The sequence below is a fragment of the Amphiura filiformis genome, chromosome 7, assembly GCF_039555335.1.
Source record: "Amphiura filiformis chromosome 7, Afil_fr2py, whole genome shotgun sequence".
In the NCBI taxonomy this organism is placed as follows: domain Eukaryota; kingdom Metazoa; phylum Echinodermata; class Ophiuroidea; order Amphilepidida; family Amphiuridae; genus Amphiura; species Amphiura filiformis.
In genome coordinates, this window is record NC_092634.1 from 63,636,072 (window position 1) to 63,708,160 (window position 72,089).

At 36.9% G+C, this 72,089-nt stretch overlaps 2 protein-coding genes and 1 long non-coding RNA gene across 3 annotated transcripts; all 3 read left to right on the forward strand.

Moving 5' to 3' along the window:
- The first annotated feature begins 457 nt into the window (after positions 1-457).
- LOC140157997 (uncharacterized) lies at positions 458-45,555 on the forward strand. Its single transcript, XM_072181246.1, is given in 15 exon segments — positions 458-597; positions 8,498-8,659; positions 16,758-17,142; positions 18,241-18,359; positions 18,361-19,869; positions 27,558-27,690; positions 33,975-34,091; positions 38,641-38,742; positions 39,544-39,773; positions 41,207-41,296; positions 42,076-42,230; positions 43,459-43,616; positions 44,088-44,215; positions 44,628-44,711; positions 45,240-45,555. Coding segments are annotated over 15 exon segments (3,555 nt in total). The 5' UTR covers positions 458-462; the 3' UTR covers positions 45,288-45,555.
- LOC140156517 (uncharacterized) lies at positions 34,098-36,060 on the forward strand. The gene is made up of 2 exons (XM_072179458.1): positions 34,098-34,445; positions 35,891-36,060. The coding sequence occupies exons 1-2, from the start codon at positions 34,250-34,252 to the stop codon at positions 36,058-36,060; spliced, it is 366 nt and encodes a 121-aa protein (XP_072035559.1). The 5' UTR covers positions 34,098-34,249.
- A 5-nt stretch (positions 45,556-45,560) lies between the features above and the next one.
- LOC140157458 (uncharacterized) lies at positions 45,561-50,095 on the forward strand. The gene is made up of 2 exons (XR_011859683.1): positions 45,561-45,649; positions 45,718-50,095. It is a non-coding gene; the product is annotated as an uncharacterized lncRNA (long non-coding RNA).
- The last annotated feature ends 21,994 nt before the right edge of the window (positions 50,096-72,089 follow it).

Consider the following 72,089-nt stretch of genomic DNA (forward strand, 5'->3'; position numbering starts at 1 on the left):
ACGTTGCATCAAGTGTATCTCTATGAAACTGAGCTAAACTGCAAGCCAACAAAAGGCAATTTGTCCAATTAACACGTTTTAATAGTTTCCTTTATCGATCCTTCGTCAATTAACAATTATGCTAAATGTTTGACTTTTGTGCCATTTAATTTCCTGTCAAAGAATTTCATCCTTGTTTGGTGTGCATGGTTTCTATAATAAAAAAATTAAAAAAATACCCAATCGTGTTCATTATTGATATTTCAATTTAAATTAGCGTAATTCCTGATTAGCACAGAAATAGCCGAACTATATCTAAATTCAAGATAGATCAAGCGAGAATTTAGACGCTTATTATTTTTGTTTATTTGTTTTTTAAAAGTTTTTGATCAAGAGACATCAGACATGAACTGTCAATAATTGATTGTTTTCCTAATTCTAACGTCAGAGGGCAGCAAACATCCAGGGGTGCGACCGGGCAAAATGGCGTCGAGTTCACCGGATGCCGGCTACAATCCGTCTTCAGATGGAGACGAAAAGTTAACTTCTGAGACGGAATTCTCTGCTGAGGAAGGAATCTATGAGGTTGAGAAGATAGTGGGGGTATCTAAGCAAGATGTAAGTGTATTTAGATGAAGTGTTGACATCGTTTTACTGGCGTAAATTCTGTCTGAATCTGGCAAAGTTGAGACTGTCAACACGGACGCACTCGTAGCCGGTGTACGTGTATTATACAGTGTACATGTTCAACAACAACACGGTACAAATATATGCTACACACAATGAATGATAATACAAGCCCAAGTATGGATTTATTAAAAGGCAGTTAAATAGGTCGAAGTATGTACGTGGCGCGTTATAAAAGCAGATGAATAAAAACGCAAAAGTTCAGCCTGTTGATTAATAATGCAGATTGCAAATACAAATAGTCATGATAGTAATAGTGTGACTGAATTTATATAAAATTTTTAAAATTTAAACTTTGTTCCCAGTCAGACACATGGACATGCCAGATTGAGATTGACATTCATTGCCACACCAGCACCACATTCACTTTGCTTAGGGTCAGAAATTTGCAACCAAGTGCGAAAATCCTTTTGGATTCTCCCAGTGGAATTTTGCAAGAATCCATGAATGAAATATTTACGAGAATCCATTTAGATTCTTGCAATTTTGTTGACGAGAATCTTTGCGAGAATGGATTCTCGGATTCTCACCGAATTTCTGACCCTGTTTGGTCGAGAAGTCTAGCCAAGAATTTGCTCACCGATAGCTTCACATTCTAGGCTAGAGACCATTGCATTCAAAATCTAGTCCATAAGACCATGAGTTGGATTCGCTGAAGCATGACACCGTGTAAAGCAACCAATGGAAGTTCAGAAATAAACACAGACGATCACAGCAGGCGATTCCATCAAAAATGTTGCTAAAATTATGCTTATGGCCAATTCCACCGTTACGGACGTTACAGATACATGCAACTTGCAACTTTTAAGTGAATAGCACACATGTTTGCTGTAAGAATAACACTTTATTTCTTAGTATGCTACTGGTACACACTCTAGTAATGTTCAATATAATGAAGCAATTTTGTTTTGGCTTTCTTAGTTAATTAGCTACAGAAATTAGAAACGAGCGTTACGGACGTTACGCAAAAGTGCCTGCCTTTTTGACAGATGGTACATATCCTTTTATCTCCACTCAGTTCTGTGTTTTATTTTTTTCTGTTAACTATATTCAGTAAGCCCTGACTCCATTCTATGTAAACATGAAAAGTAAGTTTGAAATTTATACTCCTGTATCGTCCTACACTGTTTATTTAGTGTTACGGACGTTACATTTTATGTCAAATGTAACGTCCGTAACGTTTTTCATATAATGAAAAAAAAACTGTCAAGGTACTTCCTCAGATTTTTTTCTTTATTATCTTGCAGTAGGTCTGACATCAATCTATGGAGGCATGATTAGCTAGTTTGAAATAAATGCTCCTGTTTTGAGCAATAATGTTCTAAAATTTTGTTAAAAATTTCCAAAAGGCACTTTTGGCATGGAATTGGCCTTCAGCAAAATTTTAGACTGTCCAAATTAGGCTAATCTTGCTCAACAGATACAGTTGACTCATCGAAATAACTTTCATCGAAATTTCAACATCAACAGAATAAATAACCTCCGGTGTAAATAATTGCACCGCTGTCCGACCGAAAAACGATAGCAAAGCACTCTAGCATCGAATGCGTAACTATTGTGTGCAAATTCAAAGCTAGAGTTCTCAAGTAACATTCACTGCATTCATCAAATGTTTTGTTCCATGTCATCATGTCATGGCACACGTTGACATAATTCTCGTGTTTCACAATACGATGCGCCTCCAGCGGTCGCTGGGTCGAGGCCAAAATATGCAGTGCATCATGGGAAAAGGTTGACATCCATAGCCCGCGTAATACGAACACAATACAGGAACATGCATCATTGTGGGTTTAGATGTCAATATAGGGCCTAATGATATTACATGTGAATGCACACGCACACTAAAACAAGAATTATAGTAGATCCATTTTCTAACAAGGAATCCTTCGTGGAGCGGTTTTCAACATATTTATTATCACACACTCGTGAAAATTCAATAGCAGCTAGAACAGTGATGTCGACTCTGGAGTCAAAAATTTTACTGCCAAGAGCAACCGCTAGCGGCGCATCGTATTGTGAAACGCGAGAATTCCATCATCTAAATGTGAATAAGTTTTAAATAATAAGAAAAAAGACTAGCCACAAATTTACTCACTGATGAGCTTCACATTTCAGGTATAGCCGCTACAGTAATCGAGTAGAAATTGATGAAGCATGCCACTGTGTTTAAGCAATGGAAGCTTGGAAGGAAACACAACCAAGCAGAACAAACAATCGCATAAAAATTTTTAGATTGTTCAAATTAAGCAACCTTCGCTCTATTAAAACGATACAGTTGGCTCATCAAAATAATCACTGTTTTTCAAACAGGGGGGTCAAACCCCCTCCCTTTATCCCCCACCCTTTTTGGCCAGGCACTCTTTTTTGCAAGAATCAAGTCAGATCCTATAGCCAATTGAATACAGTTTTATTTGGGAATTCATTAACCAATCAGTGATCATCATTTCACTGGTTGTCGCCAGACGGTTTGTTTAGTGACAGAGGAACACAAACCGGCTGGGATCGAGACAACTTGTAAAAGTTATCCAGTTTTTGCAAAAGTGATGGGTATTGATAGATCAGCTTGACGCTCTGAAAGTGGAAGTACACAGTGCAAGCCGCATTTCTGCAAAAGTGATTGAGTATCAATTCAGCTTAAATCTGATTTATGAAGAGTCCAGTTGCATACAAATGAATGCAAAATATTCATTAGTTATTTGTGTGTTAAAAAGTAAACCCCAGGCCTTCATGTTTAAAATTTGGTGGAGCTCCATCAATCACACTCCTGCTTTAGTTGAGGAGCTCGATTGAGCTCCTCAAAATCACTCAAAAAAGACCCATGCTTCCGAGCACTACCTATCGCTCTAGTGGAGAAACGAACTTCGCACTTGTATTTTAGGAACGATGAGATGACCCAATGACCCAACTTGATTTTTTATTGTGTTGCCACACTATTTCGTTCGCAGAGCCTTTACAAGCATGTTGTTTCAATAGATCGTTATTCAGACTGATTGATGTGATACAGTTCTTGGAGTAATTTATTTTTGACATTTTGTTTGAAATGATCATAATTCCAAATAAGGAGCGCTGTTATTTACGCTCCCGACTATGCTTTAAGGTGCGCGGTAGGAGCGCCTGCGCGATCGCGCTCCTCAAAAATAAAGGACTGAAACCCTGGTGATCCGATTTTAAAACAAACTCATCCCTCTACGACTCTACGTGTTCTCCATCAAAACTCAAGATTCTACATACACATACATGGGGAAGGAATTTTGGTGACAGTAAAAAGCCATTATTTTTCTCATCAATATAATTATGACCATGCGATGTTAGGACTTTTTTTCTCTATTTTTGTAAACCAAAATGTGTCTAAAGCTTTGTTAAATGGGGGCTTTCAAGTTTCAAATAATTATGTGTATTCTGTACAATGTACATAAAAGGAATTTGGAAATACTGGCATGAAAGTTGAAGAGTGGGGCCAATGTCATTAAGGGGGTACTACACCCCTGGCCAATTTTGTGCCTATTTTTGCATTTTTCTCAAAAGTTTTAGTACATTGGTGACAAGTAAGATGTGTATATAAATAGGGGCAAGGACTACAACTACTGCACTGAAAATTCAGCTACTCAAAGCAAGTAGTTATTGATTTATTGATCAAATATTGGTTTTCCCTCATTTTTGACTGTAACTCCACAACTGTTGTCTGTGCTGAAATAAAATTTCCAGTGCAATAGTTATAGTCCTTGCCCCTATAATATACATATCTTACTTGTCCCCACTGCGCTATAATTTTTGAGAAAAATGCAAAAATAGGCACAAAATTGGCCAGGGGTGTAGTACCCCCTTAAAGTAAACCAAGGGTGAATATAATAAATGTATTGAAACTACAATGTAGTGACAAAGAAAAATACAGCATGACAAATATGGGGCAATTGTCTTGCCTAAGTTTGGACTTGAGCCAAAATCCCAAAAATTTTAGAAAATGGCACAACCCAGGCGAACAAAGAGCAGTGTGGAATCAGGGACCGTGGTGGAATTGATAAGTAAAGTAACCTGCCCTTTGGGCTATTCCAGTTGAAATCCATACACCCCCTATGGAAGACATGACCTTAGTTTTCCATAGAGGGAGTGTGAATATCTAATGTAGGATTATCGGAATGTGAATATCTAATGTAGGATTATCGGAATGTGTGACTCCATTTGAAGTCTATACCCTCTCTGTGAAAAAAGGTTATGGTTCTATAGGGGGTGTATGGCTTTCAACTGGAATAGTCCATTGCCATTTAGCTAGTGCAACTACTGTTTAGTGACCAGGAAGTTAAAATGAAGTTGCCCTCTTGTCCACTACAACTAATGCCCAGGTGTATTACTAGGATCCACAACACGCTCATCTATCAGGCTACAGTTCTTTAACCCCAATACATTCAGACATTCATTGAATGACCGTTGAAAATTTGGGTACAAAAACTCATACTCTGCAACTTGAGGTCAAATTTTACACTGATTCTGTAATCGAGGTTATTGAACTATGCCATTGGGATGAGGCCATTGTGGTCCATAGTGTATGAAACCAAATTTAGTAAAGAATGTTTTGGAAATGCAAGCTAAACTAGAGTCAAGTCTTCACAGTGTAGCAAATTGGTTTCACGCAAAAAAACTTACTTTAAATGTTGATAAGACCAAGTTTATGATCTTTGGTACCAACCACATGCTTGAAAAGTTTAATGATATAAATCTAACATATGAGGGTAGTTTTATTATTGAACGAGTTCATGAGTTTAAATATCTTGGAGTAAAACTTGATTCTAAACTTTCTTGGTCAGCTCATGTAGATTATTTATGTAAAAATGTTTCTAAAAAAATTGGTGTCATTAGGCGTGTTAAATACTTCCTGCCTCGTCAAACCATTGTTATGTTATCAAATGCACTTGTTATGCCTCAATTTGATTATGGAAGTTCTGTATGGAGTAATTTTTCTAGTGAATTTCAAACAAGGCTGCAAGTGTTACAAAATCAGCTAGCCAGGACAATTTTATCTGCAGATATTAGAACACCAATAAGTAACTTAATGAGTGCACTAAAGTGGTTAAAACTAAATGATAGATGGCAAAATCAACTTCTCATTTTAGTTTTTAAGTGTTTAAGAAATATAGGGCCATCTTATCTATCATCTCAATTTGAATTTGTTCATGATAGTCATATGCATATTACCAGGAATCATACATCAAACACTTTGGTTGTACCAAAATGTAATTCAAATTCAGGCAAGCGTACATTCCATGTCAGAGCTGCTAATACTTAGAATGGAATTGCACCTCAAATCCATAAAGAATTAAATAATATGTCTTTGTATCAATTTAAAGTGCAAACAAATATTTCTGCTAAATAACTTGTATTTCTATTCCCTTATAAATTGTACTTTTATAAGAACATCTTAACTTTAGTTTGTATTTTATATAATCTTTGCCATATGTAACCAATATTATGCTTTTGATTTATCATGTGTATTTACCGTTTATCAATTTATGTACTTTACATTATTTATAATTGTATGAGGGCCTGCTTGGAAAGCAGTGCTTGACACTGAAGTGGAATTACCCTCAATAAAGAAAGATTATTATTATTATTAAGACTAGGCCTCGAAATTCAGGAAGGTACATGTAGCTTCGTCAGACCATGGCTTCTGTTGTGCGTAGACTTGGCCTAGGTGGCCCCTTACATTCAAAGCATTTTTTGGTACCGGTATATAGTGGCCTGAGAGTAGTGTTTGAAATAAGCACTTTTTAAATCCTCTTGACCGCTTGTCCAAAAATCACTGGGGTAAAACCATGATGAGCCATGCACTTGTCGGACAGACAACAACTTTTAATTTTACCTCCTAAAGTCATGACTAATAAATAAAACTTGACATAAAATATTAACTTGTCATGTTTTAATGGCATTTGTATCATCATGAAAGATCTACCGAACACTGCTATAGAAAAAATATTAAATTTGTGTACATCGTGGAACATTCAACTACGCTTGTTAGTCCGCGACTAATCATGCTAACTTCACACGCGTACAACGCTACTCTACGCGTCCATATTAGCGAGGCTATCTGCGTACAACTTCTTACTACGCACAGCCACGCAAAGAGTATGTTCCACGATGTACACGAATTTGATAATTTTTCTATAGCAGACCCTACATGCTGTGATGTCTACTTGTTCAGCATATTATGTAAGACCTGGCAAAAAACGAGATCTCGCTTTTCACAGCACGATTCTTGCTAATAATGACCAACTGTCTTGCTTTTTAAAGAAAGTTCCAAAGCAGTGTACTATAAAAATGTTGCTTTATGCCATAAAGTTTGCCAAATTCCATAAAATGCAGTTTATTTTCAGCAAAGTGCAGAATTGGGACAACTGAAATATTTTGCAGTCAAGCAAAATGTATTTACTTTCTTTTTTCCCAAACTGAGTCCTGGTAGAAAAGCTCTTATTTTCACCCTTATGTATATCCTACAGAAATTGTGTTAATGTTATCTTCTACCAGCATTTTTCCCCAAAGTAACTTCCTTGTTAGATAAAACACACAAATCTTTTTTATGGTTTTGTTTCTTCCTTTTCCCATTATCTATACATGTAGGTCAATATCAGTTCTCATTAAAGTCTATCTTGAAAGTTTCAGTCACTTGATTAAGCTGCTTGTATCTTCAGTGTGCTAATTGCTGGTTGCCCACACCCTTAGGGCAGCCCTCCGAGTAGTCAATGACATCACTTGCTGTCCATGCTACATATCGTATTGTTTGTAATAAACGCCCCGGGGGCGTTGCATTTTTCCAAAACGGGGGCGTTTATTGAAGGTGAATTGTCAGTGAAAAAAAGTTTAAAATCGGGTTAAATTTCCCGATGGTGCTCCTGTAGAAAGGAGGGATTTATGGCTACACTAATGGCGACGCCCATAGAAAATATCATTTTTGTGGTAAATACATCAAAATTACACCCATACGCGCATCATCAAGCAAGAATCTGGTGAAATTCTACCATAATTAGGCAATGGAGTGGATGGAAGTGCGAGTTATAATAGGTTTTGTCCATGCAATTTTCCGATCGTCCATGACAAGACTGACTGACTGATGCCGGTTTTAAGCTTACTCACACGATATAGCATGGAAATGTTTGCATTTTTGTCAATTTTTCACAGAAAAATTGGAGGGGGGCGTTTATTAGAGGGGGAGCTTTTATTACAAACAATACGGTATGTATGGGATATCTTTCAAATAACAGGGCTAATTGGAAAACAGTACAGAAACATTCTAGTATGTATGTGACCCATTCTGACAAAACCAGAAACAAGTCGCATTCTTGATTTGAATGAAAATCAAAGCACTAGACAATACGCTTTAAAAATGATACCAAAATTATATAAATAGCATTATCAAGATATGGATAAGCAGGCTAGCAGCCATAAAAGTTCGCCAAATTCCATAAAATGGGCCATTCCATTTAAAATCCACACTACCCCTGTGGAAGATTTTGGAAATATCTTCTACAGGAGGAGTATGATTTTAAATGGAATGAACACATTACACATCCCTGTTTGAATTTCATACACCCTCTGCTGCTAATGTGTTCATTCCATGTAAAATTCATACTCCACATGTGGAAGATATTTCCAAAATCTTCCACAGGGGTAGTGTGGATTTTAAATGGAATATCCCAATTTCTGATGCGAACAAGCAGGTGTTTCTATATCTAGACCAGGAAAAGGTACCAATTGGGTTCTTAAATATTTGGACAAATAGACACATATGAATTCATGATTCTTGTAATAATTGTTCGCATTTTTGTGTAATTATTCATTCCAGGGTAAAACAGTGTACAGAGTGAGATGGCAAGGCTACGGGCCGGAGGATGACACGTGGGAGCCGCGGGACAACCTGCTAACGTGCGAAGATATGGTAGAAGAATTCATAGAGAAGCAAAAAGAGCAGAAAAAACGCAAAGCTGCCTCGGACAGGAAGCATGGTGTAAGTACACAAGTTCGGTGAAGTGTGGGTTTTGTGGCGTTTCAACATTTGGCCGAAATAAATGTGCTTGAAACTTTCATGTGGTGTTTTGTGTTAAATTTTAATAGGAATATATGTACCACATCGTGAAGTATATAAAAAAGAATATTCTAAAAAATTCAGATCATCTCCTCTAAATCGCTACACTTTTGCACAAGAAAGTTAAGGCCACATAAAATTTATTTTTGGTTCTTGTCAGGAGGATGAATTGATGAGGGAGGGAGGATTTTTTCCCCTTCAATGTAAAATCTAAGGCTGTGACCTATCGGGTAATGACGTATTCGGGTACCCGAGGTTAATTTCGGGCGGGTAACCAGGTACCCGTATCAAACGTAAAAAAAAAAAAAAAAAAAAAATATTTTTTATTTTTAAAGTTATTTATTTTTTTCGGCTTTGTAGTGTCCCTGGACCTAGAGCTAAACGCTAGGATCATTCATGGTTGACTTATTAAAAAAATAAAAAATGTAGGCCTATGTGTTTTGAATAAATTTGTACTCATGTCATACTCTATTAATGATTTCAAAATGGATACAAATTCAATGCATTTTGAAATCATTAAAAGAGTATGACATGAGTACAAATTTATTCAAAACACATAGGCCTACAACTTTTTTTTTTTTTTTTTTGAATAAGTCAACAATGAATGATCCTAACATTTAGCTCTAGGTCCAAGGACACTAAAAGCCCCCCCCCCTTTTTTTTATTTTTTAAATTCGGGTAATCCGTAAATGGAATTTGTATCCGGGTAGGGAAAAAACGGGCGGGTACCCGAATATCCGGGCTTGAGTCACTGCCTTAGTAAAATCTGCATTAGTTTTTGGTCTTTCCAAGTGTTGAAGGAAAACAAGGAGGCACTGTTTCTTTTGTATTCAAATGTGAGATTCTAAGGGACCAACCCCTTAAGATATGGCTGCTAAGAATACGTGATTACGGAGGCCAAAAAACGCACCCCGATTTTCCAAAAAACGCAAAAATCTGTGATTTCCCGCCAAAAATGAAAAAAAAAAGATTATACGCAAATTGTGCTGCAAATAACGCAAAATTTGCTTATTCTTAGCAGCGCTACCTTAAGAGTAGTACCACAAAATGACTTGGAAGTAGGGCTGTTGTCGAAAATGTTGTTGACAAAGCAATTTTTCTGATTGTCGACCAAAAAACTAATCACTAAAATATTAGAGATAAGCTTAATAAGATATGTGTACATCCATATCAAAACGATGCACTTGTCGGCTGCTACAAGTGTCTCATTTCACATAATAACTAAGAATAAATACCAGGCTCATCTCAAGTGGAGGTCACTTCAAATCATCCCCCAAGTCACATGATTTAAGAATACAGAGAACATTCCTTTACCATGGGACTTGGGGATGATTTGAAGTGATCTCCACTTGAGATGAGTCTGGTATTTATTCCTAGCCATTATGTGAAATAAGACACATGTAGCAGCCGACAAGTGCATTATTATGATATGGATGTACACATATGCTTAAAATCACTATTATTTACCAAAAAATAACTGCATAAGTCTTCTATTTCATTCGTAAGTGGATCTTGAAATTTAGCGATTGTTGACAATGTAAATTCTACTCGACAACAGCCCTAAAGCAAGTGATCCTTGATCTCTCAGATAATGAAGTTATTTGTAGAAAATTTCCCTAAATCATTCCAAAGTCTTAAATTTCTGAAAAATCGAAAGTAAAAAATGCCACTAATCAAAATTTCAAAATTCTCTGAAAGAGTACAAACAAGTTAAGAACCTTTGGAGTTCATGAATTTAGTCATGTTCTGACAGGAATCATTTCTGATTCTTGTACTCAAAATTTATGATAATTGCATATCACTGCCTCCATTATGCGCTGTGTATGGAATGAATATATAGAAATATATATATAGATTTATATTTCTACCAACAAATTATGATGGTATGAACTATGCATGTGATCTGCTAAATACAGATGCATATTGTTTTATGTGTTTCCATTCCATGATGAGAAATTTTATATTATAACAATGGCATTGCTTTGAGCCATTGAATAACATGTACACTACTCAATATTTAAAGGCTCAGAATCTGACAATCTTGCTTTTCATTATTTCTTGCAAGCCTGTTTTCATGGTGCCAACTAAAGTGTTTTTAGTGAAATGGGACGAAAGGAGGATTTCGTGATCCTAGCATCCTCATTTTATGACATTTTTCAGTAGATGTTCACGAAAAAAGCTTATTCTCAAATTTTCATCGATTCCGATTTTGCGTTTGCGAGTTATGTGTATGACACTGCTCCATAGGCCACTGTTGTAAATTTTGTTCTGGTATACCAGAACGAAATTCAAATTTGACGATATTTTTGCTAAACGAATTAATCTGCAAGAAATTTTTGGTACATAAACATTATATAGCCAGAGGTTTCCAGCCCGGTTTCCAGTGGTATAAAAAAAATTTTTTGAGAAAAGTGAGGATGAGGCTGTGGATCACGAAATGCCCTATTAAAATAGGGCATTTCGTGATCCACAGTATCATCCCCCCACTTTTCTCCAAAAAAGTTGAGATTTTTATGTACAAAATATTTCCTGCAGAATAATTTGTTTAGCAAAGATATCGTGAAATTTGAATTTCGTTCTGGTATACCAGAACGAAATTACAACACATTGTCTATGGAGCAGTGTAATACATAATAATGCATAACTCGCAAGTTACGCAAAATCGGAATCAACTGAAATTTTGGAAATAAGCTTTTTTCGTGGATATCTACTGAAAAATGTCATAAAAAGAGGATGCTAGGATCACGAAATACTCCTTTAATACAAGTGTTTTGGTGCATAAAAATTACTGAATGAAACAATATTCATCTGATTTTACAACACTAATCCTGTTTTTAAAAAAGAAAAAAACACCTATTTACCAAAAAATCCTTTAAATTTTTTGAGTAGTTTTTATTTTAAACTGTCTATGAGTTTGATGGTCGGGATATAATCGTGAGGTGAAAGATAGATTGTTCCAGTCTACCAGAGCAATTTCACCGAGTGATTATATTTCGACCATTTATGACTATTTACATTAGTGTACGATACGCTGTGCATTTGTTTTATTACATTTTGCATAAAATTTTACATTAAAATAATTGTTGTAAAACTCCAGTTGGCATATGGTCGCACACCACCTGCAAGTTCACATCGTCGTTGGGCAGGAAAAACCTCCTGTGTGTCATGGGGCCCCTGAACATGTTTAAAGCAAAACCTCCCTATGTAACCTTGTGGCAGTTTTGTTTTAAACATGTTCAGGGGCCACAAGCATATACGTTTTTCCTACCCATATACCGCATCATGCATTACAAAAAAATACAAGTGTATCCATTAGGCTGTTCCAGTTAAAAATCCATACACCCCTGTGGAAAACATGATTTTAATCTGTCACACAGGGGGTGTAGATTTCAAATGGAGTCTCCCATTAAGGTAGCCCCATTTGAAGTTCACACTCCCTGGTGGGAGATTTAAGTCATGCCTTCCGTCTAGGGGTGTGTGGATTTTTAAACTGGAACAGCCCATTTCCTGAACCAGTAACATCAAGCTGAATTTCCTTTCACTTCCCTTCAATTTTTCACCTGGGGCTCAAAATGGGCTATTCTATTTAAAATCCACACTACCCACATGGAAGATTTTGGAAATATGTTCCACAGGGGGAGTATGAATTTCAAATGGAATGAACACATTCTGGCAGTTCCAATTGAATTTCATACATTCTCTGAGAAAGATTCAACCTGAATCTTCCAGAGAGGGAGGGTGAGTTTCAAATGGAGCTGCTAGTGTGTTCATTCCATTTGAAATTCATACACCCCTGTGGAACATATTTCCACAATCTTCCACAGGGGTAGTGTGGATTTTAAATGAATAGCCCAATTATATATTGTACAGGGGCAAGACTAGTATTTACGGGCGTAGCTGTAGCCCTCGTAATCAAAAAGTGTTTTGAGCCTTGTTGCATGTCACCTAAGCTTACCATCAAAGCTGTCATAGATTCACATGCATGCATGCATGCCACATCTACTCATTTAATCCCAGACTTTTCCTTAGAACTTTGTTTTTTATTTGCTTGAATTGTTTTACTTTTCATTTTTGTGTGTAGCAAACTTCAATAGATGTTATGTTCCAATTAGTTTTATACTACCGTACTTTGTTTGCAAATTTTTGCACTATGATTGTTTAATTGGGGTTATTTAACTATGCCATTGGGATGAGGCCATTGTGGCCCATAGTGAGTAAAATGTATCAAGTCATGAACTGTATATTCTGGACATTTACCCAATGTTGCATTTGGAAGAGACTGTAGGCTTTTCAATAAACATCAACATTGATGGGTACCAATCATTTTGATACAGCCTGTATGAAGACTTTGGATGCAAGATGCAATCATTCATATATACCATTCATTTGCTGCCTTGAGTTTCTTACATATTGTTGCTGATAGTGTTATTTTATGTTTTAATGTACATGTATGTTTCATTTTTGAATTAACACAAATTATAATACTGTATTCACCCTGCTTAGTTCCCTCCCCAAAGGCCCCCAAATTGATTGCCCTCATCCGTCCGACCCTAAATCTGGTATAAAAAGTTTCTTGTTTTGGTTTCTCTGTACCAGTACAAAAGAATCATCAATAATAATAAATTATGTACAAGGAAGCCTTCAGGTATTGCATTAAAATGTGGATCTGAACAAACCGAACTCTTCATGAGATGGACATTTTCTGTTCCAGCTCATCATTTCTTAATATTTTTCTTGCCTTGCTCTTTTCCAAGTTTATACACATAAACCTTATAACAGTTGATACTATGCAAGGTATTTCTCTGTAACTGCCTGTTTCTTATACTGCCTGTTGCTAAGAGTTGGCGATAACAAATACCGTACTGTGGATGATGCAATATACTTTACATGGTTTGTTTTTAAATGAAATTCTGCGATGGCAAAATTCTGCGATGGAAAAATGTGACAAATTTTTTTCTTCTTCTTGGAAGAATTTGCATATTTGTTTCACTGAAAATTGTAAAAGTACATAATTTTAACCATATCCGTCATTTTAAATTCAGTTGCCCACCAGGCAGGTTCTGTGTTTTGGGTCGTCCGGTATCAAATTTAAATTTTGGTTGTCTCGGGCAGCTGGGCAAGCCATTCTGTGAGCACTGAAAATTATTAAACAACAGTGATTGGCAACAATTTTCAGGCAAATTCTGCCCAAAATGTAACTCATAGTAAACAATATTTAACATCTCAAAGAAAGTAACTAACCCCCCTTAAAAAATGGCCATTATTCAAAAACAGGCTATTGTATTACAAATCTGTAAAATGTGTTGGAAGCAGAATTTATTTCTGCGCATTTTGACACCTCATTTGATACGATAGCCCAGAAAACAATAAAACACCGGTCAATTTAATGTAGTGGACTGAGGTCCAGATTTGAAAGTTGCACTTACAGTTACAACAATACAAAAACCCTCAGATATCATTACACAGATTTCCTTCCATTGTACAGAATACAAATCAGTAGAATTTACTGCAACTTTCACATTGTTTTAAATGTTCGCTGTGATGTCAATATTTAGACAATTGCTACAAATGAGGTGTCAAAATGTGCATAACTAAATTCTGCTTCCAACACATTTTACAGATTTGTAATACAATTGCCCGTTTTTGAATAATGGCCATTATTTAAAGGGGGGTAACCCTATTGGTTTTGGATATGGATTGTCTTTAAAATTACATAATAATATCAAATATCGCCTCCTTTATGCTGCTTTGTGAAAAAAAGCGAGAGCATTTTCAGCGTAAATGTGAATAAATAGCCAAATTTGCAATCCAATACCTTGGTATCGTGAATTGCATTCTGGGCAGGCAATGACGAATGCTGACATGCTGTACAATGCCGGTCCGTATTGAGCGGAAAATGTTTTTTTTTTCGTACCGTTACAGAAAAAAAGGAAACAAAATATATTTCCCCTTGCAATATGTACATTTCAAATGAAGATAAAAAAAGTGTGGGTAAAATGGAGAGGAAAAAAACCCTTCCGAGACCGGGTTTTGAACCGGTACCTGTCGGGTAAAAACAAACGCGCTAGTCAATTGAGCTATTTAGCACACCACGCTTACCGTTGCCGTTTTCATAACTATATCGGCCCACCGTCTTCGGTGACTGATATTTCGTTCATAATTTCCTCCCAGAATTCCAAAGTATTTACCATTGTTTACAAACTGGTATACCTGTAAAAACCGCTGTGATTCATGATTTCTCCGAAATACATCGACTTGGAGCGTCAAATTTCAGGATAGTAATGAGAAAAATAGTATCTATTATGTGATACCAAAACCTCATCAACAATGAAAAAATCGGGGGATGATGCTGTCGATCGGGTTACGGACCTTTAAGGGGAGTTAGTTACTTTTTTGAGATGTTTACATGTACAGCTGTATGTATATCAAGAGGAACCAGGTAACAGTATTAAATGAAGACGGGGGACAAAGAAAATTTGGCTGAAGTGGGACTTGAACTGGTGAGTGACATCTGGTTTTCGAGACCAGTGTTCTACCATCTGAGCTATCCAGCCATATGATAGGCGGCAATCCCAATTACCAAGATATCTTTGCTCAGGTGCTTGTCAGAGCCATGAAAACATGTGGCTGAGAAGCACCAGGGGTAGGATTTCATTTCATCTTGCGAGAATCCACTTGGATATAACCAGAATTTCCAGCAACAGCATTTTATGAGAATCTATTTAGATTCTCCTCATGGCCATTTAGTTAGTGTGTAGGCTTGAGAATGGATTCTTGAATTCTCGCCAAAACTGGTTCTAAGAGTCTTCATCTTTTCTTTTATAATTTGTTTCAACAAGTCCCTCTTTTAAACAAACAATAATAAATGGCCCACACTTATTATAAGAATGTATGGGTAATGGGTTTCAGTGTGAGGTAGGGACATATTATCATGGGCAGGGTTTGAATTTTGCGTAGCAGTTTTTGGCTAATTCATCATAATCAGGATACTTCCATATACTAAAGCACTATAAAAAGTGCTATACAAATGCAAAATTGGGTAGCAGTTACTTAAAAATGTGGAGCAAACTGCTATGCGATACAGCCGAATTCGAACCCTGATCATGGGTTACAATCAGACCATCTACCATTAAGATAATACGATCCTATGATCCTAACATTGCTGTTTTTTGAACAATTTTGATTGAATCATGAAATTATTTAAATAATGCTGTCTTTGAATGACTTCTCCACAATGACAGAGTGGACAAAATTGATTTGTGTTTGACTTGTGTTCCGTTTAATTCTGTAGTCAGGGTTTTAAATAAGCAGGAACCAGGGGCAATTTTACCCCTGCTGAATCTTCAAATGCCCCTGGTTCCCATGATAATCTTCATGACAAGGGGTAACCTTTTTTATTGAAAATTTCCCCAGGTTACAAAGGCACAATCATCATAAGAACAGCATAATATTAATTTTTACTCTGCATTTGTTGATGTGAAATTGCTCCTGGTTCAAGACAAGAGACACATGGACCAGGGGCAGTTTTCAAAAGAAGTTGCCTTTGCTTCTGAAAATCTTATTTTATACCCTGTCTGTAGTGGTTTTCTAGTGAATTCTTGCTTCTTTGCATTGCTAGTTTATGCATGTTGCTGCTCTTATTTTGAGTCCATGCTACGTACAAAGTGTAGGCCTATTATGTAAATATCGGATTTGTCTCACCAAATTGAAATATACATCTGTGGTTTCGTCAAGTCCATACATTGTACATGCATGTGGTTCATTCATGGACTTACCTGTTTTCTATTGTTTCACCACCTTCTGTTTTCCATTCCCTTTGTTATGGATGTTGCTGCTGCTGCTAGTTGATATTATGCATTCTCCCTAGCTACATAGTAGGCATACCTTTCCTCCATCATTGGATGTTACGTATTTACCTTGCATGCGAATTACATCATACGCCATTCGTCACTTACCGTACTCACTGATTCCAATTTTCTTTGTCTATTTCGTTGCCAACGATCCCATGATATCTTTGCAGAAACAAAGAAAACCCCGTAGACCCCAGAAGAGAAGAGGACCGGGGCAGAGACCGAAGGAGTTGGAATCATCCACAGATTCGTCCTCCTCGTACACATCATCCTCGTCGTTCTCGTCTTCGTCGACATCCCGCAGGAGCAGTTCAGGTAGCAACGATGAAGAAGAGTCGTCTCCGAAGATACAGCGAACTGAAGAGACAGAAGAGAGGATGGAAGAAGAAATCAGTGAACCGGTGGCTCAGCTACAGCAGCAGCAGCCGGAACTGCAACTGCAAGAGCAAGAACAGCTGCAGCAGCCACCAGCAGTATTGGCAGGGGATGAACGGGCAGTTCTTCTGAAAGACCCTTTCTGGCACCAGCTGGAGAAGGGTCTTATATCATTCACAGGTAATTAGTACTTTATCAATGCTTTGCATGCTGGTCACATAGGCTTCAACATGAAACAAGTTTTGAGATATTTTCTCAAAATATCAAGAGATATCTCAAGAACCACTGAGCCAATACAGGGCTTGTTTGTACTCATTTTGATGCATTTTTCATGCCGATTCCATGGTAATATGGTAATTAAAATGTACAATTCTATAATTTCTGAATTTTTAAAGAAAATTTTGGAACTTGTCGTCTGCAGTCGATACCCCCAGCTTTTTAGAGGTATGGCAGACACAAGATGGCGCTGCATGAAATGGTTTTTGAATATGGCAGGTTTTACCATATTGAATATATACCCTTCTATTGTGTACGCCATGCTTCGAAAAGGCTAATGGAGAATGTTAAAGTTTCAAAGAGGCTCTAATCCTGATATTTCCTTAAGGGGGGGGGGTGTCAGGGTGGTCAGATGTGTTCATTAATTGTGACATGATCAAGGGGAATGAGTCGCATGTCGACCCTGGTCAAAAAATGAGTTTTACACATGTTTCTAAAAAGGACGTTTAGAGCTTTCAGAAACTGAAAACCCCATGTTGATGCAACTTTTCTTTGCGAAGTTATGTCAATTTATCAATCGCTAAAAACAATATAAAACATAAGAATTTTAACACTTTCTCAAAATCAATATTAGCGACATCCGACTCATTCCCCTTGATCATGTCACAATTATGTTATGCACTTCACTTTGAGGCCTCTACTGAATATGATTTCCAGGTTTTGAGTTAAATTGCACTAGTGGTTTTGATATTAGAAGCAAAAACGTGTTTCACAATGTCATATAACAGTATGGGTGGAAAAGAGGCTAAGGGTATCACTTTTTCGATGATAACATCTGGAATTATGAGAAAATTATGAGCTTTCTTCTGATGCCAAAATCCCCATTTTAATATGATAAATGGGGGGGGGGGGGAGTGGATAACTTTGCCAGTTGATGCAATGTCTGTTTATATATATTCTTAATATTTTGACTTTGACCTGTTTTCAGAGGTTACCAGAGGTATGATTAAAAGGTCGAGTTCTTATGATGTAACATTTCTATATTGTTTTTTACTTCTTCAGGTGATATGTACTCTAAAGTTAAAAGCAGAAGGGCAACATTAGATGCCAAAAAGCAGCAGCAAGACGGCGAAGAAAAGGAGAAATCTAGAGAAAGGCGGAAACAGAAAAAACAGAAGAAAGACAGACGAGCGCCAAGCAAAAGCATAAGCACAAAAGGACAAGAAATCAAAAAGTAAATCCAAAATTGATCTGGACCTGCTTGGGTCGCTTGAAAGCGCCACACAGAAGACTCTGAGCATGAGTACCAGTGTTCTGGACAGATCAGAGAACTCTGCAAACTTGTCCCGTTCGTCGTCGCTAACAAATAGCGAGGAAATATTGACTGTTGCCAAATTGGAAGAGAAAAATCGCCTGAGTTCTTCGCCCAGTGGGTCCGAGAAGATGCAGACTCCATCTGAAAGTAGTAGTAGTAGTAGTAGTAGTGGTACTAGTAGCAGTAGCAGAAGTAGTGGAGAGCCTGCGTCTCAGGGAGGAGGGAGCGACGGTGAATCAAATGCGTCCAGCAGCTCGACAATTATTACTAACGTAGCCGAGCAAGGAGGAGAACTCGAAAGACGAGACATGAGTAAACTCCCGTCGGAAATGGCAGCATTGTCTACAGAAGATGTCGCGAGCGAAGAAAGATCGCAGGAAAGTACATCGACATCGGAGCAGCTCTTAAACATACCAGAGGAAGGCGACACAGCCAAGCAGGAAAGAATAGGGGGGCAAATTTCTGACTGGAGCATAGACAGGGTGTTAGGAACAGACACACAGCAGGACCAACATCTGAGTGGTCACATGCAAAATCTAGAACAAGAACTTGCTGACAAAGTAAATTTGAACACTGAGCAGATAGTGAGTCCCAGTAGTGTGGCGCCAATGTTGCCGGCGACAGTGTCACATGTTGATTCACCCCAACATCAAAGTGGGATTGTGAAACCTCCCGCTATGAGTCCACAGGAGGTGATGCATCCTATGTTGCAGCAACAGCAGCAGCATCAACAACAACAGCAACAACAACAGCAGCAACAACAGCAGCAGCAACAACAACATCAACAACAGCAGCAACAGCATCTGCAGAGGACCGCTTACCCAGGTGTCTCTCCTCAACATCAACAGCAGCTGTCGCAGCAACATCAGCAGCAAATGTCACAGCAACATCAGCAGCAGCAGATGTCTCCTCAGCAACATCATCAGCAGCAGTTATCTCCTACCCATCATCAGCATCAGCAGATGTCACCTCGGCAACATCATCAACAGCAGTTATCTCCTACACATCATCAACAGCAGGTGTCACCTCAACAGCAGATGTCACCTCAGCAACATCATCAACAGCAGTTGTCTCCTACCCATCATCATCATCAGCAGATGTCACCTCAGCAACATCATCAACAGCAGTTATCTCCTACACATCATCAGCAGCAGTTGTTGCCTACACAGCAGGTAGCACCTTATCAGCATCTTCAACAGCAGGTGTTGCCTCATCATCAACAGAAGGTGTCACCTCATCAACAGCAGGTATCACCTCATCAACAGCAGCTGTCACCAACAGCAATATACCCTGTAGACCATATGGGTAGGGCAGGGCAAGCTCCTCCTCAGCAAGCTGGTGTTAGAATGTTGCCAAGTATAGTCACAATGAATCAGGTAAGCTTAAGATGTAATGTACTGTATATATCAGGCAATCAAGTCAATTGGCTTGAAATCAGGTTGAATGATTGCTATGCAGGCAAACTAACAGCCTCCGATTAAAGGGGTCCGCTCCAATTTTATCATGATCAGTTTTTTTTATCTTACATTGGACTATTATTCTAAAAGGTTCGTGAACCAGTAACAAGTGACTTATGTAACCACTTTGTTTTTGAGTCCTGAACCATGATAAAAATGATTGCCACACAAAGTCTATGGCATTTACTATCATTTCAAAAGGTATGTGAACCAGTAACCAGGGAGTTATGTAACCACTTTGCTTTTGAGTCCTGAACCATGAGCAAAATGATCGCCACACAAAGTCTATGGCATTTACTATCATTTCAAAAGGTGTGTAAACCAGAGAGTTATGTAACCACTTTGCTGATGAATTTTCCTGGGGGTTCTCAACTTTGGTTTGGGTGGGGATATGTGACTAGGACTCCGAAAAACTACCTGACTTTAAACCAAGTTGGACAAAAAACAGACCCGAAATTATACCAATTTTGTGGGAAACTTTAACAAATTTTGCTTGAAATGATTGAAAATTTATTAAAAAAAACAGGCTTTATTAAACCAAATTTTCATGAAATAGAGGGCCACCAACAAACCAAAATGGCTGAAAATGCACCACAAGTCTAAATTAAATGGCTGAAAATGCACCCTGCATCTAACGCACATCCTCGTTAGGGTGGTTCTTATTTTACAAAAGTCTGAAATTCCATGCTCCTACCCCTTAGAATGGTTCAGTTGGATGAAAAACTTATTCTGTAAAATTTTCAGGAAGATCGGACAATATTTACTGGTAGCCCAAGAGCCTCCAATATGGTGACCCCTGTCGTGATTATTGGTCATCGGACATTTTTAGCAATTTTAGGGAGTATATTTTCAAAATAGAGTGTCTCTTGATATTCAATCTTTCTAAATGCATTAACAGTAACTCGTTTAACATATATATAACAAAGGGTGCCTTGTATTTACTTCCATTGTTGTTTTAAACTCAACCAGATATGGCACTTCGTGCTGCGAATACTCCTAAATACCGGTCCTCGGCCATTTTCAAGCATTTGTAAGGGGTCTAATATAAACAATAGAGTGTCTCTTGATACTCAATCTTTGTAATTGCATTAACAGTAACTAGTTTAACATGTGTATAACAAAAGATGTCTTGTATTCACTTCCATTGATTTTTTAAACTCAACTAAATATGGTAGTTTGTGCCGTGAGTACTCCTAAATACCTGTCAACAGCCATTTTCGAGCAACTTTTATAAGGAGTTTATTTTCAAAATAGAGTGTCTCTTGATACTGAATCTTTGTAATTGCATTAACAGCAAACAGTAAACATATCTAGATAGCAAAAGATGTCTTATATTCACTTCCATTGTTGTTTTATTCTCAACCAATAATGGTAGTTTGTGCTGTGAGTATTAAAATATGGCCGGTTGTCAGCCATTTTCGAGCAACTATAAGGGGGGCCTATTTTCAAAATAGAGTGCCTCTTGATACTCAATCTTGGTAATTGCATTAACAGCAAATAACTTAACATGTATATAACTAAAGATGTCCTGTATTCACTTTCATTGTTGTTTTATTCTCAACCAGATATGGTAGTTTGTGTATGCTGTGATTTATACATGGTCGTCAGCCATTTTCGAACAATTTTATTTAGGCTAGGGGGTCTATTTTCAAAATAGAGTGGATCTCTTAATTCTTCAATCTCTTTGTAATTGGCATTAACAGCAACAAGACAGCCTGCAAATGTCTCTATAGGCAACATCTGCCAAGTAAAGTCTCCACCTGTGGTATCTTTCTAGAGCAGCCTTGGTTCTTCTATCCCATCGCTCCAGTGGCCACAAAATGTGAAATGGTAAAATCAATGCAAAATGGGGAGGGTGAGAATGAAACGCACAAGCGCATCAAAGTTGCTGCACGGCTAATTTCAGATAGTCGTCTGGAAGACTTTGTCACACAGAATACCAGAAGACTCTTGAAGAAGTTGGGTATTATCAGCTGACTTTATGGATCATGATCCAGAAACTTGGACCAGCCGTGATCATGGTGATGACTTTCTTGAGGGGGTGGAACTGGAAATCATTACAAACATTAAGGTGATAAACGTTAATGTAGAGCATGGAGTGGCACTGGTGCAGGAGTTCAACACGATAAAGACCATACCAGTTGCAGTTCCTTTTGCAAGTTGTATCTGAGCATCAACACCAGTAGCGTGTCCAGGGGGGGAGCTTTGGGTGCTGAAGCCCCCCGCACTTTGTTAAAAATCATGTAAAATCAGCCGTTTTTTGGCGATTTTAGCCATAAAGCCCCCACATAAATCTGAAAATGGGGCTGAGCCCCCCGCAGGAAAAGATCCTGGACACGCCAGTGAACACCAGTTTCCTGACAGCCATGAGAAAGTCAACATCCTGTTTATAAATTGCAGCAAATTATAAAATTAACTATTCACACAGTCTGACAGTCAGCACAGACTATGTTAGTTGGGTGAGAACAATGAATGTGAATACAGAACAGTTTTGTTATGTTTTAAAAACTAGTTCAGTTGCTTTTAATGCAATTGCAAAGATTGAGTATCAATGGATTGGATACTCTATTGGGAAAATCCCCATAAATTGCTTTAAAATGGCTGGCGACCATTAGGAGTACTCACGGCACAAGTTGCCATATCTGGTTGAGTTTAAAACAACATTGGAAGTAAATACATGACAGCCTTTGTTTATAGATATGTTAAACTAGTTACTGTTAAAACAATTACAAAGATTGAGTATCAAGAGACACCCTGTTGGGAAAATAGACCCCCTTGAAAATGGCTGACGACCAGTCCGTATTTAGGTTCTCACGGCACATAACTGCTATTTGGTTGCGTTTAAAACAACAATGCAAGTGATTACAAGACATCTTTTGTTATAATATGTTAAAGTAGTTGGTGTTAATGCAATTACAAAGATTCAGTATCAAGAGACAATCTATTTTGAAAATAAACCCCTTATAAAAGTTGCTCGAAAATGGCTGTTGACCGGTATTTAGGAGTACTCACGGCACAAACTACCATATTTAGTTGAGTTTAAAAATCAATGGAAGTGAATACAAGACATCTTTTGTTATACACATGTTAAACTAGTTACTGTTAATGCAAGTACAAAGATTGGGTATCAAGAGACACTCTATTTTTTATATTAGACCCCTTACAAATGCTTGAAAATGGCAGAGGACCGGTATTTAGGAGTATTCGCAGCACGAAGTGCCATATCTGGTTGAGTTTAAAACAACAATGGAAGTAAATACAAGGCACCCTTTGTTATATACATGTTAAACTAGTTACTGTTAATGCATTTAGAAAGATTGAATATCAAGAGACACTCTATTTTGAAAATATACTCCCTAAAATTGCTCAAAAATGTCCGATGACCAATAATCACGACAGGGGTCACCATATTGGAGGCTCTTGGGCTACCAGTAAATATTGTCCGATCTTCCTGAAAATTTTACAGAATAAGTTTTTCATCCAACTGAACCATTCTAAGGGGTAGGAGCATGGAATTTCAGACTTTTGTAAAATAAGAACCACCCTAATCCTCGTACCCCTCATTTCCACTAAGACCCCCTTCCACCCCAGGTAAATTTGTCTGGTGTGAATGAAAGAGAAGTCAGCTAAATTATTTCATGGATTTGTAGATTCTTGCTTTTTTTGTGGTTGAATTCTTTAAAAAACTGCTACAGTTGGGTTCCAGAAAGTTGCATAGTGAGTTATGTAGATAAATTACATGTTAATCATACATTTTAGCCAAAAGCAAATATTTCTTTTTTTGCATTGGACCCATTTATATCCCCCTCTTGGAAGACATGCCCTTAATCTCATGTATGGAGTGTAGATATCAAATGGAGTCACCCATTCAGGAACCCCATTTGAAATTCACACTCCCTGTGTGGGAGTCTTCCATTAGGGGTGTATGGATTTCAAATGGAATAGCCCATTGTCAGAATGGCTTTTGTTACAATGGGTTATTCCAGTTAAAATCCATACACCCCCTATAGAAGACATGACCTTAATCTTCCACACAGGGAGTGTAGATTTCAAATGGAGTGGCCCATTCAGGTAACCCCATTTGAAATTCACACTCCTGAGTGGAGATTAAAGTCATGTCTTCCATAGGTGGGGGGGGTATGGATTTCAATTGTAATAGCCCAATGATACAGTGATACAGACTAGAAATCAAATACAATGTCAAAATAATTGTAGAATTCAATATTGAGTCAAATGAAAGGATATGACTCGTCAAAATGACTCGTCAAAATGTCTCCTTACAAGTTATCTAGAGACACTTTGAAGAATGGACAATCCCAACACCTTATCTTAGAAGCCATTTCATACCAATTGCAAGGAGTGTATCTTTTTCTGTGACATTACCTCCATCGCTTATCAGAAAAGTGATTGCAGATTATGTGACCAATAATTCGCTAGCAAGCCCTACAATCAATGAAATTAATGTTGGGACAATGTGGCACCGCATACTATAAATGTAAATCGCCGCCCTTCTCCCCCAGTTCAATGTTGATGAAAGCATTTTTTCCATTGGGCTCTCCAGTCTCCTCAACATTGATTGAGGGGGAATAGGGGAGGAAAGGGGAAGATTTATACTTCTCATCAAATGCTATAAAGCTATCAGAGTGGCAATGAAGAGCTCCATCATACTGTCAAGGTGTGCCAACTATTTTTTTTTCTTGATTGTTGCATCAAATCGCAACCAATTGACCTGAAGGCAACTTTGTTGCTACGTCATTGGCACGACTGATCGTGTGTAGTGATTGTGCAAAACTAGCCAGTTTCGAATCGCATGCTGCACCTGTTATGATGATATGGCCTTACCCCGACATGAAGCCCAACAAAATATGTGACATGGTATATCGAAAGGAGACACTTTTGGGCAGGATCGTCAATGGAAAAATAGCAAAAAATCTGCCCGGGGGTGATTTTTTCACAATTTGAGTTTGTTGCAAATTTGTGATGTTAATAATTTTAAAATATTATCTGATAGTTTCAGACCAGAATATAAGTGGCATCTTGTATTTTTCAGACATATTTCAATGTACATATGTACATAATTGTGAATAATATTTTTAAAGGCAGATATTTCAATTTCCAATTTTATAATACCATAACTTACAAACTCAACATCTTTGTTTAGGAATGTCCGATTTCATTGGGGAAAACCATGTTGTGGAGCAAAATATCTCTCTATTTAAGATATGTAAAACACTCAAAATTGATAACCTGACCAAAAGTGTCTCTGTTTGATATACCACGTCACATATCTATATACCAACCCTATTATCATAATTTGTAACCCTACTCCTAGCCCTAATCCTGAAGATAAACTCTAATCTGAAACCGTTAAGTAAAGAGCAACTTTCAAATAATGGACCACTAATCCTGGTCCTTAATGACTGTCTCAATATCAAAGGCTCTTTAATTCTTGCCGAAATCCACTTATCCTAACACTATTTTATTTTTTGCCACAAAACTAAATTTGGCCAAAATAAGTTTCAGATGCTTGAAACGTCGTTCTTATACAGGTGTGAAATATTTTCACTAATTTAAACGTTTAATCACACATTTGTTTTAAAAAGTAACAAATTGGAAACTTAAAATTAAACTGAATTGAAATGTGCTCTACAAATGTGCACGGCAGCAGTGAGACATTCAATTGAATTTTGGGTAACAATGTATAGCCTGTTGTGCAAGACCGACAAGTGCAACTTTTAAGGGCGGGGGGATTTGATGAAAATTGTCAAATACAAAAAAGACTTTTCACAGGGGGTCTCCCTTGCCCTCCTTGGCTACGCTACTGGGCAAAAACATGAAAAGAAAAAATAAACAAAAGTCATTTTGCTTGATCATACTGCGTTATACACACAGTAGCAGACGTACTAGTTCTTAGTATTTTCAGGCTCTCATATTGACGCCAGTAATCGGATGAGATCTCTCACACTTCCCATAATGCATTTCTTACATCTTGTACTGATTTGCTGTGTAGTGCAACATGGGTCAATAGTGATAAAATGTACCTCAATGAACAGAACACATACAGATCTTGCAAAATATGTTTATTTCTTGACTATCGACCAATGTTTGCCCAGTCTAATATCATAATGAAAACAAAGGGAACCTGTACAAAGTAATGAGTGTATCATTTGAATGTAATGAGGGGATGTATCCTGTTGCAAAGGATTCTGGGAAGGATGTTCTCTGGCCAGTAATATAATTTCCTGTATTATTTAGTGACACATTCACCTAATTACAAGTGCATAATGTGTCAATATGACACAGTGTGGTATAAGGGAAGCACTGGGCTCTTCCAGTTAAAATCCATACACCCTGTATGGAAGACATGACTTATCTCCCACACAGGGGGTGTAGATTTTAAATGGAGTCACCCATTCAGGTAATGCCATTTGAAATTGACATTCCTGTGTGGAAGACTAAGGTCATGTCATAGAGGGCGTATGGAGTTCAATTGGAAGAGACTGTTCCTGTGTAACATTGGGTACAAGTCTTTGGATGGTGTGCAGAAAAAGATGCTTACGAAACAAGGAACATATATGTCTTGTCAGTGGTTAATATATCCCAGCAAGCACAAAATGTTTAGCACAAAAAAAATTGAATTTTGCCTTGAAAATGTACGTAATTTTTCGCCATTTTTTGCTATTCCTTTTCTCCAATCGGCACCAGATAAATCGACCTTCCTTTTACGTGCTATTAACCATTATTATGTTTTGATGAATCCAACTGTGTGAAAATGTTGGATCCAAAACATAATAATGAGATAATTGGATGATTTACGCCCAATATTTATTGGTCTCGCTATGAGTTTTAAAATATCGGACTTGACTACATCTTGTCCAATATTTTAAAACTCATAGCTCGACTAATAAATATGGGTTGAATCTATCCAATTTTATATCAATCAAGGATCGTAGGGAATTTGATTGACAGTGACGTCAGTCGCCAAATAGTCTTTTATCTCTGTCTTCAATTATAGCTTACTTTATTAAATGAATCTGCTTTAAGGTTATTAATTATTTTAAACTGTTGTGATTTGGTAGTTCACAGCATCTTACAAATGGTAGTGAGCTTTGGCAAAAACTGCATTGCTCAATTCATAGCGAGTGTGTAGAAGAATTCAAATATCACAAATATACTTTTATAGGTGCTGCGGTTCTTGAGTTACGTTGTAAAGAGGGCTGAAACAACAACACTTTTGTAAAACGTACATAACTCATTAACAACAATAAATTAAGCAAGTTTGCAAAGTATACGATTTGTAGAATGAACTTTTGCAAAACATCAAGGTGTTATTTTTTAATAATATATTGATCTACATAATGAAAATTGATTTTTAGGTTGCTTCGACCACAATACCTCGTTTACCCTTAAGTAGCATATTGGGGATAGATCTTACACTTCCTGTATTGTTTTGAACAACATGGTTATTGTAATGTAACCGGATTGGGCAATACGAGTATGATTTCTATGAATTGCTTCTTACAAGCTGCCTTCAGTGTCATTTTATACCATCATGTAAACTTAATGAATCACATTTAATACAGGGTCCCGTGTCCTCTCATCTACAGCAGCAGCAACAGCAGCCAGCACAGAGCCAATATGGGATGGAACAGCAGCAACAGCAGCAGCAGCAGAGATATGATGCTGCAAGACTGGCCGAGCAGAGACGACGAGGCAGTAAAGGAAGTCCGACCAGTGATGGTGAGTTGTGCGCTATTTGTATTCTTTGTTCGTATGTATTTGTTGAAGTGTTTAACTAGTGCAAGATAGCTGTATCAGCAATAGCTGCCTTATAGATATTTCATAATTTCTGCATTTTATACTAACAAATATAACAGCTGGCAGCTATTGCAGGTAGGAGTCTTCTTACACTAAGAATAGCTTGTAATGTTTCACAGGTAGCATGATGTGAAGATCACCAAGAATCATAATTTAGTTCCACTCAAATTCCACTCAGTAGCCATTTGTTTGTTTACCAAGGTTGGTTCGTAAAGGACATACACTGAAGAGTCTATGGGAAATCCATGGGGCAGGATGCACAAATTATTGCATAGATATGTGACTCAGTCAGGTAAAATGAGGATAATATTGTTCAAGTTTTTAGTGTATTTTCTTTATTGGTAAAATGCCTGATGTTTCTGACTAACGATCAGCGTGTTTCTTCTGAGCAAATGGTTGCCGGTGAATTTGAGTTAATTTGGGGTGATGCGAGGAATATGCGGTAATGGCCCCAGTAGAAACAGATCGGGTGAAGGTGAATGTGGGGGTGATGTGAGCGAACCTTACCGTCAACCACTTGATGTTAATACGTTGAATCTGGTTAATAGTGGTAAGTATGCGGTAACATTAGAAAACAGTTCGGGTGAAGATTTGGTGGGTGACACAGGAAGTTGGCCTATTACAATATAGTGCGAGCATTCAAAATCTGACTGTGAAGGTCATGAAAATTTTTTTCTGGACTTCCGCCTTCCCCACATGAGTAGTGAATGGTTACCCTGCATTTGCAGTGCAGTAGAAACGACCCAATGACAACGAGAGAATTAAAATGCGGGGGAAGGTGAAAGCGCGGTAATGCAAGGTGCTCAGTATAAACATGTTGTATAACTCACTTTCTTATGTTGTATTTGGATGGCATTTGCACATCAAATTAAACCTGATAAAAGTACTTGTGATGCAAAAATCACAAAAATCATAATGCAAAAATCTAAAAATTGAATTTTTACAATATTTCCCTCAATGTGCTTGACCTGGTCACAAATGTAGTCAATAATTGAATACATGAATACAAAAGCCACGTAAGTCCATGCGAAGTTATTTTGAGAGAAAAACCCGTGTATCATTTTAATTCCTTCAGTTAGATTTACCTGGTCAATATGGTAAGTTTTACGTGCAAATGAGTGGATTAACCTGTATTAGGTATGACGATTAGCATTTCAGGGACTTCGTGGGGTTCATTTTAAAATGAGATTACCACTAGTAAGATAATACAAAATAAAGCACACAGGTATGTATAATGTTGATAAGCATTCTGCCATGTAATATAAACCACACACTTTCCTTTATTAAACCCATTTTTTGTTCAAAAGTCATTCTCTAGCAATGAATGTGTTACAAGTGGACTTTTATACATACTGGATTTCAATCAATGTGTTACAAGCAGCGTTCGAAATTTTGGTTGTCCGTTCGCCCGGGACAACTAAAAAAGTCGCCGGACAACCAAAAATACTGATTCGGTTGTCCGCCGGACAACCATAAATCTGTAGCCAAAACTCACCTTTATACGAGTATCTTTTAGCCGATGGTAATATTTAAAATGTGAAACTATTTTTGAATAAAATAAGCGTGAATTTAAACGTGGTTCCACAACCCATGAGCTGCGAACCTCAATCGCAGCCATTATCTGTTTACTTTATCGAGCCCTCGATACCGGAAAAAAAAGTTTATGCATCGGGGGAAGTTCAGTCCTTTGAGTTCGATTACAAGTCTGGATTACAAGTTACAACCATAAAAAAAAGTGCACCACTGTTACTGAATAAGCTTAATATAAAATGCATTGTATTATCATCTTGAAATTTTCAGAAGAAATCATGACCAATGTAGTAAAAAACACCCATAATTTGTAGCCAGTATCTTATAAATACCCAACCTTGGACATGTGCATCGGTAAATGTAAACAGCTGGTTTGGGCATTTTGACACACGGTCGGTCGTTCGAGGGCTAGCATGGGTCCCGAATCTGTCAAGCTCTTACAATAGTAAAATCATGTCTGAAGAAAAACTGGCTGTCAGCAAAAACCTAGGCAAAAAATCTGACCTCTGACCGTTGCTAAGTGATTGATGATATTATTATAAGTTTCAAGACACGAGGCAATTATAATGTGGATAAAAAATATTCAGATCAGATCAGTTTCAAAACACCCATTGTCTCTTTGGGGATTTCCCTATGAGCTCATGAATATTAATGAGGTATATTTCAATGGAGAATTTTATGCGTACATATTAAAATCTTGATTACTTGAAAACAATCATGAATTCTGACGGCCTTTAAGCATAAAATACGGCACAAACATGGATTTATTGATGATAAATAATTGATGAACATACAACTTGTATTTTCTTGGATATATTTGATTAGCAACAAGGTGAGTTTGGGGAAAGTGTGTGATGTGCATGTGTGAATTTGGCGGCAGTGTATGTTTTTAAACTTGCAACTTTAAGCTTAAAATGTTCATTAAAATTTCGGACAACCAAAAATATTTTCGGACAACCAAAAAAATTGTTTGAGGTTGTCCGGTGGACAACCTCAAAAAATTGCTTAATTCAACACTGGTTACAAGACTCAAATCATGGAATTGGGTGATTCTTTCATACATGCTATTTTTCACATGCTCAATATACATAGAGGATGAATTTGAGTTGTTCTTTCATACATATGACAGGCCTATGTATAGCAACAATTTCCCATGCTTAACTCAATTTGGCTAAAGTATGGACTTAGGTGGCTTTTGTATTCATATATTCAATTGTTTGATTTGAAAACAAAATAGTCAGATTTTGTTTTTGAATTGGTGGTTATGTGCATGTTATGATCAAACAGTAGATTGAAGTAGTGCATAGTACTGTTTACAGTGCATACAGGAAAGGTATTCACAGATTTACAGCCACCCACTAGGTAACCCAGTTATGCATACAGTGGAGTTCAGGTACTAGTATTTGATAATCCATGAACTATACAAGTTTACATTAGGCCGTTCCGATTTAAATCTATATACCCCCTGAATCTTCCACACACAGGGGTGTGAATATCAAATGGGGTTACCTAAATGGTTGATTCCATTTGAAATTCACATCCCCTTGTTTGGGCGATGAAGATTAATTCTTCCATGGGGGTGTATGGATTTCAACTGGAATAGCCCAATTTTTGTTTTGCAAACCGTATAGCGGGAATATTCTAGCGGGATTAATTTTTCGAGATTTTATTTGTACTGTGTGTTTCTTTTATTTGCAGTATAAAATAGTTACATGCTAAAGCATATAGGCCACAAAAATTTACGCTAGCTTTTAAATTTGCAGTTATGTAATAACCGCAAAATACACGAAAAATAAAACCCTGCAAAAATGTCACAGTAATGTTTTGATTTGTAGAAACTGTGCTTGAACAATTAGTACAATGGTGTCAAGGTTGCAATTCATATATATATCAGTTGATTAATAGTATGTAAACATAGCATGTTCAGAGAAGCATGGACATTTAGGGCATTGAATTGAGGTTTCAAAAGTCCTCAACTTACGCACCAAGTTGGGACATTCAGCTTATTATTAGAATGACATTGACATAGTGCTTCTAGATAATTGCTGTGCTAAAACTGCAAGTGAACTGAGTTTTAACTTGCTGACATCTTAAGGTAGTATGAACGGCTAATCAAGCTTGCAACAAAATAGCCACAACAACAAATTTGAAATGTGTATTAATTTAAAACTTGGAACAAACTAAAGACAAGTCTTCACTCCACCTATTTTTAGAGTTTCATAAAAATTTTACCATTTCTTATGTATTTCTTTATTTTTTGAAAATTACCTAAATTTTTCCACATTATAATTTTTTTTGCCAACATGGAATGTGCTATGGTTTCCAAACTTTCAGGGATGGTGTATAAGCTTAATATCTAAATTCTCTCGCCAGCTTTTTTGGATAAAGTGTTTAATTTTTTAGAAAATTAATTTTTAAATTTTTTATTTTAGGGAAATTTAGAAACACCTATAACTTAAAATAAAAACACTTAATTAAAAAAAGCTGGCGAGAGAATTTTCTAAATTTGATTACCTTTCATATGACACCTTGTTTGTTAATATTGGACCTATAGTTAGCTCAAAAAAAAAATTCTAGAATTTAGGTAATTTAGTGTTTCTAGAAAAAGTCAAGAAAATTGAAAAAAGTACTAACATTACCATTTTATATCTCCTTTGTTAAGGCCAATATCTTGGGAAAAAATCGCTGTCCTTCATTAAGTAGCATTTTTGCAATAAAATAAATTAAAAACCAGATTGATGCAGTGGGTATAAAGGAGAGAAAATCACATTTAAACAAATTATTTGTTTTCAAAAATTAAGCTGATTTGAAGAACTTGGCAACATGCCAAAAACATGCCGTGTGCAAAGTCTATGGGGTTTTCCAATCACAAAAAATTACATAAGTCAAAAACGCTCTGTTGGAAAAAATTAAAAATTGGCAGGTGAGTTTTTCTCACCCATCTCCACATTCTGTATCATTTTCAAGCAAATCTGAGCATGACACCATAGCCGTTCATACTACCTTAAGGGTGATCTTAACCCTAGAATTGCGGAAACTTGTGGGCCTCATAACTGCCAAATTGTTGCTTAAAGTATATAAAAGTACACATATTTAGAATGGCAGAGACTTGATGAATCCATCTGTGAGGTTAAATTTACACAAAAATGCTCATTTTTGGAGAAAATCCCCCCAAAACAGTTTTTTTTGGCCCAAATTTTGTTGGACCACGTAACAAAAAAATTCTTGAGTCAATTTTTTTGAAAATTAATTTTTAAAAACTAGATAAAAATATCTAGGACCTGTTTTTTGAATTTTTTTGAATTTAGACCAACTTTGAGAAATTTGCACCCAAAATGGTTTTGCCCCCAAATCTTAAAAAGCCTGATTTTCACTCAAATTTCAAATATTTTTGGTGAAGTTGATCAAAATTCAAGAAAATAAAAAAAGCAGGTCCTGGATATTTTTAAAAATTATAAAATTTGACCCTACAGATGAATTGATCAAGTCTTTGCCATTCTAAATATGTGTACTTTTATATACTTTAGACCAATGATTTAGCAGTTATGAGGCCCAAAAGTTTCCATAATTCCAGGGTTAAGACCATTCCTTCAGTGACAACACTCCCAAGTTTGTCCACATTGAGTGATACCTTGAACTTTCCAACACCCTGATTGTTAAGCCTTTGTGTGAACATGCTGACAGGAGTGATATTGACTGCCATTGTTATCTTATTACTATTGTTATTAGTAAATACTTGGTACTGCATACAGGGTTCAACATATAGAAAGGTACCCTAGGTTTATTTTCTTGTGTTCAAATTTAGAGCATGTTTGTTAGTATCAACTTTTGCCTTGATATATTTGTGACATAACAGTAACACAAGAATATTTTGATGTACAACAAATTTGTTAAAAGTTCTTGGAACTTGTGACAATTTTTTTTAATTTTTAGAAAATAGGCAATTCCAGTGGAAATCTATACACTCCTATGAAAGACATGACCTTAAACTCCCACTCAGGGTGTGTAGATTTCAAATGGAACCCATATGAAATTCTCACTCTGTATGTGGAAGATTAAGGCCATGTCTTCCATGGGGTGTATGGATTTCAACTGGAATGTCATATTGAAAGGAGATAAGATGTAGTAACATACATGTAGCACCATGCAGGTTCAACTCCCAAAAGGAGGCAAGGAGGGGGAACTTTTTTACTATTAGTATACTACAGTAGACCTCTTAGTGTCCTCTTTATACCTTGTTCAGTTTATAAATGGTTTGCTACTGCGCGTGTCAATAAAGTCCCTACTTACCCTCGCCTAAATTCACATAAGCGTGCACCAGTCACGCATTATGCAATGCGCTCATAGCGTAAGTGCTGTCTGTGGTCACAATGATACGAACATGGACTAAGGAGATACAGACAAACTCCAAGCAGTCAAAGTCTTAGCATCACCCGATAATGAGGGCCGATTGTTCCATGAAATGAGAAGGCAAAACTGCAGACACTGCATGATCGAACGATCGGCCCTCATGAATATGCGTGAATTCACAGCATACAATGCACGAGGACTTTGACTGTTGGAAAATAGTCTGTATTAGTCTTTGGATACAAGTCTTACCATTTACAAACTGAACAAAGTATTATAGATCAAGTGTAATAGTATTCATTCTTGTCCCCAAATCCAATGCCCTACAGCAAACAAGAAAGGTCAAAAGGACAAAGGTCACCAGGATAAAGGTCACCATGGAGGAGCCAAGCCAAAAGATGGTCAGAAAAAGACATCCAGTAAAGATAGCTCTAAAGATAGTAAAAGTAAGCATGGCACTAAGAGCACAGGGACTAAAGGGAAGCACGATGATGCACTAACTACTGCACCGACTAAGACTAACAGCAATGTTAGCGTCATCTCCATATCAAGCGAAGACTCGGACGAACCCACCGTCAAGGACCCATTCTGGGAGAATCTATACATGGGAAAGCTGACCTTTGAAGCTGGTGATATGTATTCTAAAGTGAAGAAGCGTAGAGCATCGGGAGAAGATAGACCAAAGGCGAGCAATGCTCCAAGAGCACAGAGTGATGCTCCAGCAGCACAGAGTAATGCTTGTGAAAGTGTAGATAATAGCTTAAGCGTTGACAAGTTGCTTGAGGAAGTAGAAAAGATAGGTAGGTCATTTGGCCCTGTGTTATAAACTGGGGTACCTAATTTTGGGGTACCTAATTTTGCTTTACATGTTCGAAATTGTAATAAGTTCAGAGGTTTGGGGAGATATGGTAAAATATTACAAAGCAGTGCATACTATTTAAAATGAGACCATATTTGTATGATTCCATGAAGAATAGATTGGTTTCCGTCATTCCCATAGACTTGGTACACATTTAGTGATGCACCAATCCATCCTAGATCTGAATCTAACGATCACCGATCAATTTTGTTTGCTCGTCCGATCTGATCCCAATTTGTACCATACCATATATAATACGTCCTACACTCCTATGGAAAAATTAACTAGAGTACCCACTATAATCAGCAAATGATGGACTGATGGCAACATAGTTCAACAATCAACATTAAAATGAAGAAAGCGCTACCTCTGATAAACACCTTGAAATAATCAACTTTTCTGCTCAAATACGACATGCTAGGATAAGGTTAGGGTTACGGTTAGATTCAGATTTAGGATTAGAGTTAGGTCGTGTTTAGGGTTAGAGTTAAGTTTAGATTAGGGCTTAGGTTATAGGTAAGGGTTAGGGAAAGTTTATGGGTTAGGCTAAGAGTTAGGGTTTATAACTAAAATATTGGGGTTTTCAGACTGATAACCTTTCGGACCGTCGACCTTTAACCAATAATGTAACATATCCACCTTTAATATTAGGTACCCCAGTATATAACACAGAACTAATTAGGACCGTCCTTTAGATTTGTCACCACAAAGATTAGGATTAGGCTTGTTTAAATGTTTTTTCTTTTGCCCAAGCACATGGACATGGACGCTCATCTTATTAACTCTATATTTTTTTTGTTCAGAGAAACCTTTGTTTCAGGGGTAATAATAGGGGTAATTCTGGGGTTGCAGAAATCAGATTTCTGCAGAAGTTTGAAGACCAGTTCTTCTGGCAAGATCTCGAGTGTCAAAAATTGCTAAACATTTGCTTTTTTTTTCGTGCATCAATTTTATAACCTACACACTTTTTTTTATTTTGGAAATGCACAAAGCATATTTAAACATGTACCTGGTTTTAGTGTGATACTAATCTTGACTGCGTCGGGCTATTCCAGATGAAATCCATATACCCCCTGTGGAAGACATGACCTTAATCTCCTATATAGGGGGTGTTGATTTCATATGGAGTCACCCATTCAGGTAACCCCATTTAAAATTAACACTCCCTGTGTGGAAGATTAAGGTCATATCTTCCATAGGGGGTGTGTGGTTTTCAGGTGGAATAGCCTATTTCATGGAATGCATGAACTTTGAACTTTACTGATGGAAGGGAATACAAATCAACCTAAGATGAGGTTGTACTTTATTTTGTAGAAACCACACAAAATAATTAAAAGAAAGTTGCTTTGTAGTACTCATCCTAACCTAATGCTAATAACAATTTAGGTAAGAAGCATGCTGAGAAAGCAAAAGTTCATCGTAAACACAGTGACTCCAGTAGCAAGGTCAAAAGTCATCATGAGAAGTCAAAGGTCAAGAAAAGCTCTTCAAAATCAGGTATCCCGATTCTGTTCGACAGTCACCTGTTTCAAAATGTGGATGTTGAAGTTTATTAAGAATTAATGGTTTGAAACAGAAGAATGACAATTTGCATCTGACCTTCATTTCTTTAAATCGACTGCTCAGTGCCAGAAGTGGGTAAGTGCAATAGCTGCTGTGTGTACCTTACATTGTAGATGAGTACAATATATTGTGTGTAAATTGCCAAATGTTCACAGGGCAGCTATTGCACTTACCTACTTCTGGCACTGAGCAGTCGATATATATTTTGTAACAGAACCTAGTGGACAAATTGGGCTATTCCAGTTGAACTGGAGCAGCCCACAAAATTTTCATTTTAGTAGGGTATTGCCAGGACTAATTTATAAGTTTGAACGAACTCAAGAAGTTTGTAGCTTGAATTTGTAGAGCTAAAATTCCAGACTTTTTCTGAAAATCCAGACTTTTTCTGAAAAAATACAGCATTTGGTGATGTCAGATGTGAAATACTCTTTCTGATCAGACTTGTATTCTTTGTTTGTTTGTTTGTTCAAGCGTGTCTGTTTGTTTGTAATTTCACACCACTTTGGTTAATATTTATGATAATTGCATGACGCTTCATCTTCATTATTATTATTAACTTTTATTTGTTATACTAATTAAATTGCATGTTTTGTCTTAATAATTATTGTTTCAACTTTGATCGATTACTGACTTCATATACAATTTTACTTTTCAGGCACCCAATTTGTTTCAAACATTTACGTTGTGCAATTTGAAATGTTGTATTTATGTCTTCATCAGCAACTTGTTATAATTATAACTGTCATGACTGTTGTATGTTGATATTTTTAAAGTTGTTAATTTGTTACTATTTTTATCAAAAAATGTTACCACATTTTTAACAGTATTTACTCACAAACTGATTTTGGACCAATCCATTTAAAGTCCACACTATACCTGTGGAAGACTTGGAATATCTTTCACATGGGAGTGTGAATTTCAAATGGAATGAACATGTTAAGCAGTTCCATTTGAATTCCATACACCCTCTGAGAAATTTTCAACCTGAATCTTTCACAGATGGAGGAGTTAGTTAATGTGCTAATTCCATTTGAAATTCATACTCCCCCTGTGGAAGATATTTCCAAAATCTTCCACAAGGGGAGTGTAGATTTCAAATTGAATAACCCATTTAGAATACCACATTTGTTAAAATGATAATTAAAAAAAAGTGTATGTAACACAATCTGATCCAAACCAAAGTTGGTAATGAATATTCATGAGGTGACGTCATTGGTAATGAATATTCACGAATGAAGATGACGTCGTTGGTTATGAAATTGGCAAAAGAAAAAAAAGGGAAAAAAGAAAAGCGCAGTGATTTATAGTTTGTTCCGCACAGGCAAAATAAACCTGGCCAAAAGTGTCAAAATTCTAGATAAATATACTCTAAATCATGAACTTTCTGTGAAATTTTTCTAAAATATAGACTTCAAAAATCAATTGTAGAGGGGTGAAGGTTTTCTTTTGATTAAATGAAGATTTCTCTTAAACAAGTCTGCATTTGGAAAACTTGCACCCCACAAAAATCCTGGCTATGGGCCTTCCTCATCATCATTCACATTGCTAAAACATCTACTAGTTTACTTAGTTTATTATATCATGTATCTTTTCTGTATAATACATACTAATTTATGCAAATTATGCGGAGTCACTAATGTAGTTACATCCATTGTTAATATGTTGTAAAACATTTCCACTTTCATGTAGTATTTGCAGGTATCTTCAGCAATATTCATTTATTAATATTTTTCAATTTTGCTTTTATCATTGATATTTTGTATAATCATTAATATTCATAATTCATGTTTTTAATGACAGTTAACAGTTTAATTCACATACTTTTCAATATTCATGTAGTCATGGATATTTTATGTAATCATCATTATTCATAATTCATGTTTTTAATGACAGTTAACAGTTTAATTCACATATTTTTCAATATTCATGTAATCATTGATATATTATGTAATCATCCATATTCATAATTCCATGTTTTTAACAACATTTTAATTGGTTTCATCTGTTAAATCTTATTTGTGACCCACAAAGTACAGATCTTGATGAGTCTCACTGCTAAGGGAACAACCCAAAAGGTTTAAGTTTTCATTTTGCGCAGTCAGTTTTTAGAACCACAGTCCTTCAAAATATTTTGTAGTTTTTTTGTACGCATAGGATTTATTGTTTCGATGTTTGAATCCACTACTAAATCAAACCACAAAACTAGTGAGAATATAATCACGTAAATCACAAAAAGTGACTGTTTCTAACCCTTTTCTTCGTCAGACAGCTTCGCAAATCTTTTTGTATGTTCCCTTATTGATAACAACAAGGATAGAGTTTTGTCAAGAATCTATAAATCGATTCTCGCAAAGATTCTCGTAAACAAACTGTAAATCAAACTTGATTCCCGTAAACTTATTATGCTTACAAGGCCAGAGATTGGCGGAGAATCAAATGCTTCTCGCAAAAAAAATGTTGCAAGTATCAAGTTTGATGATTCTCTCACTGCGATGAAGTTTTACTCCCGGGCACAGTTTTGGCCTAATGTTAAATCTAACGGAGAGATATTGTTGATATTTTTGTTGCTGCAGGGAGTTCCGATTTTGAGTTTGAATTTGAGCAGGAGTCACCTGATGCGGGCTACCAGTCACCAGGCAAGGATGAGATGGAGCGCCTGCTTTTTATCTCTGATGGTAAGCCACTATATTGCATTACTTTACCTGATCCACAACATGCTCATCTATCAGTGCACAGTTCTTTAACCCCAATACATTTGTACATTCATTGAATGACCTTTGAAAATGTGGGTACAAAAAACTCAACCTCTGCAACTTGAGGTCAAAGTTTGTACTATGATCGTTTAATTGAGGTTATTGATTTATGCCACTGGAATGAGGCCATTGTGGTCCATAGTGTTATAAAAAATACTGAAATGCATAGTACATATCGTCATAATGGGCTATTCTAGGTGAAATCCATACACCCCCTATGGAAGACATGACCTTGTCTTCTACACATTGAATGTGGCTTTCAAATGGGGTTACCTGAATGGGTGACTCTCATATAAAGAGACACAGACTGTCCACAAACAGCCAAAGTCCCTGTGTTTTGTATGCTGTGAATTCTCGCATATTCATGAGAGGTAAGCGTTCGATCGTGCATGTCTAACAATCACGCCAGCATTGTATGCCCTCGCATACACGTGATAGAGTGTTGCACTTCATGGAACGATTGGCCCTCATTAACGGTGATGCTAGGACTTGTTTGTGGATAGCCTGTATCTCTTTAGTTTATGGTGATTCCATTTGAAATCCACACCCCCTGTGTGCAAGATTGAGTTCATGTCTTCAGTAGAGGGTGTATGAATTTCAACTGGAAGAGCCCATTATAGCAGGGTCTCCATTGAATCACATAAAATATTAGCACCTCGTAAAAAAAATGGCGGAAGAATTAATAAGTATTAATTGTATCATATTTGTCTTCTTTTATTCCAGCTGATCTTCTGAGAGCTGTGATAGAAGGCAAGACGCACATAGTGAGGGCAGCATTCAAGATGAACATCGCTCTCAATCTGGAGCAGCCAGATTCTAATGGCGCCACTTTGCTGATGCATGCGTGCGTCAATCGGAATGAAGAGATCCTAAAGCTGCTGATTGTACAGGGGGCGTCAGTCAACGCTTGCACAAAAAACGGCATCACACCGTTAATGTATGTCTCGGAACAGGTATGTGACCTGGCTGGTTTTTAGTACCCTTGTGATATTGTTTTGAAACCTTCGGGGTTTTGGGATTACTGTATATGACCTAATGGGGTATTCCTTTTGAAATCCACACTCCCTATGGAAGACATGAATGTGATTTGCCACACAGGGGGTGTGAATTTCAAATGGAGTCGCCCATTCAGGTAACCCCATTTGAAATTCACACTCCATGTGTAGAAGATTAAGATAATTTCTTCCATAGGGGGTGTATGGATATCAATTGGAATAGCCCAGCTCCAGCAGACGACATCTTTTGAACTCTAGCAATAGTGGTGTGATGACACAGACTTATGGTAGTGATAAAGGGGACAAACCTGCATTCACTGGCCAGAATGCCCATCTCTTTTTCAAAGCAATTGGGCCAGACCACAGCAGCTAAAGGGAGTATCCCATTATGCTTTGTGGTACCATAATAAAACTAAATGTGTCACAGAAAATGTGCACAAAATCCCTCACTTCAACTTTCAATTACTCGCTTAAATCAGGGGAGCTTAGACTTTTGTTTGAAAAAGTATGACCCTTGAAGTATTATGAAACTATCCATAGCTCTCAATATCTAAGTGCGGCTCTTGTTTATATTTTGTATACATTTGCTATGGAGCAAGCAGATATACTGCAATGCATGATGGGATACTCCTTTCAGCTGTTGTGGGCCAGACTGTTCCATATAATGTTGCTGTGGTGGATTGCTTCACACAGCGAGTCTGTTATCTTCCCGGCATTGAATAAAGCCGGTACCCATTTGTACACCTGGGTTTGGAGAAACAGTTTAGGGTGAAGAGCACAGCAGCTGAAGGGAGTATCCGTATCCCATCATGCACTGCAGTGTATCTGCTTGCTCCTTAGCAAATGTATACAAAATACAAGCAAGAGCCACTTAGATATTGAGAGCTATGGATAGTTTCACAATATTTTATGGGTCATATTTTTTCAAACAAAAGTCTATAAGCACCCCTGATTTGAATGAGTAATCGAAAGTTGAAGTGAAAGATTTTGTGTACATTTTTATGGCATGTGCAGTTCTATTATTGTACCGCAAAGAATAATGGGATACTGTGAAGATGGGTGAAGAGCCTTGCCTAAGTGCACCACACATTGATGCAGCAGGGACTCAAACTACCTCATGAGTCAAAGTCTTAGACCGTTGCGCCATGGTATCCTGTATTATGATGAGGTTGGGCGGTTTCTCTTATGTAGGAGTCCTGACAGGCTTGCTCACCCGAACAGCATACCCCGTAGACCACTCCACTGATCCTACCCTTGGGCTGCTTGTTCTTGGGATGCACTAAAACTACCTCATGAGTCAAAGTCTTAGATCGTTGCGCCACAGTGCTCCTATTATGATGCTTATGACGTATTATTATGACTTACGATGCTTTCATTTTGTTTGTGTTTAGGGTAATGCAAGTGCTGCTGGTATTTTATTAGAGGCGGGTGCATTTGTTAACTTCAAACAACCAGCTACTGGTGATACAGCGCTGATAAAGGTAAGGCCATGTAAAGAAATCTCACGAGTCGGGCTCTTTAAAACCACATAGTAAAAGTGTGTGTTTACGCACAAGTTTTTCCACATGAAATTTACAATTTTTTTAATTTGGCTAAAATCATGGGAAAAATCATCCGTGCTTTGATTGCTTTAGCAAAATTTGATTGATTAAGAATGATAATTTCAACAACAAAAAATTTGGAATATTTTCAAAATATGATTACGAAAAATCAACATTTTAAAGCTTTCAGTGATATGAAAAAGAAAAAAAGGTTCTTTTTTAAGATAATTTATTCAAACACTAAATTATAGGCCTGTATATAATTAATAGGCTGTGCAGTTAACTTCCATTGTTAATGAATGCCCTATAAAATTGTAAGTTCTTCTAAGTTCATGTAATGGGTATACCATTGACATTAAATGCCAGGGAATTACAATATTTTGCTTTATTACAGCTATCAAGTTTTTATAGTGACCATCCCAGCCTATCGTATTATTACCCTAAGCACACTGCACTGACAGGGGTCCCTACCACATTTACTGTATATACTTTCCTTTCCTTCTTTCCAGTGTCCTAAACACAAATCTGATCATGTGCCCAAGAATAAGAGAGAAGGGCATGTTGTGGCATACCATGGTAGTAATATTATTATGGTAAACATAACATGTTGGCCTATTGAAAGAAAAGGTAATCTGGTATGATCATGTGCTGCAAGAAAGAAAATAATATGAAAACATTCTCCCATTAAATAAAGTGATGATTTTATTCATTAATTTCAGGCTAGTAGAAGAGGTTACACAATGGCGGTGCAGGTCCTACTCGATTATGGTGCTAACTGGGCCTTGGCTAATGTCAACAACACATCGGCGGAGAATTTTGCTAGGCTTAACAATCATTTTGCTGTGCAAGATATTCTCAACACATATATTAAAAGGTAAGCTATCAGCGAGCGTCCAGAAATTTTCTGTTGAATCATTAGCCAGCGGTTGAAATCCATACACCCCCTGTGGAAGACATGACCTTAATCTCCAAAACAGATTTCAAATGCAGTTGCCCATTTCCTGTGTGGAAAATTAAGGTTGTGTCTTCCATAGGGGTGTATGGATTTCAACTGGAATAACTCATTTTGAAGCAGATGACCCTTAATGATGGCTCCATTTGAAATTCACACTCCCTGTGTGGAATATTAAAATCATGTCTTCCAAAAGGGGTGTATGGATTTCAACTGGAATAACCCATTTAGTAGCAGATGATCCTGAATGAGTTATTCCATTTAATATTCACACTCCCTGTGGGGAACATTAAAGTCATGTCTTCCAAAAGGGGTGTATGGATTTCAACTGGAATAACTCATTTAGTAGCAGACGATCCTGAATGAGTTATTCCATTTGAAATTCACACTCCTGTGGGGAACATTAAAGTCATGTCTTCCATAAGGGGTGTATGAATTTCAAATGGAAGAACCCATTTTGGAGCAGACTACCAGAGTGGTTAGCTCCATTTGAAATTCGCACTCCCTGGGTCGAAGTTTAATGTCTTCCAAAGGGGGTGTATGGATTTCAACTGGAAGAACCCATTTTGGAGCAGACTACCCTAGTGGGTAGCTCCATTTGAAATTCACACTCCTGTGTCGAGATTAAGGTCATGTCTTCCATAGGGGGTGTATGGATTTCAACTGGAATAATCCGTTTTTGTAGCAGACAACCTAGAATGAGCTATTCCATTTGAAATTCACACTCCCTTTGTGGAAGGTTGACTTTGTGTCTTCCAAAGGGAGTGTATAGATTTTGACTGGAATAACCCATTTTGGAGCAGATGACCCTGAATTTGTGGCTCCATTTGAAATTTGCACTTCCTGTGTCGAAGATTAAGGTCATATCTTCTATATGAGGTGTATGGATTTCAACTGGAATATCCCATTTTGGAGCAGATGACCCTGAGTAGGTGGCTCAATTTGAAATTCAAAATTAAGGTCATATCTTCCAAAGGCGGTGTATGGATTTCAACTGGAATAACCCATTTTGGAGCAGATGACCTTGAGTAGGTGGCTCAATTTGAAATTCACACTCCCTATGTGGAAGAATATGTCTTCCATCAGGCAGTGTATGGATTTCAACTGGAAAACTCACATTCTTCACATTCTCCCCACTTTATTTCCCCAGAATGACAAGAGAGCTAGAGTTGAGTGTGTCTCAGTACATGAGTGGAACAGCGGAACTGGTGAAACCGTTATTTCCCCTCCATTGCATCCGTGTCAGGGAGGCTTGTGAGCACAACATCTACCTCTATCATGAACTCAACCAGTACTCATATAGACAGGGTAAGTTAGTGTCACGGGCGAATGGGGGTAAGCAGGGGGCGGGGTGCATTTGTAATTACCTGCAAATGAGAGCCTACATATGGATACACACATCGCAAACGAGGACACACCTCCAACCGTGGACGTCCTCGGTTGCATGGATATAACCAGGGCATCGCAAATAATGTAAAAGTGCATTTAAAACGGGTCCACATTAAGGGGGTACAGGATGGGCCTCGGTTGAATAGTAAGTGGTCTGGTGTGTGTGGGGTAGGTCCACGGTATAGCCCTGCGGGGCAAGATTTTGCCATGGCATTCCCCGAATAATACCAACCCGACCCGACCCGTCATGAAAAATTTGGAACAAACCTGCAAAATTAGGGTCGTATTCTTTTGTACGTAGGTCGAGTGAGGACAAACACTTTTTTCTTGGCCTTACAGTTATTTGCAAGAATTAAACAAAATTTATTTTCTTTCTTCCGATCACTGAAGGTTTTGGAAACCTGCTATTTCTAGGTCATGCAAACATGGGTCCTAGTGACTCCAATTGCCGACTCAGCGGACCATGTTTTGTGCGTGAAGCGTATTTAAATGGACAACTCCTGCCACAACTGAATCAGGTGAGTGGGGGCAGTATATAGGCTGCCATCTTGTTTTGTCAGGGGTAGTGTTTGGGGAATGAGCTATTTCTAGGTCATGCAATCGTGGGTCCTAGTGCCTCCAAATGCCGACTCAACGGACCATGTTATGGCTTTAAAGGTAGATTTAAAACTGGTCAACAACACGAATATTGCAGAGAAACCATTCTCCGTCATCAGCGGTGTAATGCTGTTGATAGACTGACTGGTAATTCTCTAGATGTTTCTAGATGTTGACAATGTTATGTCTATTGACATATTACCAAAAATGACTTTAAGAGGACAAATGTACAGCGATGCAGGGACCATGTTATGAAGGGACTTTACCTTGATGACTTCTTAACTCTTGAAATGTTCATTAACCAATATTTATTTGCATATATTACATTTTCAGGGAAGTAACTTTATAGTATCTCTACCACTGCGCCATGGACACAACCTTATCAAGATCAGAACCATCCGAGACCCATACACAAATGTAAGTCAATATAAGGGCCTAGAAAAGACCCCAGAGGCACACCAGCCCTTACATTGTGCGTAAATCAATGTAATTACTTTCAAGTATAAAAGAAATCATGTATAACCTTGAGATAAGTACACAGATTTGCACCTATGACAGTAAATGGAAATGCAATGGTTTGTTTATGGGGAGCAAATTTCCGATTAGTATTACTATTTAGGTACTGTGCTACAGCAGTAAAATCAAAATAAATGAATACATTACCAATATAAGAACCATAAGAGAGGTTGTGGAATCTGTGTGATTTTACGCAAGGGATATGATGTACAAACTACTCGCTTCTATTTCCAGACATTTGAATGTCTTCAGCTGACAATTTCAATTGGACCTGGAGACTTTCTGAATCTGTTTGTTATATACAGACCAGGTTCTTCAGTTATAAACAAGACCCATACACAAATGTAAGTCAATATGAGGGCCTAGAAAAGACCCCTGAGGCACACCAACTCTTTAATTTGGGTCTAAATTGTTGTTTGTCTTTTTCAGGTGATTGTGTTAGTCGGCGGCTATTCTATGCAGGTACTCATGCCGTGATGAGGGGGACATCAACTCGTACTCACTGCCAGTATTAAAACTTTTTTGACACCATAGAATAGAATGTCTCCAATTATCGGCAAGTATCACCACAACTCCACGATGGCGCACCCACCAGTGATAGCCCTAATCGGACGATTTTGGGCCCGCAACAAGTAAAAAGATGAATTGCACTGACCAATGCACTTGATATCATTCCCATCCTGAAATACCAAGTTCACTGATGACACAGAAGAGTTCCAAGCTGTGAACTAAGCACATGTGTATTCGAGTTATGATTGTGTGAGCAAGTGGATAGCCGTTTGTATGGAAGCGGATTAATTCGGATTATACTGTATTGTACGTTAGAAGTGGAATGGGAGGTCTACACTGAAATGGAAGCGGATTAATTCGGATTAAACTATATTGTACGTTAGAAGTGGAATGGGAGGTCTACACTGAAATCGCACTGTAAACAGTAAGATGTGACGTAACGCAGGAGTTTGATGTGTTTCGATGTTTGTAATTTTTGTCGTCATGAAATGAAATAGCTTTTGTTACCGAAAAAAGAAATGAAACTCGTAAATTTAAGCTTTTCTAGGCACATGTATGTAACGTTGGTGTAAATCGAAATGGGCTATTCCAATTGAAATCCATACACCCCATATGGAAGACATTACCGTAATTTCCCACACAGGGAGTGTGAATTGTAAATGGATGACAGACTCCATTTGAAGTCTTCACCCCCTGTGTGGGAGATTAAGGTCATGTCTTCCATAGGGGTTATATGATTTCAACTGGAATAGCCCAGTACTCTTTGTCTCCTATTTCTGCCCTGTACAGCCCTAATATGATAAAAGGGTGTATCTTATATTTCATTATTGGGCAGGAAAAAACACCTATGTGTCATTGGCCCCTGAACATGTTTCCAGCAAAACCTCCTATGTAACCTTTTGGCAGTTTTGTTTTAAACATGTTCAGGGGCCACAATCACATACGACGCTTTACTTCACTAACATGTTACTTCCTTTTCTCACAGCTTTGGTCAACTTTTCTCAATGACCCTCACATGGTAAACACATGTAACATGTATAGACAATAAGAGGAATATACTTTCTTTTAATAAAGTGTGTGTCATACACTACAAGATTCTTATTGGGGCCGTCTGCACAAGTACACCGTCTCCAAGGTACTTGGCTGGTACTGTGCAGTACCAATGTAGTACCAGTGCAGTACCACTGCTGGTGAGTCCTGTACAGTAGCAGCATTGGTACTGTGTAGGTACATCGTGTGCACCAGTCAGGTACCGTTGGCAATGGTGTACCTGTGCAGGTGGCCGCAATAAGAATCTTGTTGTGTACGGTTAACCAACCTATGGCAAAAGACAGTAACAATGTTTTAATCTCTTTACATGTTATAACCTTTTTCCATGTGGGATAAATACAATTATTAACCTCAATCATGGCGAACTGAAGTAAATTGCTATGTGGTAAATAGACAATTCAACTTTTTACCATAATCTGGCTGTCCTACCTCTTCCCCAATAGTTGTTAAAAGTAGAGGTGTTTTTCAAGATCCACTTCACTTGTCTCAGAGATTTTTTTGTACTTGATGAAACAAAACTTGTTTCAATGATAACTACACATATGCTGGAATTCATAGAAATAAGTATTTTGAGGCTTATTTTGTAGACAAATTACTGAATATTTGCCCTAAATTTACATTACTTTCTCTGCCCTAAACCAGGTTTGATGAATAATTACATAATAATGATGTAGATGAAACAAAGCTCTTTGGATTCAAATTTCTGCACTGTTTTAAAAAAAAAATTCCCAGAAGTGATTTTATAGTACTAACTGCATCTTTGTGAGGTCTTAACTGATGAATTAAGGGCCTATCATACTTACCAGGTGCAGCGTTTGATTAAAAATCGCTGGCAAATCAAACACGGGTAGTGTTTTCGCAATCGCTACCAGCGTTCACCTACCAGCGTCCAGTCGTGGATAGCTTCCACTGCCACTGTCAATTTTATAGAGTGCACATGCCTTTCTCACAGTGAGTTAAGGGGCCTCCAAATTTTGGCTTGGGCCAGTGCCCCCAAAAAGGTAAATCCGACCATGATCACACGAATAAATTATACCAGCTAAATTAGAACTGTAGAAGCACATCTGGATTAGTGCAAAAAATCCAAAGCATTGCAGAATTTTGAACCAAAAATAATACCTACATTGTGTGTAAATTACTGTGAAAGTGGTAATTTTTGTGTGTGTAATTTTATGCGCTTTGCCGATTTTGAATTACATTGCTTTCGCGATTTTGAGTTTTCTTACAGATACCTATACATTAAAAGAACATACTCGCATGTTTTTATTTTCACGGTAGCTGTGTTGCGAGCGAAATGCGCGAAAATGAATGTACCGCAAAAATGTCCACTTTTACAGTATATTTTTTACAAATTGAGTTCTTGTGTAAGCCTTATGATCCAATCCATCATGAATATTCACGATCACCTTCCATATATGGCAAATTGCCCAGGGATTCATACATATTCATAGATCATTTTATACAAGATTATAATCATTGCCAGAAGTATATATACTCTGATTATATAGTACCAATGCCACGGTGCTAACGGGCTATGTTAAAATCCATACACCCCCCTGTAGACATGACCTTAATCTCCCACACAGGGAGTGTGAATTTCAAATTGGGTTACCTGAATGGGTGACTCCATTTGAATTCTACACCCCCTGTGTGGAAGATTGACATCACATCTTCCATAGGGGGCGTATGTATTTCAACTGGAATAGCTAACATGGAACATCTCAGAGGATTTTTGATACTCGCATATTACTCGATTATAACTCGATTATTACTCGATTACAATGGCTGCTATCGATTAGAATCAAAATTCAGGGTTTATAGAGATTATTTCTTTTATTTTAACTCAAAAGTTTGATAAGAATAGTATAAAGTTTAAATTTGGTTATGAAATATATTAAAATATGTAACTAAGTACTCTCCCATAATATTACTAGGTCATTTAGCGATCATTTTAGTACCGGTATGTTTAGCATTATAAGAGCAACGTAGAACCTCAAAATCAAACATTCACTTCCCAAAACCCAACTTATCGATGTTAGATAGATTACAAAATCAAGTAGATTCGTCTTGAGACAATCTTCTCTCATCACCATCAACCCTGACTGTATATCACTTCAAGGAAAAAATAGCCCAGTTTGAAGTGTGTGAACTATTTTCCACCAAAAGAGTTCAAACAAGCTGCGACATGTTTTCTGTCAAGCAAATTTGAGATATTGAGACTTTTTTGTCAGGAGGCAGTTGAGTATAAAACAGGCTAACCGGGAGTAACCGGTGGGTACAGACTACAGAGTGCTTAGAGCCTGCTTATTTTTTCCCTTGTGTAATCACTTTTGTTTTAGAGATGGCAATTTATAATTGGAAGGATAAGCACACACTAGTGAACTTTTGGGAAACTTCACATATATCTTCAATACGAAAGGTCAACATTTTCATTTGATGGTCTGCTTTTCATCTCAGATACATACACATTAGGTATATATCGTTATAGATTGATAAAGTTTACTTCAAGTACTGTTAAATATCAAAAAATTTGATCATTTGTATTATATCGCTAATTTCAAAGAATCAAAATTATCTGATATTAGAAGGACATTCCCCGTATTCAGAATGTGTTTGATGTGCTCTCAGGTCCCACAAAATACTGTGTGAAGGTTGGTGACCTTAAAGGTTCAATCAGATTTAGCCATAAACACATTACTTTACAGCATAAAGGTATTATATTTTTGGATAATATTATTGATTCACTAGGAAGTGCTTATCCTCAAAATATAATTGTGCCTTTGAAACAAGAGTTAATTATACCAACAGTAGTATACATGAAGGTTGCAGGCCCATCAAACTGTCTGCAATTTGCAAAGTGGCCCTCGGGTCCAACAAGTTTGGTCACCCCCCTGTATGATGTATTTAAGGCTATTCCAGTTGCAATCCTTACACCCCATATGGACGCCATGACCTTAATCTCCCATACACGGAGTGTGAATTTCAAATGGGGTTCCCCCGAATGGGCGACTCCATATGAAATCTACACCCCCTGTGTGGGAGATTAAGGTCATGTCTTCCACAGAGGGTATATGGAATTCAAGTGGAATACCCCATTAAGGCTCATTCCTACTTCACTGCATTCATAGTGTATTGCGTTAAATCACCCGTAAAATTCCATTACTTCATTTGCAACTTGTGAAAATGACTGCAGGTCAGACCAGGTTACCATATGTGACCATCCATCTCAAACCGCTCGTAAAGTCGGCAAATTGAATTTTGAGTTACAGTCCAAAATGTGCATAAAGCTTGTATCCATAATGTACCTAATAATTGTCCTACAAGTTTCTCATTTCAGTCCAGTCATATACCAATCTTTAATCCTATTGTTGAAGAGGATAATAAGCTTATACTTATAGTAAATAGCTTTAGTCTTTGTTTGCTTTTGCTAAATCCTGTTCAAGTGGTGGGTTAACCAACAATTAACAATGAGAGGACATTCCTGAACCTCGTTGACTTGGGGATGATTTGAAGTGACCGCCAATTATGACCATTTGATATTTAATACAAGCAATGTAGAAAAAGAGATATATTGTAGCACCAAAATAATGTACCTTTTTAATGAAGAAAACAAAATTGACCAGGGGCCGACTTTACGAGCGTTTCGATGTGGATGGTCACATATGCACTAGGTTGCCATGAAAATATTGTATTGAATCAACACACACAACCACTGCAACACCTTTTTTTTCAACCTCACTGCAGTAACATTGCACAGTGTGGATTGAAAATGCCTGTTTTTCACACAGTAGGCGATTCCATTTAAAGTTCACACCACCCTTGTGGATGATTTTGGAAATACCTTCCACAGGGGAGTATGAATGATGAGTGGAATGAACACATTAGGCAGTTGCGTTTGAATTTCATATACCCGCTGAGAAAGATTCATCCTGACTTTTCCACATGGGGGGGGGGGGGGTGGTAGTTTTAGATAGAGTTGGTTAATGTGCTAATTGAATTTGAAATTCACACTCCCTGTGTGGAAATTTAAGGTCATGCCTTCTATAGCAGTTGTATGGATTTCAAACAGAATAGCCCAATGCAGTGGTAATTTTCACAGCTGCAGCACTGCAGATGCGGTAAAATATGAGTGGGCCTTAACTCCATCCAATATAATTATGCAAAGGTGAGAAATTAGGTAACACAAATCTCAGGATATGACAATCAAGTGTCCTATACTACAGTTACCTCATAAGAACATATTACCAATGTCATCAGGGTCTTATCCCATCAGTAGTTTCAAAGCATAAATAGGGCGAAATAGTGTGACAACCTTGACCGCAAAAAGAGACATATTTTGCGCATACTTGATTTACTTCTCACCATGGGCGTAGATCCTTGGGGGGATGTGTCCCCCACCTTTCAGCAACATGACCCATTTTTTGTTCTTTTCAGCCACTTTTTGACAATTCAGGCCGATTTTCCCCTCCACATTTCAAACTGGATTGACGCTAATGCTTATCGCTGACTAAATAAGAACCATTCAAGAGGTAGAGTCATTGCAGAAATTTTCGGCAATGAGCATCAGATTAAAGGTATCTGTTCCTATTGTGATTCTAATAGAACTTATGTAAAAGGTTTAACGCGTGATTTCACCTTTAATAACCTCTTGGTCCATTCTAAGTCGCTACAGAGACTTGCAAAGGGCTGAACGCGTACTTACTCCTCTAATAGCTCATTGGTCCATTCCAAGTTGCTACCGAGACTTATAAAGGGCTGAACGCGTGCTTACTCCTCTAATAGCTCCTTGGTCCATTCTAAGTTGCTACGAGACTTATGTAAAGTATTGAAAACATACTTTTTCCCTTCTCTAATAGCTCTTTGGTCCATTCTAAGTTGGTACCCAGTACGTATGACGGAACATTATTGTTAGTCTTTTGGTACGTAGTAGCCAATATGTGTATTGTCCACACGCAATGCTAGGCATTACTTATCTAGGCATTTTGTATATGTATCATTTCTGTGTATTTTGTATAAAAATGTAGCCTTTTTTGCTACTCATTTTTATAGCAAAAGAAATGACCAGTACAATTCTGTGTATACTTTACTTCTGAAGTAATGGTGGCGTAATTGCCGGGATCGCTAACATACTCATCTATCAATGCACAGTTCGGTGACACCAATATGCTTGTAGTTGTACACTCATTGAATTGACCTTTGAATGATGTTGGGTACAGAAACTCATACTCGATTAAGTTGAGGTCAAATTTTGAGCTGTCATGTTGCATGGAGATTGGTGGACTATGTATTTGTTGATGAGGTCATTGTTGGTTATAGTACATATTACGTAGGCTATAGAGAGTATGTTGCATGCATTTTGAATGCTGTTATGAATCACAAGCTGTATCTATTCTAGTTTTAAGGGGTACGAAAATCATAAAAAGAATTTGCATATGATTATTAAATTAAACACTGCCCATATGATCAGTCAGACCAAATTATGTATTTTAAAATTGATAAAATACATATATTTAACATGTGTACATATAGTTTTGAGAATAATATCGGAAGCAAAATTGTGACTGAGTTCTGGTATGTGCTGTGATCGTGATTGCGTCTGCTGAGCGCGATGTATATGCACAACACGACCGTATATGCCATGTTGTACATGCAAAGGTCAACCAGTCGTAAACGATCGTGTACATACATGTTACGCTCAGCGCGCAGCAAATTACTTTGTTCATTTATGATGCAGGGTTCATTGCACTCATCACATGGGACGAGTTCAACATCTTGTTCTGTAATAGATTCCATATAACATTGGGAAAAGGTTAAAGGTCATTGGACGTCAACCATTGCCTGGAATAGGAACAAACTAAATACCAAAAAGTGTTGTTGATCACACCACACCATCCAGAACTACTACTCAATGAACCCCTCAATTCGAGGGGTCATTGATACAAAGACGTAACTCCATCATGGCCATTCTGAGAAAATGACTCATGTGGTTGTGTCTATGTTTCACTGGCCATTGATTTCAATGGGGTGCTAAGTGGAGTTACTTCTATGTGTTTATTGGAAAGTGCTCATGTTTCTGAACATTTTGATATCAAAATCTCATTTTCGCAAAAAATGGAGTTACGTCTTTGTGTCACTGACCCCTCGAATTGAATCAGTTGAAAAGATAACCTGTACAGAAATACAGTTTACTTCAAATGTATGTGGAATGTATTATAAACCAGTTTATAAAACTGGTCCATACTAGTTTGAATACAAAACTGCCAATGATAATTGATCATGTACTGTATAGGTGTTCATTGATGAATCATAGACTCATTATTATTACAAAATATGCTGCTTTTTTATACAAGTTTTTTTTAATTTTAATTTTGTTGGTGCTTGTAGAGGATAGGATAGAGTGTGTACATGTACTGATTGGGCAATGGTTATTTCTGGTATAACTTGCTGTAGATTTGTTAGTCTTGGGAGGTATTCAATGATGATGTTGAATATCAAGAATTAAGGGGATCTTCAAGTTGAAATCCTTACACCCCCTGTGGAATACATGACCTTAATCTCGACACAGTGAGTGTGAGTTTCATATGGGTGTTACCTGAATGGGTGACTCCATTTGAAATTCACACTCCCTGTGTGGAGATTAAGGCCATAACTTTCACAGGGGTGTATGGATTTCAACTAGAATAACCCAAAATAATATAACAGTTATGGATCCCACCGTAATATTTGCTACCAAAGTCAGTTGTATTTATCTCTATTAAAGATAGTAACAAATATATTTTGATTTATTCTTGAGAGGAAAATTAGTCCCCAAAAGTCTCTTTCACAGAGCGCTCAACCACATTTCGGTTACTGGCCGATAGTCTGAAAGGTCATTAGTCCGAAAACCCTAGTTATAAACCCTAATCCTAACCCACACCCTAAATGTCATCCTAATCCAAACCTGTAAACTAAGCCCTAAACCTAGCCCTTGACATAACCCAGACTCTAATCCTAACTCTGACCCTAAACCTTAGTCTAATCCTATCCAAAACAAAATCTTAAGGCTTACCACATAACCTTATCCCTAACCTAAAATCCCCTAAACCCTAACTTTATAACCCATTTTGGGCTAAATGACCTACATTTTTGGTATAAATCAATTGTCCAAAATATTAATGCCATAAGATCGTAAAATAAACTGGTTTTCCTTCTTTATAAATATAAACATCATCAGAATACTTTGTGTTCTTGAAATGGGCCATTCCAGTTAAAATCCATACACCCTCTGTGGAAGACATGACCTTATTCTCCCACAGGGTGTAGACTTCAAGATCAAGGGCATGTCTTCTACAGGGGGTGTATGGATGTTAACTGGATTAGCCCAAAATATGCTGCAAAATATTGTGTGTTCACATTGTGTAAAGTGATCCTATATATATATATATATATATAGGTCTAGATTTGTAGTATATATATAGTAGAACATATTCTCTGTAGGACTTATGGAGACCACTAAGATCATGTGATAGATCATATGACATATCATGTGACTAATGTTGTTGCGGGTGTGTGAGAGTTTTGTTTTTTTGTAAGGTGCACTAATCTGTAAGTATTGTATAAAAAGATATATGTATATGTGTACCTATAAACAAGGTTGTAAACTCGCTAGCTTGCACGGTAATAGGGGATTAATATTGATTGAATGATTTTGAGGATTTGTTACAAGATGGCTTTATCAGCAATAGCTGCCCTATAGACATTTGTGCATTCTATATTGTACATAAAATGTGACACCTGGCAGCTATTGCAGATAGGGCCTGTTTACTAACCCTTCGATGTGTTGAAGTATCAGATGACTGGTAGTAGTATGAAAGAGCTCAGGCACAAAATGAGATAAATTTCATGTGCTGCCTTGTGTGGTATTTGTAGTAACATTGTTATTGCTTCTAGTATTTGAGATTGTTAGTGTGCCTATTTCTTTTTCTTGAACAGACATGAGTTATTGTAACTATTCACACTAATTAATGACACACTTATTAGTGATTTCAAAGGTATCTTATTATTAGAACAATATTAATCAACACAAAAAGTGCACAGAGCAGCCTTTCAGAGATGAAACTTTTCCAGAAATTTACACTATAATTCTAATAATAATCTGTGGTAGGAAAGTCTAAGTTGAATATTAATGATGTTTGACTCATTTGGCTGTTCCAGTTGAAATCCACACCCCCTATATAGACATGACCTTAATTTCACATACAGGGAGTGTAAATTTCAAGTGGGGTTACCTGAATGGGTGATTCCATTTAAAATCTACACCCCCTGTGTGGGAGATTAAGGTCATGTCTTCCTTAGGGGGTGTAAGGAATTCAACTGGAAAAGCCCAATTGGCTTGATCTAAACTGGTGAACGAAACAATATTTGTTATTAAAAAGATATTGTTATTGCTGCTAAATTGCACTTTCCTAAATCATCAACAAATTTGATACAATTTCACTGTTTTCATTAGCATTGGAGCGTGTTGAATGGGCTGTTCTATTTGAAAACCTTCCCCTCTTTGAGGAAGGATTTGGAATTTCAACCAAATTCAACAGTTTAACCATTCCAGAACAATTTTCAACCAAAACCAGCTTGAAATGGTATGGAAGATTTTAGAATTACAAACAAAATTTCTTAAATAGACAGGGATGAGATTTTTCCTTGGATAGGAGGAATTCCTCCTATTTCAAATTTTCACCCCGGTACAAAAGTATAGGGGATCATTTATTTTTCCTCCTTTTTTGATCTTTTCCTCCATTTTGGTCAAGCATTTGTCTCATGCCTGAATAGGGTCCAAATTATTTCAAAATTTCCAGTTTTCATAACATAAATGCAACATAAGCATCAACACCTGGTTTGCACATAGTTCAACTTGAATTTAGATGGCATTGTCTTCCTCTTCCACAGGGGGTGTGGATTTCAAAATGGAATAGCCCAAAGAAGATATCTTACACTTCCCATAATGCATTTCTCCAATTTCGATTTGTGATCTAGTGCACAGATTGATAATAACGAAATGTGTCTCGCAGTGAACAGAGTATGTCCAGATCTCGCAAAATATGTTTATTTCTCGACTATTGACCCATATTTATCCAGTCTATTCTGAAAATGAAACCAAAGGGAACCTGTACAAATGTAATGGAAGTGTCATTTGATGAAATGAGGTGATGTATCTTGTTACAAAGGATGGGAAAGGTGGGATGTCGTCTCGGGAATAACCCAGTCTGACAGACCTATTGCTGCAATGGGCTATTCCAGTTAAAATCCACACTACCCCAGCCTGTGGAAGATTTTGGAAATATCTTCCGCAGCGGGAGTATAAAGATTCAACCTGAATCTTTCGCTTTGGGAGAGTAAGTTTCAAATGGAGCTGCTAATGTGCTAATTCCATTTGAAATTCATACTCCCTCTGTGGAAGATATTTCCAAAATCTTCCACAGTAGTGTGGATTTTAAATGGAATAGCCTGTATTTGCATTTATACCAAATCATCAAATTTTTGAGTTAATTGATACCATTTCCCTGTTTTCATTATTATCACAGTTTGTTGTTTCACTGCTCATCATTTACCATCTTATTTTTTTTCCACTTCAAAAATTTAAAAAAATCTAATTATTGCCACCATTACACACTACTAAATCATCATGTCTAAGTAAATTGATACAATTTCCCTGTTTTTATTAATATTGTAGTTTGTTGATTTACTAGTCATCACGGTTGTATATTTTTATGCGGAAGAAAAATTACACAAATCTTCCTTATTCATGTAATTTTTCTTCTGGGTAAAAAACCATTGTGCAGCCAATATTCATTGTAGTACACATAAAATACCAAGTGTTATTCATATTATGCTTCAAGGTGTTGTACAATCATGCAAGGTCTTCAATAGCACTTACCTTTGATAGAACTGGTATGCACTTAACACAGCTAAACTTGGATGATGTGAGTTGTTCTGCACTTTGCTTAAAAATGCTGGAGGTCAACTGTTTATAAATAGAATGTCTCGATTGGCTTAAAAGTGGAAATGCTCAAATTTGACTTGTAAATTTGAATTTTAAAATTCTCAGTTAATGCGACTCAAAAGTGAAATTGATTAATCTGAAAATTCTCAAATGTGACTCATAAGAGAAATTGGTCAGAATTTGCAAATGCTCAAATGTGACTCAAAAGTGAACTTGCTTAAAATTTGAAAAATCTCAAATGTGACTCAAAATTGAAATTGAAATGGCTCAAAATTTGATAATACTCGAAAAGTGACTTAAAGTGAACTTAAAATTTGCAAATGCTCAAATGTGGCTCAAAAGTGAAATTGCTCAAAACTTGCAAATGCTCAAATGTGACTCAAAAGTGAAATTGCTGAAAATTTGAAAATGCTCAAAAGTGACTCAAAAGTGAAATTGCTGAAAACTTGAAAATGCTCAATAGTGACTCAAAAGTGAAATTGCTCAAAATTTGAAAATGCTCAAAATTTGAAAATGCTCAAATGTGACTCAAAAGCGAAATTGCTCAAAATTAAAAAATGCAGTTGAGGCTTACACCAACACTCACTGGGTAAAATATATCACTATCTGACAGCATGTCTGATTGGTTGATAACTTGAAATGCTCATTTCAATTGCCAATTATGACTAGCCTTTCAACTATTTATGGTCAAACTTGCATTTGCATATGATCTTATTAATACTCTCCTTGATTGGTTCAAAATTGGACACAATATTCATTTTGACCAATCCGCAGGTAGTTCTCATGGGCTTTAAAAGAGTGACCCGGGTTAGGGTGCCACTTTACTGCAATTTAGGAACAAGACAATGCAAATGAATTTGAAAAAGCTAGATAAAGACTGACTTCTATACTTGCATGCATAGGTGCATATGCCACTCAAATAGCTAGGAAGTCAATGCGTCAAGGAAAGATGATGAAATTATGAGTAAGCTAATCAATTTTATGCAAGAACGATCCTTTTTCCATTTTTCCCCATGTTTTGTTTTTTTAATCATATTTTTTAGCAATGCAATGATTTGTGCTGGGATGAATTATGGTATTAACTTCTAGGAAATTGGCAATTTTTTGTTTGAAGATAAACATGTGACAAGATATTTTGTTCATCATACACTATGATTGAATTTAATCTTAAAAATGATCAAAATGTCTTTTTAAGGTGTGTATTCTTGAGGCATTTGGTAATTCCTTCCTTCTCTTGGTTAAATTTCCGGCGATATTTTCCAGCGATCTGTTAGCACTTTCTTCTTTTTTTAATCCTAGAAAGTTCACTTTTCTTGTTTTTAATCCTAAAAAGGCACCTGATGATTGGACGATGTTGTCATGGCAAATCATGCTTTCCCATTGTGATATTGCAGAGATGCTACTTTTCAGGTTTTAGCCTGAATTCAGGTTTTTTGTGAGTCCAAATTCCCATGTTTTTATTTATTTTCAGTCTGTTTTGTGAGCTTTTTTTCAGGTTTTTCTCACCAGTTTTTGAGTGTAACTGAGTGGCATCTCTGATATTGTAATAAATCACACACCGAACAATTCTTAATAGGATGGTAATTTTGCTCATGGAACGTAACTAATTCAGTTGGACAACGATAAAAACCCATCCTGTTCTACGTGCGGACCAAATCTTTAAAGTAGGGTCAGTCAGTTGGCTGGTTTTTTTTTCTGGAGGCTAAAATTACCCTAAAATATCAACAAAATCAGATTTTTTGCAAACATATTTCCTATAAATGTTCAGGTAAAATATTAATATTGGCCCCCAAACCCCCAATTTTATATGATTTTATCAAAATTTCAAAAAAATTCTCCAAAATGCAAAATTCTGGGTCGGTCGGGCCTGTGTAACACGGTTTTTTTCTTGCCGCCTTACGCAGATATTTACAACAATTTTTCCCAAACCCGAGTTACAGCAATCATAAGGCACCTTGTCCTATCTAAGCGGGCTGATAAAAATGAGAGCTACCCCGATTTTTACCCGATTAATCCCAGAATTCTTTTTCTCCTGAAAAATTGGTCGCAAACCACTGTAAACCGGTGTGTTCTGTACAATTCAATGCAATACGAACACAGGAATTACGATATGCTTAGAACCCATGATTCTCTGTCTGCTGTTGCTTTATGTAACAGCTAAGGAGATAGTGCAAAGTTGTGTTCAGAGTTGCCACACCTATGATTTGGTAACCCAATTGGGTGATTTTAAAGATTTTTCCTGTGTTTTTTAACATTTTCTGTAATTCTGTCTTAAAGAAACCAATGGTTAAGAAAAAAATTGGGTGACTTTCCAATCATGGCTCCAGCCACTTGTAGTTTCCTTTCCCATACAACTCAATGGTTACTAGAAAAATTGGGCTACTTTTTGACTACTTGGTCCACAATTTGGGCTGAAATTTTGTTGGCAACATTGGTAGTATTGTGATTTCACCCAAGTGTAATATCGCTATTGTCATACGGTGTATTAATAGGAAGCTTACAAAGGTTTGATTAACCGAATATCAAAGATTACACAGCGGATTTTTCAGACTTGTGATTATCGCAGTGTAATTTGGTTTTGTATGCATGTATTGTACATGAGATTACAATATTTTCAGTTAGGTGAAGCTGCTTGTTTTTGTATTTTCATAGTATTTTGTTCCATTCATAGCAGACTACCATGCATTCCCATGATGCATTGGGAGATATTGGGCTGATCCATTTTAAGTCCACACTCCCCCTGGGTAAGATTTTTGAAATATCTTCCAGAGGGGGAGTATCTCCAGGGGTGTGATTCGTCAGGATTTTTCCTGATTTCAGGTTTGGTTGTGGCCAAAAATTACACAATTATTGTATTTATTTTCAGCCTTTTGGGGGGGGGGGTATTTTAGCCAGACTTCACAATATTTTTCAGGGTTTTTTTTCTACTACTTTCAATATATTTCACAAGCTTTGAATCACATCCCTGTAATCAAATCTTGGTCAAAGCAATTGCCCCAAGAATTGTCAAAATTATGTGAATTGCGCTAGTTTATAGAAACATTGCATGCTGGGAAGGCAAGATGTGGGTTCCATTTTTGGTTCTGTGCTTTCGTTGCCATGGCTACATAACATTGACATAGATATATAAAGGGATTGAATTGAATAATAAGCAAATTAAATAGGTTTACAATTAATATTATATTTGAGGGAAAATATCAGGAAATCATTGTGTAACGCTGTTCTGTTATGTTACACTATCTGGTTTACACAAGCGGGTTATTGTTTATTTATATTTGGTCATTGATGCGATTGGTAAATCCATGTATCAGGTATACATTCATGTCATCATTGGAGGATATTTTTAGTAAGACAAGCTGTTTTGCAGATATTTCGCATAGGGATGTAGAGTCAGTTTTTATCAAGAAAATATATTTCAATTTCGACAGACTGAAATAAAAAAAACCTTTAGAGCTTTTTATGCATGTTCACATGTTCAATTTAAGAGAATAGGGAACAATATAAAAAATGCCTGTGTATTTAACCAGAATTTTTCATTGGAAAATGCCAAAATGTGTGAAAGTTGGCAATCCTGGGTAATTTGGTCTTGCATTATGATTTTGGGTGTTGAAATTAAGGTTAGCAACTACATGTATTTTAAACTGTTGCGATTTGGTAGTTCACAGCATCTTGCCAATGGTAGTGAGCTTTGGCAAGAATTGCATTGATCATTTCATAGCGAGCGTGTAGAAGAATTCAAATATCACAGACATATTTTTGTAGGTCCTGTGGTTCTTGAGTTATGTTGTAAAGAGGGCTGATGTGCAACAACAACACTTTTGTAAAACGTACATAACTCATTAAAAGCCATATTATAACATTTTCAAACAAAATAGATTAGCATTTCTTTGCCATAAAATGTTAGCTTTTACTGTCAGATATATCCCTTTTATTTTTGAGCGAACAACTTCGCCAAAGCAAAGAAAATTGTAATTTACTACCAGCGCATATAAGCCATGTCGTACCACTCCTTCGGTCATGTTGTGATACGACCCTTTGTTGTGTATATCACCGTCCCATACGCCGTGTATGCGTACTGTGTGTTATGAACATCGTGTATGCGTTCGACTAATAATTCCATCGTAATAATAAAGCGCCCGGTTCGGCGTTTTATTCAAAATCTCGGATTTTGACAAAACAACAGCAACTAGAGACTTGATTTTTGCAGGGTATATTGGTTTAATAAAGTACAATTTAATCGTGTAAAAAAGGAATTTTAAAAATTCAGTGAGGGCGTCTTCCTCAGCAAATGTTATAATATGGCTTTAACAACAATAAATCCAGTAGGTTTACAAACTATATGATTTGTAGAATGAACTTTTGCAAAACATCAAAGTGTTATTTTTCAATAATATATTGATGTAGATAATGAAAATTGATTTTTGTTTGGTTGCTTCGACCAACAATACCTAGTCTACCCATAAATGCCTCTATATCTGGTGTTGAAATTAAGTGCCTGTATATCCCTTGATATATGTGGTTAGGTCTTAGAAGAGTTTCACTCAAACGTTAGCTTTTTGGGCTATTCCAGTTGAAATCCATACACCCCCTATGGAAGGCATGCCATTAATCTCCCACACAGGGAATGTAGATTTCACCCATTCAGGTAATCCCTTTTGATATTCACACTCCCTGTGTGGGAGATTAATCATGTCTTCCACAGGGGGAATGTGTGGATTTCAACTGGAATAGCTGATATCCACACTTTTTTTTCTTGTCAATATATTTGATGAGATCAGATAACAACAAATCTAGCGCCGAGCAAAAATCAATGTTTTCATTTTATCATTTCATATTCTTGCTCAATTTTCAAGCTATACAAATTGTTGAAGACCCGTCAAGGTTAGCCTTAACCTTCACTGAGATTTGGCAGTTTGCTCTGTGTTTTTTTCAGAGAAAGAAGAATAAGTTTAACGCTTCGGTTAGTCGTATATCTTAAAATCAATTTTACAGTTGTGAGACTCGCTTTTTGTGATCATGTGATGTTTTTACATATTTATGATATATTGCCCATAGAAGATATCATTACATAGATATGGGGCAATTTCTTGATGAAATTAACAATCAGAAATAGATACGATCCACATATTCAGGTTCATTTATTTGGTTCCATCTCAAACATAGAAATTCACAAATATACATAATAATAATAATGATAATAATAATAATTTTAATATTGAAGTAATAATAATAATGATAATAATAAGAGGTGATGACATATCATACGAAAGAGACGAGGATGTCAGTCCAGAACGCATAGGGTATGGGGAAATAGGGCTGTTCTAGTTGAATTTCAAATGGGGTTTACCTGAATGGTGACTCCATTTGAATTCTACACCCCCTGTTTGGGCGATTAAGGTCATGCTTTTTATAGGGGCTGTATGGATTTAACGGGAATAGCCCAGTGGTAAACCAGAGGTGGATTTAGGGAGGGGGGCACCCCGGTGCCCCCCTAATTTTTGCATAGCGGCGCTTGAATTTGTGGGGGGTGGCTTGGCGCCCCCCCATTGAAAATTCCTGGATCCGCCCCCTGTAAACAGTTAGAAAAAGTATTTCTTCAAGTGAAATGATCAACCTTGTGCAATTCTTATTAGTAGAGAATTTTATTTTATTTCTTTTTGGTTATAACTTCTTATATGATCTTTTCACTACCATACCATGGTGTACTAACAGTTCAGTATAACCCGACAGCTTAGAGAATTGAAAAAAAAAGGAAAATAAAAGAAATCTTAATTCTTATCTATTTTTGTACCCAGTGCTGATGAGTTTAACGGTGTGAAATGACACTGCTCTAGGCAACAACAGATATCATGGTGTTCCCATCATGCCAAGTTTTGAAATATTTTCTCGAAATATCAAGAGCTATCTCAAGAATTGCTGAACCAATACTAGGCTTGTTTGTACTCATTTTGATGCATTTTTCATGCTGATTCCAAATATGGTCATGAAACTTTACAATTCTGAAATTTTAATTTTTATAGAAAATTTGGAACTGACACTGCTCTAGGCAACAGCTAATAATCATGGTGTTCCCATCATGTATTGTGTACATGTAAGTCTTAATGCTTTACATGCTGGCCATAGGCTTCAACATAACAAGTCCCAAGTTTTGAAATATTTTTTCAAAATATCAAGAGCTATTACAAGAACCATTGAACAAATACTGGGCTTGTTTGTACTCATTTAAATGCATTTTCACGCTGATTCCAAATATGGTCATGAAAAGGCGAAATTCTGAAATTTTTGGATTTTTAAAGAAAATTTAACTGCAGTCGACACCCATGTGGAGAGGGTTAATAACGAGCACATAATCTGTTATTTTCAAGGGGTAAAGTTTACGCAATTTTGTGGTTTCTTTTATGCACAGTTTGAAACCATCTACGTATTGAAACTTAAGGGCTAAGCATATTTTTGCGGGGTTTTAAATTTGCGGTTGCTTGTTTATCTGTGAAGAGCGGGAACATTGTCAACATCATATATAACTAACGACACACACATCGGTCATGCTGTCAGCAGTGTGTGATTGGTTGTGGTGTTTTGATGTACCATACGCGACATCTTTCTGAACACTGAACAAATTTCGGAAGATTACCATTCAGCCGCTGAAAAGGTCTACTATTCGCTGGCGAAGTGATGTAATAATTGGATCAACTACCATAGCAATATATAGGTGAAAACAATTTTTGATTATACCGTGCTGCACTAGAACGTTCACGGGTACCTCTGCATTGAACCATATGCTGATCACTCGCACCTGTAAAAAGAGTGGTATTGTATTCAATCTATGATTGCATGTAGTGCAGCGCGATATAATCAAAAATCACCTATTGCTATGGTAGGTAATCCAATTATTCCATCACTTTGCCAGCGAATAGTAAGATTGATATGTGATGTAGCTCAGCTTTGCAAAATGCATCATGGGAAAGCGTAATATTGTGATATGTCTCTAGGCTATGTGTGGGCTTGGCTGTTACAAGAATTCTTCACAAATCCCAACTCTTCGTGAGATATAAGTTTATTCCTTTTCAACTTTGAAATGCTACTTTAGGCTTCCATGTGCATGGGGTTTGTTTGGTGTGTGTTAAAGTATCGGCCATGTTCAGTAAAATATTGGAACAAAAAATTGAAATATCATGAGAAGATTCACCTTTGTTACATTCTGAGCGCAGATCGACTGCTCAGTGCCAGAAGTGAGTAAGTGCAATAGCTGCCATGTGTAGATGAGTACACATACTGTGGGTAAATTGCCAAATATTCGTAGGGCAGCTATTGCACTTGCCCACTTCTGGCACTGAGCAGTCGAGATGTTATAATGCAAATAATGAGCACTGGTAAATGATTATTATTGAATGAGATACCTGTATTTTTGTTAGAAAAATATTATGTGCAAATTTTATTAAATAATTTTTTTATTTTGTGGCCTTTTTTTTTGACATGAAAGGCTATAGAAATAGTGGCTAGGGTTCTGGGAAAGGCTAGAAAAAAACATTGAATGAAAATTACTCTTATCAAAGCAGCTGATTAAGAATATTACATTAGTATTAGACTTGAAATGTAGCGGTTTTTTTTCTTGGAAAAGTAATCGGTGATGATTGGTAGTATAAGAAAGGAATAAGAGATTAAAAAAAACCCACTTTGATCATAGACCCTAGCAGTCTATGCTTTGATCAACAACAAATCATGCAATGGGTTATTCCATTTAAAATCCACACTGCCCCTGTGGAAGATTTTGGAAATATCTGCCTCAGGGGGAGTATGAATTTCAAATGGAATTAACACATTAGCAGCTCCATTTGAAACTCACTCTCCCTCTGTGGGAGAGAGTGTATGAGTTTCAAATGGAGCTGTCTAATATGCTCATTCCATTTGAAATTCATACTCCCCCTGAGGCAAATATTTCCAAAATCTTCCACAGGGGGAGTGTGGGTTTTGAATGGAATAACCCAATGTTGTTTCTGTCACAAAAAAGAACTACTACATCATGTCTAACAGATCCCCTGATTGGTCATGATACAATCATGAGTAACCAATCAAGATACAGCTTTTAGATTTCTCAGCACTTTTAAGCTTAATCCCCTCCATCCCTACTGTCTATTCGTACCACATCTCTGATTGGCTCAATACATGAAATAATTCTATTTGTAACCAATCAAAATCGTTCTTAGAGTCTGATTGGTAGTGCACTGAAATTGCAGCATAGACTATAATTTTACTAGAATATGTGTGAACAGAAATTTTTGAAATTGCAGCATAGGCTAAATTAGAATAATAATTATGTGTGTACGGGTGTATAAAGAAACTTTATTAAAATTTTGATACCAAGTTGTATGATTTTTTTTCCAGTTAGCAAAATTAGTCACTAAACTCGAAACCAAAAATCTGAAATTACTAGAAATTGCTCAATGTATGAGCATCTGTGTATAAAACGGGCTGTTCCATTTAAAAGCCACCCCTGTGGAAGATTTTAGAAATATCTTTCACAGAGGGTGTATGAATTTCAAATGGAATGAACGCATTGTGGCAGCTCCATTTGTAACTCGATCACCCTCCCTCATGGAAGATTCATGTTAAATCTTTCTCAGAGGGTGTATGAAATTCAAATGGAATTGCCTGATGTGTTCATTCCATTTGAAATTTACACTCCCTCTGTGAAAGATGTTTCCAAAATCTTCCACAGGGGTAGTGTGGATTTTAAATGGAATAGGCCTATGAACCTGTACTTGTATTGTGGATAATTAATGGGTAGAAATTCATAAGAACAATACTCGTTGTGTACATTTTGTTTTTGATAATTTGTCCCGATACTGTGACATTTGTGCCAAATTAGGACATTATAGGTATGAATCTTGATTAAGGGTAGCGTGATATTAAATAGGCCTATTCCAGTTGAAATCCATACATCCCCTGCACAGTGTCATCGACCCTATATCTTCATGGCATAAATCGCCATGGTAGGTTGAATCCACAGCCATGATTGGCCATTTGGTTCAGACCTTTGAAGCTCTTTGAGACGAAGAATTAGTCGAGGGACATGACTAAGGCTACTCACAATAGCCGGGTAATTGATCTTGGTTGTGCGTGAATAAGCTTGTATACCCCATTGACGTCAATGGTCATCGACTTTTATACTGCCTAGTAGTGAGTGCAGCTGTACTACACGCTGTAGTACCACGCTACACGCTACAGGACCAACGCAATATAAAATTAGAGTTTTGGTCGAATTTTGAGTTCAAAGCGCACAGCCAATTTTCAAAGCGCATTCTAGCGACTATCATATCTGTTCAACACGTATATTCAAGTGTATGAGACCACATCTGGTTTCTTGAGAAAAAATCATTTACGGGAGATATTCATCATTTTCTAACCCGGTATACGAAGATTTTTTGTCTGATATCAAAATCGTGCATAGCAATTCACGTGTATCGATCCCGTGTATTCATTTTAGTGTCTCTGCTGCACCAAATAATTATTAGCCAGGCGGTGTCGGTGTGCCCTGTGGGAGATGTGACCTTGATTGTCCATATAGGTGTATATTTCAAATGGAGACCATTCAAGTAACCCCATTTGAAATTCACACTCTCTGTGTGAATGATTAAGGTCATGTCTTCCATAGGGGGTATGGATTTCAACTGGAACCGCCCAATTGAGTAGTGGAGAAGCGTACGTAGGAGAGTAAAAAAAGTGTAGAAAATTGAAAATTGCGTAGGAATGTAAAAAAAAAAAGCGGTATAATCACAAATGTTTTTCTAATGGTGTTTAAAAGATGATTACTACATATTGATATTGTTGAGCTAATTGTTTGTTTATGAGCACTGCTTAGGCCTGAAAAAAATTGTTTGATTGGCGTAACATAAAAAAAAATTTAGGGAAGGTAGGTCGGGATTCATTTAAAAAAAAAAATTTTTTTACTTACTTTTTAAGCTGTAAATTTCGTTTGATCAAGGCTTTGAAACTTTTTTTCTTCTTTTAAAAAAAAAATTTATTTATTTAAATTTATTTTTTTAAATTTTATTATTTTTTGTAGCAAAAAATAAATAAAAAAAAAGTTAGGGTCGGGCCTAATTTTAGGGTAGGTCGGGTTACGCCAATCAAACAATTTTTTTAGGCCTTATTGGGCAGTTGAAAGAGTTTGGATGCAAAAAGGGATATAAACTATAATAGCTGCCTTGTGCTGTTGACTATTAATATTGAATTTAATACGAAGAAATATCATAATTCGATTCAAAATATTCATCAATTATCATGAATTGAGAATATTTTCTAAATAAAAGATGAAAAGTTTACAAATTATAAACACAAAAATAAATTAATTGCAATATTTATTATAAAACTAACATAGAGCAGCTTTTGGATATATCGTTTTTTGCATCTGAACTTTTCAGTTTTTTTGCAGCTTGAAAGTACACACCTGTTGTGTGACTGGGCTATTCCTTTTAAAATCCACACTCCCTCTGTGGAAGACTTTGGAAATATCTTCCACAGGGGGAGTATGAATTTCAAATGGAATGAACACATTAGGCAGCTCCATTTGAATTTCATACACCCTCTGCACTGAGAAAGATTCAATCTGAATCTTCCACCAAGGGTGGGTGTCAAACTGATTTGGTTAATGTGCTAATTCCATTTGAAATTCATACTCCCCCTGTGGAAGAAGTTTCCAAAATCTTCCACAGGGGAGCGGATTTCAACTGGAATTGCCAATTGTATACCTAACTGTGGTACATTGTTTGTAAAATTGTTTCGATTGGACTGTATTATGAATGCTATGGCTTTATATGTGTGTAAATGTCACAACACTCAAAACGTTTCTCTCTTTTCACAGTCACATGCTATTTGCAATGGTGTCATTCCTGTATAGTGTATAGAAAAAGTATAAAATATTGAAATATTGCAAAATTATTATTTTTCATTTTGATTTTTTCCTTTTGTTTTGTTTATTCAGCCATATGTACATTGTTTATGTATGCTATCGTTCACAGTTGTGACGAGTTGTAGGAAGGTGAAACTTTAGTGGTTTATAAACGAATTGGTACAGATACATAATCAAGCGGTAGTTATGAGATTGTTTTCAGATCTGGGCGTATTGTATTTGACCTTATTAGTACCCGGTAGTGATATTTGTTCTAAATATCCTGAAGTCTAATATTCATGTACAAGAAAATATTCAGTTTAAGTGTCAAAACACGGTATATACTATGCGAGTGTCAACTTCATACGACTTAACTGCCTGGACACTACTGTCTTTCGTACAGTGCCTCCAATTGGTTAATTACATGATGTAATCATCTCAGGAACCAATGAAAATGGAGCTTTTAGATGCACTTTTAACCTAAATCCAGTTCAGTCCATTCTTACCATATCTCTGATTGGCTCAATATATGATATAGAGCTCTTTGCAACCAATCAAAATAGTTCTTAGAGATAGGTTATTTGGTTGTGCCCATGGGGTTAAGTGCCCGGTACTATTTAAGTCAAATATTGTGTAAGAAGTTCTGAAAGCAACCTCATGTACAGTTAGGTAGAAAGATTTATTGCATCTATAACTAAAAAATAAAAGGATTTCATTGAATATGAGGGGACTGCAGGCATATTAATTCGATCATTGAGTTGGAGGGGGGTGACTCAAATGGCACAGCCCATATGAACTGACTTTTGAAGGGAATGGTAAGAAAATGAATTATTTAAGATCAGATCTATATAGTTCAAAAATATTTTCACTGCCAAATATGTCAACCTACACTAGGATCCACATCATGCTCATCTATCAAGGCACAGTTTTTTTTAACCCAAATATATTTGCACATTCATTGAATGACCTTTGAAAATTTGGGTGCAAAAACTCATACTCTGAAACTTGAGGTCAAATTTTGCACTGTGATTGTGTAATTGAGGTTATTGAACTATGCCATTGGGATGAGGCCATTGTGGTCCATAGTGTAAGTGTCCTTGCATTTTCACACGCAAGAATAACTTCAAAAAAGTTGACTGGTCTTGAATGCAGTTTGGTGAGTTAAGCCACGAGAAAGGGATAGTCCAGTTGAAATCCATACACCCTATGGAAGACATGACGTTAATCTTCCACACAGGGGGTGTACATTTCAAATGGAGTCATCCATTCAGGTAACCCCATTTGAAAAAAATCACACTCCCTGTGTGGAAGATGTGTGGCCATTGGGGTGTATGGATGATAAGGGTTGTCAGAAGTGACCCTTCATATTTGTTGAAATCCATATATTTTGCTAGATATTCTACATGTATCTGTGTATTATATAGTGTTTAGTGTTGTATAGGATTGTACAAAATAGAGATTTAATGAGATATTGTGGTATAGAGAAAGAAAATAAGAAAAAAATATCTTGGAAATTTATATTTTTGTCTGCTGTAGTGTTTCTTGCCTTTTGTGAATGAGGGAAATAGGGAAAAGGAAAGAGGATGCAAGAGGAATAGAGAAGAGAATAGAAGCATTTCCTCACCCCATTTTGTATTTCCCCCAGTTGGCCCCCTTCTTTCAAGACAAAAAAAATCACAGAAAATGCCACTATTTTGGGCAAAAATTCCCCACTCATTTTACTTCCCTCATTGCCTCCTTGGGAAAAAATTCCTGGCACCGCTAAGTCCGAGTGTACTTGTAGCACTTATTTTGTGTTTACCTCACATTGGGCTGTTCCATTTAAAATCCACACCCCGTGGAAGATCTTGGAAATATCTTCCCCAGGGGGAGTATGTTTTTATGCCTCCACCGGTGGTATTATGTTTCCTGGTTGTCCGTCCGTCCGGCCATCCGTCTGTCCGTCCGAGTTTGCGAGTGCAATTTCACGGAACTGGTAAGGCGTATTGTGATGCAATTTGGCGGAGGGGTGGCAATTGGTGGTGTCCAAATTTTAGCAAGTTTTCGTCGCAAAATATGGTAATTAAGCACCTAATTTGCATAATTTATGCATATCAAGCAAAATAACCTTGTGCACAGATTATCTGGAGATCTGTACGAGTTACAGTGATGAAACTTGGTGGAGAGTAGCACAGCCAGAGGTTCTTGACCTGATTTGCTTTTCAGCGCAAAATGTGCATAATCGCAAGGTCATTGTGAGGTCATTTGGGGTCATCCGGGGTCAAATCGCCATATATTGTTGCAGGTTCATGAAATTTGGTGGGAACGACTACTGTAGGAAGAAAAAAAATGTCAAGGTCATTTTGGGGTCATCCAAGGTCATCTAAGGTCAAATCGCCATAGATTGTCGCAGGTTCATGAAATTTTGTGGGAACGGCCACCTTAGTGAGGCAAATAATGTTAAGGTCATTTTGGGGTCAAGTGATATTGCACCCGTTAAAATGATGGGCGTCGAGAACCGCGCAGGTTGAGAACCGCGAAATTCTAGTTTCAAATGTAATTGGTCAGGGATAATCATTTTGAAACCCATACTTCCCCTGTATTATGATTTTACCTATATCTTCCATAACTTGAGTAAGTATTTCAAATAGAAGTTACTCAATTGTCTATTCTATTTGAAACTCTCATTCCCTCTGTGGAAGACTTAGGGGTAGTGTGCATTTGATATGTAACAGCCCAATGAGACCCATAACCCAACTATTTTATTCCAAGCTGCCAAGGGGCATGATCCATTTTTTTCTGTTCTGTTCTGTTTTTGATCTTGCATTCAGGTCTACCATTAAATCAAATATGTTTTCAAATTTTGAGTTGCATTATTTGCTCCAGTTAGGGCCGTTCCTAGGGATTTTGCCGCCCTAGGCAAAGCCTCTCCCTGCCGCCCCACCAAAGCATACTAAAAAAGTGTTAAGGTTATACAGAATTTTGAACTTTTGTGTAGGCAAATTGGCTGCACGTAGCCACCTAAAATATTTTGTTTTTCAAAAAATAAACATGGCAGGCCTAAAAATCATACTTCGTCTTAAAGTTGACACTCTAATGATTATTATTGTAATACTTTTAACGTCATAGCTCATACACAAATGTACTTTGTAAGTGTTTCAATTTGTGTTCAATTTCATGAGCATGAGGTTTTTTGGGAAAGAGGCCAGGAAAATATGGGGAGAGGGTCCGATTTCATTGCGATTTCGCATATGTGTTACAAACAAACCAATGAAATAATGTACCTATTTATTCTTTCGATAGGTCCTCCTGATTTAAAACAGTAAGCTTACATGTTCACAGAATGTCAATGAAAATGATGGGGTAAATGTCGTCTTTTTTGCAACAACAATATTAATTTAGTGTGCCAATATATTGACACAATTATTCCCTACATTATATCTTTGAAGTATCAGCTAACACATGCATATCAAAATTTTATGAATCAGCTACGGGAAACATTAAAAATAATTTATTTCATCTCAGCATATCAGGCCAAATGGTCCAAAATGGAGTTCTGAGATATCCACACATTTAGTTTCAAGTACTCACATTTTCTGCTATTTCACAGTATCAATTCACAATCCCATAATATTCCAGGTGCAGTGCTCCTGTATAACTACTGATAATCCTTACTGCATGGGAAGTATCAATTGATTTTCACAAAACTTGCAGAAATTGACAAATTTCTGCCAAAACTTCCACACTATCTATTATCATGTTCAAACCATGTGCTAACTTGTTTACAATGCTAGTTAGTGTTGCCAGGGCCAAGGTGATAGTACTTATTTTATTGATTTTGTCTAGTATAGTGCTGGTTGAATACTCATGCTCCACTGTGCATATGCTTCAGTGATTTTAGCAATCAAATGAAAATGATAGGGTTGCCAGTTCATGCACTGGAATAATAATCACTATATATTAGGGGGCACATCACTAAATAAATGTCCCATTGAAATACATGTGAAAATACAATAAAGTAACTAGGTGCATAATAATTATGAGTCCTGGGGGAGGGTAGAATGGGGGAGGGAGAGCAGTTTTTGGCAAACATTTACAGTGCATCTTTATAAGGCTTAGGAAACACTACAGAAACATTTTAAATCTGCATCATAATATCTAGGCCATTTAAAGTTTCCACATTGGCAAAGTTAGGCTGGCCGAGAGCAGGGCCAGGGAGGATGACAGGAAATGTTGGCATACCTTTTAAAATCTAACCCACGGGCCCCCATGTATATTTGGGATTCCCCTTCCAAAGAAAATGATAGCCCTCACACCTTCTCTTTCTTCCATGAGTTACACCAAATGCGGAAGGATTTGGTGTAGTGTCCCCTTAAAACAAGAACTGTCTTTAAAAAAGAATTAGTGCTGTGGGATATCTAGAGCAAATATTGATACACAAAAATAATTTAAAAAATACTTTGTTGATACAATTTTTTCAATCTACATCTCTGAGATGTTTAATATATACATATACTTCATAAATAAAAATTAAAAAACAAAAGACAAGTTGAGTGGAATTTTCCCCCTCCGTAACCTTAAGGTGGATTACTTTCTTTTTCTCCGCCCGTGTCTTCTTTCCTTTTCTCTGCCCCGTTTCTTTTCTTTTTCTCAAGTCCCCCTTGTCTATGTTTTCCTTTTCTGCCCTATTTTCTGTTTCTCTTTTCACCCCCTTTTTATTTTCCTCACATTTTTTCTTTTTATCCGCCCTCATTTTTTCTTCCCTTTTCTTTCTCCATTCTCGTTTTTTTTTTTTTCGCCCTTTTCTGCGCCCTCTGCGTTTGCCGCCCTAGGCGACCGCCTTATCTGGCCTAATGGTCGGAACGGCCCTGGC

Excerpts from the sequence above, each read along its gene's own strand:
- LOC140156517 (XM_072179458.1), top strand. The coding sequence starts at position 34,250 with ATGGGAAAGCTGACCTTTGAAGCTGGTGATATGTATTCTAAAGTGAAG. Across the intron at positions 34,446-35,890 it reads TGAGGAAGTAGAAAAGATAG|GTAAGAAGCATGCTGAGAAA; the intron begins GTAGGTCATTTG and ends ATAACAATTTAG.